At 36.7% G+C, this 72,089-nt stretch overlaps 1 protein-coding gene across 1 annotated transcript; it reads left to right on the top strand.

Annotated features, from left to right (window-relative positions):
* The first annotated feature begins 29,979 nt into the window (after positions 1-29,979).
* On the top strand, positions 29,980-37,923 carry LOC145167691 (protein CHROMATIN REMODELING 24-like). Its single transcript, XM_079086928.1, has 22 exons — positions 29,980-30,070; positions 30,161-30,819; positions 30,960-31,090; positions 31,192-31,246; positions 31,357-31,476; positions 31,628-31,735; positions 31,883-31,938; positions 32,047-32,137; positions 32,263-32,400; positions 32,526-32,585; positions 32,713-32,922; positions 33,219-33,290; positions 33,436-33,520; positions 33,590-33,707; positions 34,445-34,556; positions 34,629-34,697; positions 34,790-34,884; positions 35,384-35,509; positions 36,003-36,068; positions 36,148-36,280; positions 36,718-36,996; positions 37,703-37,923. Exons 1-22 carry the CDS (start codon positions 30,049-30,051, stop codon positions 37,796-37,798), a joined length of 2,901 nt encoding a protein of 966 aa, XP_078943054.1. The 5' UTR covers positions 29,980-30,048; the 3' UTR covers positions 37,799-37,923.
* Positions 37,924-72,089: the final 34,166 nt, after the last annotated feature.

Below are 72,089 nucleotides of genomic sequence, written 5' to 3'. Positions count from 1 at the left end.
TCTTCTAAAGCTCCGGGTCCAGATGGTTTTATTTTTGGCTTCATAAAAAGATAGTGGGACATCCTTGAGGTTGATTTAGTGGCTTTTGTTAAACACTTTCATTCTAGTTCGTCTATCCCAAAAGGTTGCAATGCTTCTTTCTTTACGGTCATCCCTAAATTTAGAGACCCGAAGTCTGTTCGTGATTACAGACCTATTAGTTTAATTGGTTGCCAATATAAAATTATTGGTAAACTTTTAGCTAATAGGTTGGTGCTGGTTATTGGTTCTGTGGTTAGCCCAGAGTAGTCTGCTTTTATACAAAGTAGACAGATTTTAGATGGTCATTTCCTCCTTAATGAAAATGTCTTGTGGTGTAAAGCTTCTAAAAATCCTCTTCTGATTTTGAAAGTGGATTTTGAGAAAGCTTTTGATTCTCTTTCTTGGGATTATCTCATTGAAATTATGAGTATTATGGGTTTCAGATATAAGTGGTGCGGGTGGATCATGGAGATGTTGAAGACTGCTAGAGCCTCGGTTCTGGTTAATGGGTCTCCTACTCAAGAATTTTAGATTCAAAGAGGATTAAAGCAGTGAGATCCTCTTTCTCCTTTTCTTTTCATTTTGGCTATGGAAGGTCTTCATGTGGCGCTTCATAGAGCCCAATTGGCTGGTGTCTTTACGGGTGTTTCTATTGGTGATATAGAAATATCTCATTTTTTATGCTGATGATGTTGTTATTCTGTCGCCTTGGAGTCTGGATGTTGCTTCTCATATTATCCGTATCCTTAGATGTTTCTTTCTTGCTTCGTGTCTTAAAATCGACCTGCTTAAAAGTAGATTGATTGGTGTGGGAATTCCTTCTTCCCAAGTGGCGGATATAGCTAACTTCATGGGTTGTGTTTCTGAGTCTCTTCCTTTTATCCATCTTGGGGTTCCGATAGGGCAAAACATGAACCGGGTGAATTCCTGGTCTCCTATTATGGATAGATTTCGTAACAGGATTGCAATCCGGAAGGCTAAATGTCTCTCTTTTGGTGGTCGACTTACTCTCATCAAATCCGTGTTGGAATCTTTGGGTAGCTATTATTTTTCGATGCTCCCGGCTCCGGTTACTGTTATTCGTCAATTGGAATCTTTAAGGGCTAGATTCTTTTGGGGAGCCGATCTTGATGATAGAAGGATGCATTGGATAAGGTGGAATAAAATTATGGCTTCAAAAGGAGTGGGAGTGTAACATCCCGAAATTTAAGTACATCTATTTAACCCTTTTTCTTTACCAAACTGTCAAGTTTAGCCCCTAAGTGAAAAGTGTTGCAAACGAGTACGCTGGGCGTACTGAAGAGTACGTTGTGCGTACTCATGCGCTTATTATGGACGCAGACTCAATTAGGTACGCTGGGCGTACCAAAGTTACGTTGGGCGTAACTGGCTCAAATACAAAACCCTAAATGAGACTTGAGGACTATAAAAGGAATGATATGGTCCTTACCCTAGCCACCATATTACAAAGAGTGAAACCCTAAGAGAGCAAAGCCCCGTTATAAGCTTATGTGTGTGTTCTTAAGCTTGAAAGTGCCATTTTGTGATGGTGAAGAAGAAGAGGAGGCCATGGTGGAAGCTAGAAGTTGGAGGGCAAACTTAGATCCGAGTTCTATAGAGGTTGGAGCTTCACCTAGAGGTAAAAAGCTCAAAGCTTTCCTTGTCATCTTTGATTTGTGCTTTATGGACCCATTTTTTAGGGTTTTTGGTCCCAAGGTGGAGACTTTATGAGCAAAGGGTCTCCATAAGCTTAGATCTGCCCTATTCCAGTGTAATATGTGTTGTAGGTTCATAAAAATCCAATCTTAAAGGTTCTGACTTTATGACTTAAGGGGCAGTAGGGAGCTTAGATCTGAGTTATGAGCCTAGGTCTTAATCTATTCAGACCAAAAATGAAGAAAGTAGGAAACTGGGACTTACGTTGGGCGTAATCCCAGTACGCGCCGCGTAGCGGGTCGCGTTCCCCGATTCTGGATGTCATGGAGTACGCCCCGCGTACAGATCTGGTACGCGCAGCGTACCTCTCCGTAGTTGACTTTCGTTGACTTTTAGGGTTTAGTTAACATTTGGACCTTTTCAGCCCTTGGAGGGGTAAAATGGTCTTTTACCCTTCTGAGAGAATATAGGGAGGGACTAGTGTCTAGCCTTTTAGAGCCGTATTAATTAGAGATAATTATTTTATATGATTGGGCGGAGGCTAGATCAGTATTTGAGTTCGAGATTATCCGAGTTACCCGAGGTGAGTCTTCTTACTATACATTACCTAGAGAGGTATCTATGTGCAGACCGGTGGGTCTTATGAGTTATGTGTATGTTTGAGTTTATGTGCATTGTGATATATGTATGTTATGTGTTATATAGATCGGACCAGAGGGTCCAACGATTTAGACCGGACCGGAGGGTCCAATGATTTAGACCGGACCGGAGGGTCCAACGATTTAGACCGGACCGGAGGGTCCAACGAGCTAGACCGGACTGGAGGGTCCAACGAGCTACGGGACTGGAGGGTCCCGCTGAGACACATTGACCGGAAGGCCATACCGAGTTATAGCCTCGAGTGGCTTATGTGCTGTATGTGGTATTTTGGGGAACTCACTAAGCATTTATGCTTACCGTGTTATGTGATATGTGTTTCAGGTACCAACGAGAGTCGCGGGAAGGCGCCGACATGATTTGTACACACTGGCAGAAGATTAAGTGTTGAGATTCTGGGATATGTTTTATGGTGATGACATTGATATATGAGATTTTGAGAATATTATATGAGTTTTATTATGTTTGAAAAATGAAAAAAATTGTTTTAAAAATTTACGTCGTTACATGGAGGTCTTGGAGTTGGTAGTCTCTTTTCTTTTAACAGAGCTATGGTGTTCACATGCAACCTAAGTTCACATGCAACCTACTTTGGATCTATGTTTTAACTATTGAACATACAACTTTGAATTGCAAAACAAGAACCCTAGAGGAGAGAGGCTATTATCAAAAATAGTAAACTAGGGTTTAGGGTTTACATACCTTTCAATTGTTATAGCAAACAATTGACAATCCTCTTGATCTTGATCTTGATCTTCTTGGAAGCTTTAGCACCACAAGTGTAATGCCTCTAATGGAATCACACCCAAACTAGCAAGAAGGAAAGTATAAGAGAGAGGGGAGAGGGAGTATGCAAAATCTCGGCCTTAGGGTTTCTTCAAAAGAAAGAGTCACCAAAAACATGAACCAGGAGGCTCCTTATATAGCTGAGGGATCTAGGGTTTAAGGGAAACCCTAGTTATCCTTTGCTTAGGGCCTAAGCAAACCCAAGGGCCTTATCCAAGCCCCTATGGACGAAATTATTAGGGTTTCCCCTAAAGATTTCGTCCACCCTCTTCCAAGGGGGTTCTAGAGCCTTCCACTCAACTATTAGATAATTGCAAACTAGTCCCCGTACCTTATAATTAATTCTTTTAACCCCAAAATCAATTCTGATTAATTTCTGGCTAACAATTAATTAAACATAATGATTTCTAATTAATATATTAATCCATTAACATATTAATAAATCATTTATATATATATATTAATTTATTAATCTTACAAATTAATATCTCTCCTTTCATAATTTCCTTGTCCAGTTGCTAGGTTGAGGGCAACCCAAAAGGACTGTGCTGCTATCAATTCAAGTACATACCAATTATAGTTATGGGCTTAGACACCTATTCCAACAGTCTCCCACTTGGATAAGTCTGTAACTATAATTGCTAGTATGCCTTCTAAATTTGACCAGCAAATTGTAGCTTCCAAAAGCTGCTGCCGAACTCTGACCCAGTCAGTTACGTGTCCTAAGATAAGTGATCATATAATCCTTCGTTCTGCTAGATATCCCTAGACATAAGACATGGAATGTGATCAATCTCTTTGTCCAGAATCTATGTTTCCCGATTCCTGATTTGTGATGATGTAGGACTTCTAATCGAACACATCAATTTAGTCCTGGCTGGGCCCAGCACATAAGTCAACACCAAATCATCGAGGGGCCCACATATATCGCTTTTCCTGTTAGGGCAAAAGGAACGAATAAACGTTGACTCATATGCTTGTATCTTTTACTCATCAAATTATGCATGACAATACGTTTTATAACACCAAGTTACTGATGCGTTTTCGTATCACCAATACACAACCAACTTGTAAATTACAACTCATATATCTTCGTTTCAAGATTATAAGATATTATCGTCTCAGTATTACTCGTGATGAATTCCATGAAGTAATACTCTGAGCGAGGGTTTATCCAATACTCAAATCTCAATTTCTGAGTACTCATGAACGTTGCAGCAATTCCATTGCCATGTCTATCCTTAGACAATCTGCAATCCAATTCATGACAGTCTTAATTCACTACTTACTTCCAAGAGTACGAGCGACTGTGGAGTTTGAATAATCTCATTATTCAGGAAGTAAAACATGCAAAAATGAAACACAATAATAAACAATCGACAAAAGGTAGTAGCCAAACTTATAAATAATACTTTATTATTTAATCACCAAAAGTCAATTACATTTACTTTGTTACAAGTTTCAAAAACTAATCTAACTACTAAAACTAATATCATCTTTCAGTCCTATGCTCCGAGCATGCTGAATATGCTTAGCCCTACTCAGACCCTTTGTGAGAGGATCTGCTGGGTTATCTTCAGATGACACCCTCTTTACTATAAGATGGCCTTCTTCTACTCTATGTCTGATGAAATGGTACTTTCTGTCGATATGTATGGTCTTACCATGATCTCTTGGTTCCTTTGTCAAGGCAACCGCTCCTTCATTATCGCAGAACAGTTCCATAGGCTCCTGGATGGTTGGAACAACTCCGAGATCCCCGATGAAGTTCCTCAACCAAGCTGCTTCTTTCGACGCTTCACTTGCTGCTATGTACTCTGATTCACAAGTAGAATCAGCCACCGTATTTTGCTTGGAACTCTTCCAAGTAACTGCTCCTCCATTCAGTAAAAACACCCAGCCTGACTGAGAACGGAAGTTATCTCTATCCGTCTGAAAGCTGGCATCACTGTAACCATCTACTCTCAAAGTATCACTGCCACCAAGCACAAGGACCCAGTCCTTTGTCCTTCGCAAATACTTGAGTATATTCTTAACTGCTACCCAATGAGCTCTACCTGGGTTTCCCTGATAGCGACTGACCATGCTCAAAGCAAATGCCACATCAGGGCGAGTACATGTCATAGTGTACATGATCGATCCGACAGCGGAAGCATAAGGTACACGACTCATGTCATCTATTTCAACATCTGTACTCGGGCATTGAGTCTTACTCAATTTGGTATTGCTCTGGATAGGTAGCTCTCCCTTCTTGGAATTTTCCATACTAAACCTCTTTAGTACCTTATCCAAGTATGTGCTCTGACTAAGTCCAATTAGTCTCTTCTTTCTATCTCTCAATATTCTAATCCCAAGAATATAGGCAGCTTCTCCAAGGTCTTTCATGGCAAAACACTTTCCAAGCCAAGACTTAACTTCTTTCAAGGTTGGAACGTCGTTACCAATGAGTAATATGTCATCGACATACAACACCAAAAAAGTTACTATACTCCCACTAGCTTTGATATACACACAGAACTCATCTTCACTTCTAGAGAAACCAAATTCTTTGACTTTCTCATGGAAGCAAAGATTCCAACTGCGAGATGCTTGTTTCAATCCATAAATGGATTTCTCAAGCTTGCACACTCTATTAGGGAACTTTGCATCAACAAAACCCTCTGGCTGACTCATGTAAACATCTTCAGCCAACTTCCCATTAAGGAAAGCAGTTTTGACATCCATCTGCCAGATTTCATAATCATGAAAGGCAGCTATGGCGAGCAATATCCTAATAGATTTAATCTTAGCCACTGGCGAGAAGGTTTCATCATAGTCAACCCCTGGGGTTTGAGTGAAACCTTTTGCAACCAGTCGAGCCTTGAATGTGTGCACATTTCCATCCATGTCTGTCTTCTTCTTGAAGATCCATTTGCACCCAACTGTCTTACGACCTGGTGCACTATCAACCAAATTCCAAACTTGGTTGTCATACATGGACTTAATCTCGCTGTCCATTGCCTCTTTCCACTTGGAAGCCTCTGGGCCTGCCATTGCTTCCTTATAAGTGACTGGTTCATCTAAGTTTACCAGTGTTCTGTCACTTATGAATGTGTCACCATCTGAAGTAATATGAAAACCATACAACTCAGGTGGCACACTCACCCTAGTGGATCTTCTAAGAGGTAATGAGTTATCAATTGGTTCAACAGGAACTGTTTCCTCTGGTTGAGTGCTAGTGTCATCTAAGGTTCCCTCATTGGCTGACTCTTGAATTTCTTCAAGGTCAATAGTGCTCCCACTGTCCTCTTTGAATATGAGCTCTCTTTCAAGAAAGACTCCTCTTCGTGCTACAAAGACCACGTTCTCACTAGGCCTGTAGAACAAATATCCAAAAGACTGCTTTGGGTAACCAATGAAAACGCATTTCTCACTTCTAGCTGCTAGCTTGTCGTGAGTCTCTCGTCTTACGAAAGCTTCACAACCCCAGACTTTAATATGTGCTAACGAGGGAACTTTCCCTGTCCACATTTCGTGAGGTGTTTTGGCAACCTTCTTTGTTGGGACAAGATTGAGGATGTGGGCGGCTGTCTCTAAGGCATACCCCCAGAAGTGAATAGGAAGCGAAGCCCGACTCATCATAGAACGAACCATGTCTAACAAGGTTCGATTGCGCCTCTCAGCTACACCATTTAACTGTGGTGTCCTAGGAGGAGTCAATTGTGAGACTATCCCACATTCTTTCAGATAGTCGTTAAACTCGATACTAAGATACTCCCCGCCTCTATCGGATCTAAGTATCTTTATCTTTCTGCCCAATTGATTTTCGACTTCATGCTTAAACTCTTTGAACTTTTCAAAAGTTTCTGACTTATGCTTGATCAAGTAGATATATCCATATCTGCTATAATCGTCAGTGAAAGTCACATAGAATCGATTAGCATCTCTTGTAGTTGATCTGAAGGGCCCACACACATCCGTGTGTATGAGATCCAACAGACCTTCACCTCTTTCACAAGACCCTGTGAATGGTGATTTTGTCATCTTTCCCAAAAGACAAGATTCACACATATCATTTGATTTTAGGTCAAATGATTCCAACACTCCATCCTTTTGGAGTTGGGCTATGCGTTTCTTGTTAATGTGTCCAAGACGACAATTCCACAAGCATGCCTTGTCTACACTATTAGACAAGTCAATATTAAGTACACTATTTCCTAGGCTATCAACACAAGTCACTGTTTCATACACACCATTACAAGGCAAAGCTTCAAACATAAAAACACCATTCTTATAAACAGAAATTGAACCATTCAAATCATTAAAAGAATATGTAAAACCTTGTCTGAACAATGCATGAAATGAAATAATGTTTCTCGTCATCTCAGACGAATAGCAACAATTTATTAAATCTAATCTAACATCATTACTAAGCAGAAGCTGATAAACTCCGATCTTGGTTACTGGTGAAGACTTTCTGTTTCCCATGATCAGGTTTATCCTTCCTCGCTCTATCTCCTCACTTTCCTTTAGACCCTGCAAATCAGAACAGATATGAAAACCACATCCTGTATCAAGGACCCATGAACGAGAAGATAATGAGTTATTAGCAGAAATAGTGTAAATACCTGCCGAAGATGGCTTCACTTTGCCATCCTTGATATCTTGCAGATATTGTGGGCAAGATCTCTTCCAATGCCCTTTTTGGTTGAAGTAAAAGCAAACTGCCTCTTTTGGATCAGAAACATGGGGAGTGGAACCATTGGGCTTAGCCTTTGGGTCATTATTAGATGACCCAGCTTGAGCCTTGCTCTTCCAGTTTTGTTTGGGAGGACCTTTCCTCTTTTTCCCCTTTCCCTGTCCAATAGCCAAAACAGGGGCACTCGTAGGTGTGGAGGGTATACTTTTACCCTTCATCCCTGCCTCAGCTGTCTGCAACAAGTTGTGCAATTGGGCCAAGGTCTGCTCAGTATTGTTCAAATGGTAAGTTAGAATAAACTGACCATAACATTCAGGAAGTGAGTTCAAGACCATGTCAATGGCCAATTCCTCATCAAAGTGAATATTGAGCTTGACCAAACGCTCTATGTAGCGTTGCATTCTTTGCACATGTGACACTACCGACTCCCCATCCTTCATCTTGCAAGCCATGAGTGACTTGACTACTTCGAACTTTTCTTGACGAGATCGCTTATGGTACTTTTCCATAAGGTCCTTGTTCATCTCGAAAGGCCAGTAGTCCTCATAGTACCTCTGCAGTTCTGGGGACATAGTTGCCACCATGATGCATGCCACTTTGGTAGCATCATCGTAATGTTTCTTGTAGGCAGCAAGATCTTCAGGAGTAGCTTCATTCTCATCAAGCTCTTTGAGCTCCTTTTCAAGAACATATTCTTTGTTCTCGAAACGAAGAGCCATCTTGATGTTGCGCATCCAATCGTTATAGTTTGAGCCATCCATAACGACTTTGGAGCAGATATTGAGCAAAGAGAAGTTCTGGTTGGAGGAGGATGAAGCAGAAGTGTTTCCAGGAGTAGACATATGAAAAGAAAGAAAGTTTTAGTTAGATTTCAAGATACCTTAATAGAATAACCCAAAGATATAATATCAAGGTTAGGATCCAACTATGAAGATTCACAACTTAGAAATGGGATGCCGAGATCCAAGTGCAAATTTCATAAAGGTAGGTGAATGACGATTCACCAATTCCACCATTAGACGAAACAAACGAAGTGAAATTCCTAATTCTTTTGAGATACATTGAAACTATTCAATGGCATGTTTTAATCTCAGATTATGCTCTTCTATTTGTGACTGGGATGCCGAGGATCACAAACAAGATGTGAATAACCATGCAAATGTGCTTGGTAACCTCATTGTCTTTATCATTAACTATTGATGTGCTGGTAAACCACACACGCTCCATCAAAATGACAATTATGAGATACCCATTACTACTCTTTATTAGTGCCTTTTAGTGTGCTGGTTAACCACACACGCTCCACTAACGACCAATAAAGCATAATGTGCAATTTCATGGATTAGCATACTTTTCACATTTTTCCTAAAGTAACTAGAGTTGGGATTTTGAAAATAATGTTCTAGTACTTTTAATATCATTATACTTTTAATGAGAAGTAGTTGTCCTATCAAATCCGTTCTGCTAACGACCCTCCACTAATCAAGGAAGCGGTGGGTGAGAGTGGACACCCATTCAACTACCATTTTATAGGCAGTTTCCTTATACCCCCCTTATAGATTAGCTTCGTGAATGAGGCATACTAGCGATTTGACTGACCATATTCTTATACATATAATATTAAACCTTTAATTATAATATATATATAAGGTATGTTTTAAAACTTTTTAAAACTTCAAGGGTTTATATAAATTTCGAAATTTAAGCTATTAAATTCAAATTTAAATAAACCAATTAACTAGATTTAATATTTATCTATTAATTAACTATTAATCAAATTATTAAATCTTGTAAGGATTATCTAATTAAATTAATCAATTAATTTAATCCTAATCCTTATCCCTCTAATTTCGAAAAATAGGGTAAGGATAATTATCCAATTAATCTAATTAAGTAACAATTATCCAAAAACAAGAAACCCTAGTTATCCTCTTAGCATATTTCGAAATTCATAAGGGAGGAGGCTAGGGTTTTCAAAACCCTAACCCTAATTTCGATTAGGGTTCTTTGGAGGCTAGGGTTTTCGAAAAAACCCTTTGATCCAAAACCCTAGAAATCGAAAAATTGGCCTTTAGGGTTTAATAGCTATAAACCCTAATTTGCAATTCAACAATTGTAGCAATTCAATTTAAAACAACAATGGCTCTGATACCACTGATGGGTTTTAGGTACAACAAATAAACTAGAAAACAATTCCTAAGTTCACATGCAACCTACTTTGGATCTATGTTTTAACTATTGAACATACAACTTTGAATTGCAAAACAAGAACCCTAGAGGAGAGAGGCTATTATCAAAAATAGTAAACTAGGGTTTAGGGTTTACATACCTTTCAATTGTTATAGCAAACAATTGACAATCCTCTTGATCTTGATCTTGATCTTCTTGGAAGCTTTAGCACCACAAGTGTAATGCCTCTAATGGAATCACACCCAAACTAGCAAGAAGGAAAGTATAAGAGAGAGGGGAGAGGGAGTATGCAAAATCTCGGCCTTAGGGTTTCTTCAAAAGAAAGAGTCACCAAAAACATGAACCAGGAGGCTCCTTATATAGCTGAGGGATCTAGGGTTTAAGGGAAACCCTAGTTATCCTTTGCTTAGGGCCTAAGCAAACCCAAGGGCCTTATCCAAGCCCCTATGGACGAAATTATTAGGGTTTCCCCTAAAGATTTCGTCCACCCTCTTCCAAGGGGGTTCTAGAGCCTTCCACTCAACTATTAGATAATTGCAAACTAGTCCCTATACCTTATAATTAATTCTTTTAACCCCAAAATCAATTCTGATTAATTTCTGGCTAACAATTAATTAAACATAATGATTTCTAATTAATATATTAATCCATTAACATATTAATAAATCATTTATATATATATATTAATTTATTAATCTTACAAATTAATATCTCTCCTTTCATAATTTCCTTGTCCAGTTGCTAGGTTGAGGGCAACCCAAAAGGACTGTGCTGCTATCAATTCAAGTACATACCAATCATAGTTATGGGCTTAGACACCTAATCCAACAGTTTTAGTGGCAGTGGTGATTTTTCCATCATTCTGATCTTTTGTGGGTGCGGGTCGTCAAAACAATTTTCGGGGCTGATTGTGGTCTTTCTTCCATCTCTTTTTCGGGGATCTGGAATAATCTGATTCGTATGCTTGTTAATCTTACAGACCGTGGAGTTGATCTTCTTTCTTTATACCCCATTAGGGTTGGGGATGGTGCTGTTACGAGCTTTTTGCATGACAAATTGTTACTTGACAACTCTCTTACTATTTCTTTTCATAGAATCTACGCTTTGGATAACCATAAATCCGCTACTGTTAGAGATCGAGTTGGCATTGGTTGGGACCCGAGAAATCTTCGTCGTATGCCTAGGGGAGGGATAGAGCAAAGTCAATGGGCTGTTTTTTTAGAGACCGTGCAAAACCATCACTTGGATGATAGGAAGGATAGATTGGGTTGGGTTGCTGATTCCTCAGATGTTTTTTCTGTTTCCGCAGCTCGCTCTATTATTGATGCTAGCTTACTTCTAGTGAGTGGTGCTGAGACCAGGTGGAATAATTGGGTTCCTATTAAACTTAATATTCTTACTTGGAGGATCAGATTGGAGAGTATTCCTACTAGAGAAAGATTATCATACCGCGTGGTTGAGGTAGAGTCGATTTTATGTCCGGTTTGCCACACATCTGTTGAGACCATTGACCACATTTTTACAGGTTGTAGGGAGCTGATTGATATATGGAGCGGAATTGCAATTTGGTGGGATGTTCAAATTCCCAATCATCTTGCGGTTTTCTGATATCCTTTTGTGGTCCGATTCCCTTCAATTGAGAGACGGTCAACGCAAGGCTTTTGATGCAGTTGTGATATCAGCCTTTTGGTGCCTTCGGAAATTTCAAAATTCCATCGTTTTTGGAATGGTGTTGCCTAGGAAATCTCTTATTTTTTATGATATTGTTGAAAGGGCATTTTTTTGGATTTCCAATAGGTGTAGAAAAGTTAAGCTTGTTTGGAATGCTTGGCTCCATAATCATGCTTTAGCTTTTATTATGTTGTAATGTTTCTTTTTCTAGCTTCTTGCTAGTTTTTTATAAAATTTTCCGTTGTTCCAAAAAAAAAACATCTTCATAAATTACTAACTTCTTATTTATTCTTTCTTTCAGAATCTTTAATATAAAACCTTTTTAGTTCTATCATGTCTAAACTTTTGAATTGCCTAAACTTTTGAATTGTTTCAAAGTATAATTTTGAGTCTCAATGTTGATATACAACTAAAATGGTTCACTTTAATTTTTTGAACATTTATATATAGTTACAATGGTTTAACTAGTGAATTTTTTATGTATATAAGTCGTGGTGAATAAAAAAATTGTTTACAACATTGTCACCACACATCGAACTATGACACATGGCGTACTATGAACTTGAAAGCTAATAGAATTTTTAATAGTTATTAACTCATTTTAATAATCATCATTTTTGTTTCATTTTATAGAAGATAAAACCAAATAGCAGAATCCTTTGAAACTTTCAGACAAAAACATGTCTTCATGATAAAATGACCACTGCTTAAAAATAGACTTTGAAAACCATGTTATGATAAAGATTAAGAATAAATATACTAAAGGTATTATATTGTAACATCCAAAAACCATGATTTTTTTTTTCATTTTTAAAAGACATTTATCATAAAACTATAAGATGGACAAACATTTTTTCAAAACAAATCCATAGAACTCTGAGTATCAAACTAATCTCTTAAGACATAAATCTGTAGGAGGATGTGTACGATCACGTCTTCGCCTTGCCCCAATCATCTGAAGTATCCGAAAACATTGAAATTCACAACTGCAAGACAAAGCTTTATGAGTTCCCCTAAAATATCCCATGCAACAATACATATACAATGCATGCACATTGGGCCCACATCATAAGACCAAATTGCCCCCGAGCCCACAACATAAGAATGACTTTCCCCCTCTCGGGCCCTCAGCTCATGATTAGCTTGCTCTCGAGCCCAAAACATAAGAGTGGATTGCCCCTCTTGGCCCTCAACTTATGACAGGATTACTCTCGGGTTTGTTGGCTTACAGCACAAAGCAGTACCGCCTCAACCCAACCATATTATGTCGACATATGCAACAAATAAACAATAACAAACAATACATGTAATCATAAAAATCTACCAATCTATCAGGTCACCATAGTATACCAATATCCTACATAGAAGGACACATACTGCAGTACAAAGTATAGTGACAAAACTCACCTCAATACGAAGACAACATGAACCACACACTTGAGCTGACGATATCAAGTCTCCTCATGCTAAACACATAATAAAACCTAATTAATAATTAAGGTAATAACTAACCCCCAGAGAGTCTTGGTTCATAGCTAATCCTCCTTGGGGCAAAAGACGATTTTGCCTATCCAAGACTAAATCCCAACATAGTTGACTAAAAGTCAAACTGGTCAAAAAGTCAACTGTCAACCCTCAGATGACCTATGCTTAGCGTAGCATACTTGTAACGCCCCGTTCCCGGTACGTATTTAGTTCATTAAATGCTCATTTTATAAGAGCTACTCGACGAGTTGGTAGCTTAACTCGTCGAGTAGATGCCAGTTTAATCGCGGGATTTAAGTGGACTACTCGACGAGTCGGGAATGGACTTGGCGAGTAGGTCCATCAGGAGGAAACCCTAATCCTTAGGGTTTGCAACCTATTTAAGCAACATTATGGGTCTTCACCCCAGCCCCCATCACCTTCACATCCTACTCTCGAAACCCTAATCAATCTTGTGCATTCTAGAGCCATTTTTCCTTACATTTGTGTGGTTTAAGCTAGGAGAAGCAAGGCAAAGAGTGAGTACAACAAAGGAGGGCAGAAGATCTAGAGTTATTGGGTCATCTCAGACTTATTGAAGGTATAAAGCTAATACCTTGGCTTCTACCCATTTAGATCTCTTTATAGACTTGTTATTTGCAATTTTTGAGTCCTTTCCAAGGTCATTCCGAGATTTGAACCTTGGGGGAGGAAAGGACTTCAGATCTGGACATTTATAAGCTTTAGAAGCCCAAAGTTGTCACCTTTGTTCAGCCATGACTCGATGACATGATATAGACATTCATTTTAGCTTGGATTAAGTGTTTTAGCTTCATAGCACCTTGCATGCACGTAAAGTTAGCAACTTTACGTGTCATGCTAGCCTTAGGAGCCCAGATCTACGAGTTGGAAGCAATGGAATGGACTGTAATCGACAGAATGGAGATATCACAAAGTGGGCTCGGCGAGTCGGTTCATGGACTCGGCGAGTTAGGTCGCAAACCCTAATCTCTTCTGGTTATGAGTCAGACCAGTGAGTGGAGGTGGTGACTCAGTGGGTGGAACAGGACTTGGACACGTAAGTTGAAGAACTCGACGAGTCTACGAAGGGACTCGGTGAGTTAGAGTCGATATGTCCCTTTTTTGATTACGCTAGGACTCGGTGAGTCTAAGGACGATTCGACGAGTCAGTTCGTCCAGTCGCGATGACAGTTAGCATGGGGACTCGGCGAGTCATAGGGTGACTCGGTGAGTCGAGTCGCGAGTCTTAAGGTTTCTGAGTTCTAGGACTCGGCGAGTCAAAAAGCTGACTCGGCGAGTAGGTCAACCCAGAAGGCTGACTTTGACCAGGGGTAAAATGGTCATTTTACCCTAAGAAGGATTATCAGTTCTTGATTAAGTGTTGTTATGGAATTTACAGTCGGAGAGTCGCCGGAGCAGCCGATAGGGATCCCTCACCCAGTTTTTCAGCAGTCAGTCATACGAGGTGAGTTTCCTTTCAGTAGGAACGGGTCTAAGGCACCAAGGCCGACCCGTAGTACGAAATGTTAGTAGCTGAGTGTGGGCAGGGCCCGTATCTCGCAGTATAGTTTGATTATGAATATATGTCTGACTGTTAGAAATAGTTATACTTGTTGTCTGTGTGATACTTGTATGTTGGAATTATGGCTGAGCGTGGGCGGGGCCCGTATCTCGCAGTAGATGAGTGTGGGCGGGGCCCGTATCTCATAATAGCTGAGTGTGGGCGGGGCCCGTATCTCATAGTAGCCGAGTGTGGGTGGGGCCCGTATCTCGAAGTAGCTGAGTGTGGGCGGGGCCCGTATCTCAGAGTCAGCAGAGTGTGGGCGGGGCCCGTATCTCTTAGTTGCATGATATATGTGTATGGTATGTGGTAGTTTGGGGAGCTCACTAAGCTTTGTGTTTACAGTTTTCAGTTTTGGTTTCAGGTACTTCCACTAGCAAAGGGAAGGGCTCGGGATGATCGCATGGCACACACCACAGTCTTCAGCCTGGGAGTTTTACTCTGATATTTTGATATGACATTTGACATGAGATTTGATATGTGATAGATATTATGAGATTTTGAAACATATAGTTTATGATTTTATACTTTAGTAATGAAAAGATAGTTTTAATAATGCTTTAAAAATGAAATTTTTGGGTTGTATTTTTGGGATGTTTCAATACTTCTCTATGCTTAGCGTAGTGGACCTTCATATGCTTAACGTACAGGATGCTACGCCCAACGTAGCCTCAGAAGTCTAAAAACCCTATTAACCTCTTAATACAGAAAATCAATCCCTCAAACTTACAAATATGGACCTTTACAATGTCTTAATTATTATTATTATTTTCATGCCATGACAATTAAATTTTCAAATCTATTTTGCAGTTGTTTGAAGTTGAACCGGAGGGCCTACAATTCGATAATCAAAAGGAAGTATTGCTATTGATATTATTTAAGAAAACATTCTATGATATTCTATAAGAATGCATATTCTTTTGTGATGTTTCTAAATTTCTAGAGTCGTGCTTAAGATATATAAAGAAAGAGATAAACAAAAGTTTCTAAATTTTTTAGAGCCATGCTTAAGCTATATAAAGGAAGAGATAAACAAAAGTTGCGATTTTATTCTTTCTTTTTATTGTTGCTATATTCTTTCACATGTTATAAAGAAACCTCATTCTTTTAGAATGCATATTATTTCAAAATGTATTTGTAATTTTTCAGAATGCATCAACAAATTATATCTGATTTGTATTAATTTTTGTATAATTATCAGAAGAATGTGTCAATTTTGCAATTATAATGATTATTATTTTGATGCAAATTCTTATTATTTAGAAAATATGCAATCCTATCCTTTAAAAATGTTTAAGTCATATGAAATCTTTTTAACGATCTTGTATTCTTTAAGAATGTTTAATTCTAAAAGAATGCAGACACAATACAAAAAAAATTAACCACAATAATGAAGACATTCTTAAAGAATTTCCAATATGCAAAATTTAGTATACAATATTCTTAAAGAATGCACGAACAACAATCAATATTAAAAAAATCTTCAAATAATTTTACTAATCATATAAAAGATACGGCTGATATTAAAATGTAAAAGATATAATTTTATTTATCTGAAATTTAATTTAAATAGCATCCCATAATATTCTTACTTTCTATACATATTTATTAACCAAATTGACTAATTTACTCCTACAATTAATTAAGTGTAATTATCTAGTAATGATATCCCATGTTAAGAACATGTAGCTTACGATCACAACCCTTAACTTTTTTCAATCAAACGGACAAGAAAATGGTCATATATTCACACAATATTTGTTGTTCACGTTTGATTCTAACCCTATATATATATATATATATATATATATATATATATATAATTTTAATATATTAACTTATATATTGTTTATAATCCGATTTTAGACTGAGTTACATCCTTATAGACGTAGTGCTTGGTATGATATATATATATATATATATATATATATATATATATATATATATATATATATATATATATATATATATATATAATTTAATATATTTAACTTATATATTGTTTATAATCCGATTTTAGACTAAGTTACATCCTTAGGCTTGGTATGATAGTAATGCTCGGTATGATGTACAAAAAGAATATGAAGTGTTATGATGTATAATCTCAAACTTGAAGGTCATAAAATATATATATATATATATATATATATATATATATATATATATATATATATATATATATATATATATATATAATAAAAAAATCTTTAAGTGCCAAGTGACAGCTTTTCAGAGTATGATTTTAATGATGTTATGTGGCATCCTTAAAAAATAATTCATATTTAATACCTTAAAAAAATAAATATTAATATTAATATTTTGAATTTTAAGCCAAATCAGGATTTAAAATTTTAAATAAGTAATCATTATATATTATATACTATATCTCTTATAAATAAATAAAATATTTTTTTTTTGTATTTCAAATGTCTTCTTCCTTGAGAAAAAACATTCATATTTTTTGAGCCACTAACTCGTAAGTTACAACGTAAGTCCTTTAAGTATTGATCTTTTGCTACATTTGAAAACATAATTGTACGCAAATTATATAAAAATATTTACTGAAGTTACTAATTATTTTTTATATCTTTTATTTTTTCCTTTCATCAAATGATAATAACTTTTTTTATTTATTTTACTGACGGTAGCATGTCCGTAGAATATCGACACATCATACTCACGAATATATCGTCGTCGTTATCATTGTTGTATGGATGGAACAGATCAAAATAATCCATTTTTTTTGTAAATAGAAAAATAGAAAATATAATGAACTTGATAGAAATGTGTATTTTTGAGAATTTGATGAATTTTGTATGTAAAATTTGAAGTTAAAATGTGTATATATATTGGAATTAAAATGATTTTTTTATTTATTTTATTAATTTTTTAAAGTTCGTGACCGTTGTGGAACGATCGAAAATAGAACGTTAATATATATATATGCACGTTTCGTTCCGTTGCCACACAAACGCCAAATAACGGGGACAGAGACGGTGTTCCGCCCATTATACCAGCGTTATTTACATGCCACGTCGGAATAACGTGCATTCCTATTGCCCGCTCCCACTCATCTAAAGGGGTTAATCAAAAAACATTTAAATAAATATGAAATACTCAAACTATCATATCAAATAGGGTAATTATGACAGTTTGGATGTGAATACTTGTTAACAGTATAAAAAAATGATGACAGTGAAAAAAGAAGAAGCTGACGTAATATGACTATTAGATACTACTGAAAAGTCATCTCTTGCTATCACAATCGCTTCGTCACCCCTTCTCATTCCACAACTTCTGACTACCATTTCCTATCTGGTATGTTTATGTATATCATCGTTTCTTTATCACTATTAATTAAACTTTATATATATAATTATATCTACAGATTTTTTGTGGGAATTTTGAAAGTTTCTAAATCCTAGTTTGACATATGATTGTTTATGTTGGTTTGCTACTATCTGAAATGCATCAACAAACACCCACACAAAGATCATGAATGACGATAAAGGTTTGTCTGTCGAACGAGCTGATGATGGTGAAAATAGTGCCTGTTATGATGAGCTCGAGATCATCGGTTCTGGTTCCTCTTCTCTCTCTCTCTCTCTCTCACACACACACACACACACACAGTAGTTCTGGCGTTCTTCTCTATTTTTATGTAATCAAACATATTACTGAGCTTTAAGCTTGAAACCAACGATAATATGTGTACATTGTAATATTGTATAAGTTAGTATACTTATTTCATTGTAAATTTAGGATTTAAGAATGCAAGATATGTTCAAGCAGATGATAGCAAATACATAATTTGAGAAGAACATTAACATACTTGTAAATGAACAGTGTTGGTAAATCACTAGATCGCACAACAGACACAGTAGTAATATTTTGGACGTTCATCTTAACCTCTAGCAATATTTTGGGCTGTTGGTCTTTCTCTCGACACAGGTTTCGTCATATGGCTCGGTGATTATCCGGTCTCATGGCATGCTTAGAAACAATCTACGGTTGATTGACATGAAGACATAATCAGGATCAGATTTACAAATAGTTTCATCGAGAATGAAAGGTACTTACTTGGAAGTATGAGCTTTGATGATGATGATGCCATGTAGTGATTCCTTTCTTCACATAATGTTGCCTTTCTGATTGTTTGATGGAGAGTGTTTTTATTGATTTCTTGATACAAATGATTGTGGTGTTATATAAGGGTTAGAGCATAAATGAAGTGCTCTTCATTTCCCCTGATCGTTCATATGTACAAGAGCATTAATTCATCAGTTGCAACTTATGGGCAAGAGATTTAGAACCACACAAATATAGTCCCTCAAGTTATGAACAATTGTCATATCCATCATACTACAAATATTTAAGTCCAAGGACCTGTTCTGTCATTATGGCAATTATCATGGTAAACAATATAAATGTACCTAACATGTAATAAGTATTACAAAATAGTCCTAAGGCCACAATAATGTGTTATTTTCCAACATTCTCCCACTTGGCCGAGAGACTATTTGTATACATGTGTAACGCCCTGTTCTAAATTACTCAGTTATAGAATTTCAGAGGCCAAGGCTAGGGGCGTTCTAGTCTTTTAAGAGTCCTAGAGGTATTATTCGAGAAGGTTTTGGGTCGGGGAGTGTTGTTAGACGCGTAGAGCTTCTCGCCACCTTTCCGTGGATATAAAGTTCATCGGAAACGGATCTAGAATGAAGGAGTTTTGACACTTTGAAGATATTGACATTTATGGCCCTTAATGGAAAAGTTGACAAGGCAGTCCCTAGCATGCACAAAGTGCATGCGTGTTTAGCTAGGTACGCCCAACGTAAGGCTAGTGTACGCCCAGCGTAGCGGGGCAAAAGATCGTGGCTTTTTAAGGCGTACGCCCAGCGTACGAGAATTACGCCCAGCGTACGCTAACAGCCTCGAAACCCTATTTTTTGGAGTGCCACTATATAAAGAACATAATGGCTTCAACCCTAGCCCCCATATCAGCCTCCCCAACCTCAGAAGAAACCCTGGAACGTCCCAACCTTCATTTTGTGAGATCTTGACCTTGAAAAGCTTATTTTGGTGGTTTAAAGCTTGGAAGAGAAAAGAAGAAGATTGGCAAGGAGGAACCTTGGAAGCTAGAGCTTATAGATCTGGGATAAGTGCTTCATTTCGGACCTCTACAAGGTAAAAAGTTTTGAGCTTGATGATTATTCTCTTAGATCTCTCTTAGTACAAGTTTATGGACTTTTTGGTCCCAAGAATGGGTCTTTGAGACTTAAGCATGTTTCTAAGACCAGGGTTGCCTCCCTTAGAGTCATATGTGTCCCATAAGCAGTAAAGTTCCAACCTTTAGGACTTATATGAGTTCATGCATGGGTTAAGACCTTCACCCATGGAAATAGATTATGGTTTTTGGAGTTGGGGCTTATGTGAGTCAAGGAAGCCATAAAGTAAGCAACTTTATGGTTTAAGACGTGAAATAAGACATGGATCTGAGTTGGTAGCTTCTGAATCAAGGTATTCAGCTTCTGAATCAAGGTATTCAGCTCTTAATAGATAAATGACTTAACAGAGCATTACGCCGAGCGTACGTGCAGGTACGCCCAACGTACATGTCATCAAGCCTGTACGCCCAACGTACATTGAATTACGCCCCGCGTAACGCTGCCAGTTTGGGCCTTGAGTATTTGGGCCTCGGTGTGGGCTGTGCTTTGGACTTTGGGTCTTTGGGCCTTAGTGGGCCATCAGGAGTCAGGAAATATGGGCCAAGTATGGGTGTTGGGCTTAGGGTAAGGCCCAATAAAGAGATTGGGCCCAATGTAGCAAATTGGGCCATTAATGGGCCATTAGTGGGCTTGGGAAGCCTACCTAGGGTTTGGGCCTTTATATATTATGCTTGGGCCTTAGTTATGGACTATATTGGGGTAGGGGTAAAATAGTAATCTTACCCTGAGAAAATACTATGATATTGAGCTAAGTAATATTATGATCTTGGTAGCTCGGGGAGCTGAAGAAGCAGCAGTCGGGGAATTTCCAGTCAGCAGTAGAGGGTTATCAGCAAGTTCAGCAGTGCAGGTGAGTTTCCCTTTGTGTGGATGGGTCTACGGCCACAATGCCGGCCCATGTAGTTATGAGTAGGAAGACCCGGGGGTTAGCCCTAGGCACCGTATGCTAGTATGATATTCAGGACCAAGGTCCGATAGCGGGCGGGTGCCCAAGGAATGGTTTGCATGATAGAGTATACTTGTTGTCTGTGTGATACATGTATGTGCCTGGTAGGGAGGTGAGTGTGGGCGAGGTCCCGTATATCACCTATAGCAAAGTGTGGACGATGTTCCATATCTCATTAGCAGCAGATCAGGGGCGAGGCCCAAGTTAGGGAAGGAGTGAGTGTGGGCTGGGCCCGTATCTCAATATCAGTAGGAGTGTGGATGGGGTTCCATGACTCATCAGTAGCAGGACAGAGGCGGGGCCCAAGATAGGCGATGCCTTTAGGACAGGATACAGTAGTGTATGTTAGTTATGTGTTATGCGTTATCTTACATGTTTGTATATGTTTAGCGGGCGAGGCCCATAGACAGGCGATGCCTAAGAGAAACAAATTTGTATACCGAGCGGGGCTCGATGCCAGGCGGGGCCTGATGCCGGGCGGGGCCCGATGCCGGAGCAAGTCCGATGCCGGGCTAGTCCCGATGCAGCAGGGGCGAGGCCCAGTATGTGATTATGTGTATGGTATGTGGTAGGTTGGGGAACTCACTAAGCTTCGTGCTACGGTTTTTAGTTTTGGTTTCAGGTACTTCCGGTAGCGGAGGGAAGAGCTCGGGGTGATCGCATGGCACACACCATTGATTAGCCAGCCTGGGATGTTTTACTCTGATGAAATGAACAAGTGTTTTGAAAAGATACTCTGATTTGTTATATAACTCTTTTAGTATGTTTGAAATGATTTAATACTATGGTTTAGTTATGACTTAAAAATGAAATTTTCGGACCGTATTTTTGGGATGTTACAACATGTTTCATTATTTGCCCAAGATAAGTTCATCATGTTTCATATTAATATCAAAAGCAGAAAAGTACAGCCTTGCGCATCCATTTTAGATACGGGGCCCCCACCGATCATACTATGGTATTTCATATGAAACTTATGATTAATATAAGCCAAATGAATTTAGAGTTAAGTGGTCATGCATTATATTTGTCTATATATAAATTAATTGTGCACAAGTTATTAATATAGACAAATTGTGTATTATGGAGGGAAAACAATCAAGTACTTGAATAATGAGAATTAAAAGTTATAGTAAAGCACTACGCTAGAATTTCATTATACTAAGTCTGGCCTTAAACCCATATTGAAGACATCTTGAAATACTTCGGGTGGTAGACCTTTCGTCAGCGGATCCGCTAGCATATCATTAGAGCGTATGTGCTCGATACAAATACCATTATCCTCCTCTTGCTCTTTAAACGAACAAGTATTTGTATCGAGGTAAAGCCTCATTACACTTTAATTATTGCTAGTAAAAATCTTATAGAGGCAAAGTTATAGCAATTTACGTTCTTTTAAGAGCCTTTAAATGGAGTTTATAATCATGAGCCTTGTGATTAAATTTCTCAACAAGACTCCATGGCAAGTTGCATTATGTGTGACAACATATTTTTCCATCATATTTGATATAGCCATCAATTTTACATATGACTCTTCCATGATATTGGCTGACTAATAGCATAAAGATGTATCCCAATAATGACTATTCATCTTTGCATTTGACAAAGTATAGTAAAAAATCATATCATTTCCAAGTTATAACTTCTTTTATAAACAAGTTTGTAATTATTAGTCTCATGTAAATATCACAAAAACTTTCTTGGCAACATTTCAATGATCCAGACTGTGATTTGATTGAAAACAGATCATCATGCCAGTAAGCGACTTCGGGATGAATATAAACTTGGGCCTACGTAAAACTTCCAACTACTAAAGCATAAGACATTAATTTCATTTGATATTATCGTACCTCTGTTTTTAGGTATTGAAATGAGCTGAAAAGGTTTCTTTTAACAATGGAAACAACTAAAGGGAAGCATTGTTGCATGTTATTCTTACTTAATACACACTCAATATATCCCTTTTAGGATAATCCTATTTGATGTATTCATATGGCTATAAGATACAAGGCTTCAATAGGATCTTCTATATTGAGGTGACATGATAGCAATTGTTTTGATTCATGCAACATATAAATGTCATTACTCGCTAATAGATAGTCATCTATATATAAAACGAGCATTATAAATTTTCCTCCCACTGATTTTGAGGTATATACATCGATCTAATTGGTTCTTAATCAAGTTGTTAATGTTCTATTGAATGTTAGATACCATTGACAGGAAGCCTTATTTAGCCTATATAATTTATTCCTTGAGTTTGGATGAGAACATTTCTAGGTAATAAATGCCCTCCTTTTGTGAATACCCTTTAGCGACCAAACAAGCTTTAAGTCGTCCAATGTTAATCATTTGGGATTTAGTTTATTCTTAAAGATCTACTTGCATCCTATGGGTGTGAAACCCTTTGGTAATTGAGCAAGTTCCCAAACATCATCCCTTTACATTGAATTAAGCTCATCATTCATAGCTTCATTCCACTTGATCACAAGTTATGGTATCACTATCCATGTTAGGACCGACCTCATGTAATCATCATAATTTATGGGTCACCCATGTCATAGACAATGTCTTGTAGGCTATAGAGTTTCTTGAGTTTCAATGTCAATCTATTAAGGGGGTTCATTTTGTGGTATTTCAATTGCCCTTTCATTTGAGGAGTCTTGTTCATAAGGAAAACTTAAATATCCTAGTGCTTATCATAATTGACACTTGAATTATAGTTGAAGATTCTTGGAGGTCAAAGATCCCTCAATGAAACACTCCCACTGATTTTGACATTCTCAAGAAATCTGGCATGCTTCATATTGAGAATGCAGGTACTATGTGATCTAACATAAAATTGGAAAAAATTTAAAGCTCTCAGGATACATGATAAAGAAACAAGTTACATTTTTCACGTTGAGTTTCTACAACCGAGGATTCTAGAGTTTTGTCCAGGCCTTAGGCTTGTTTTCCTTTTTGCCCACAAAAGGAGTTTTAGGAACATACTTTGAAGGAACTTTATTCAAGATGTAGACCGTCACTTTTAACGCCTTGGTCCATAAAAGTTTTGGAAAGTTAGTGTTTGCAAGCATACTTTGTACCATGTGCATTAAGGTTTTATTTCTCCCTCGGATACACCATTTATTGAGGAGTACCCATCATGACGTATTGGTTAATTATCCCATGACCTTTACAAAATTGAAAGAAAGATCGAGGTGCTTAACCAACATCTGTATGTTGACCATAATACACAAAACTCATATCCAATCTCATTACTTTTATTTTCGGGTCAAGATAAATTTCAACTATTTCCCGAAAGGTTTCAAGCATTTTAGGAGATTCAGAATTTTCATTCAACAAGTATGGATACATGTAACAAGAATAATCATCAATAAAAGAAAATTTAAATGATTTATGATCACATAAATCCGCTGGGAAAGTCCACAAATGGTGGTATAGATTAATTTTTAGTAATCTTGGACTTCTTATGGATCTTTCCTTATTCCCCTTTACATACTTAACTCATTTATTGAATCTTGAGTAGCAAAGATATAGTGGAACTTCATATTTTATGAGATATATCATCTTACTATGTCATGTATGGCCTAAGCTTTAATACCACAAGATAGATGAACTCTCCACTTCTCAATTATGTTCGTTCAAATTATCATTACATGATAGTAAAGATTCCAAAAGTGATTACCATATGCAACATATGGGAATTGAAACAATAGTTACATCATTGTATCATAACATAAAAGTATAGCCAACATTCGCTAACTTAGATACAAATAATAAGTTTCAAGTTATACTCTATACATAAAGAGTATTATTAAGACTTAAACAATAACCACCATCCAAAAAATATATAATGAAGGTAGGTCACCGCTTCTATGTTTAAGTCATCATCACTCCCCACTTGATTGCTCTTTGATTCCTATCCAATCTTGGATAGTATGGAATCCTGTAATGAAATGCATACATATACCAATGAATTGAAGCCAATCTGCCATGTATTTATAGGGACATCAAGATTAAGGGACTCATAAATCATAAACTATACGAGTTACATTTCTTCATAAGCCATTTTATGAATGTAAACTATGTTGTTTCTTATGAATAACTTGTTACTTGTACTTTCACTTGAACTTGGACCTTACTAAAATTCGTTTATCATCTTATTACTATGCTTTAATTAAATGTATGTAAGGAGATAACTAATATGATTTAACGGGATAACGAAATAAACATATCAATGTACCCTAACACCAAAATGATAGATTTTATAGATACCTTATCCAATTATCGGTTTCGCTTTGGCTAGACCAACAATTAAATGTTATGGCATCCTAAAAGTATACTATGCTACACAAACATTGCAATCACCTTTGGGCAAAAATACAATATTTATGCAATTTATGCTTAAAATTCATTGCATAAGTTATTATTCAATTAGCCTTTGGGTTAATTGAATAATAAATCAAACAATTGCTTAATGTAGTGTTTAATCAACTTCAATGTCAAACCAAGCAACCTTTCTTTGGTCCAGTCACTTAAGTCTAACATCGTAGTTAGACTCATCACTTAGAATTATCAAATTTCAAATTTATCAAATTCTAGATATGTAGTTGATTTTATAAACAATGTATTGAACACTCGGTAAAATTTGATAATCACATCTTGAAAGCGAATGAATAAATAAAGGCCAATTACAAGATCAAATTTATTACGGTGGGAAATTTGATATACATAAATATGATGCAAGTGTCATAAATTAATGACAAATTAGATGTAAATAGATAATGGACACATTGATTGACATCATATTGTACGTCATATATAGTTGTAAATGAATGGCGTTAAAATATATAAAAACTTATGTATCACATATAGCGATGTATACATGAAATAAACATATTGTTTGACAATCCATAATTGGTCTTACAACATGAATAAGAAATACATCACCAAATAAGTCATATTTAAATTTATCTTTCGCCAACATAGAATATATTTATTTTTGCAGTGGGCCAATAAATTTGTTAATTGATAAGATACTATAATATATAAGTTGAACTAACAGTAAATAAATAAACGTTAATCCAGCTTATATCATAAGTACGTGTCATTCTTTTACTTATGATATTAATTATGTTTATATTTTTCATCAAATCGGAAATGATAAAAAAAAACTTATTTTAGAATCATTCAACGTAAATGCTTATAAATAAGTGTTTGTAATATTTTAATTTGAATTTAAACGAATCAAATGATAAATATACATCCCATTAAGCATCATTTGAGAATATATATCATATTCGGTATATGACTATAGAGGTAAGTTCAATTGAGAAAATAAAAAAGGTTGAGAATGAGGGAATCATTCTCAGCCACTCATTTAATCTAAGCATAAAAGACACGGTGACAAACGTGTAAATATGATAATAACCTTCAATTTCAAATACGTAACATCGATTTCTTTGTTGAATACTCCGAATTTGAATTTCCCAGATTCGCAAACGAACTCAGTTGGAATCGAAATGTCTTTGTTGTTCATGAAATTGGAATTGGAGTTCTGGACTCGCAGTCACAGTCGACATTGAAGGACTCGGAATCGGTACTCACAGGTTCCTAATCGGATTTTCGGAAATCAAAATCAAAATGTGAAATCGATCAGACATAGGATGTCGCATCTGAAGTCAGAAGCTTTTGAAATTGGAACATATATTCTAATCGGAACAGTTCGCGTCTTGATTATTAGTATTACAAAGAAATCTGGAATCGGGATTTCAAGGTTTCAAAATTGAAATCGGATTTTTTTTTGGAATGAAATGAAAATCGGAATTGCACGCTTCAAAGTCGAAATCGAAAGTATATGATGATTTGGAATTGATAACTTGAATTGGAAGTATCATGTTTTTAACATTTTTAAAAAAGTTAACTTGTATGCACTCCAACTGTTTGATGAAATGCATAAACTAAATTACCACGTTATATTCACATATGAATATGCTTTCCGACCTGAATCAGTATATGATTATTAAAAAACAAAACAAATATGCAAGTCTGTATGTTATTCATATGTGAATAACGTATAAAAATTATATATATTTGTGAAAACACATTGTAATATTCATATGTGAATATACTGTGTAATATTCATAAGTGAATATATCATATTATATTCACAAGTGAATATACTATGTAAAATTCACATGTGATATACCATGTAATACTATGTAATATTCACATATGAAAATATCATATAATATTCATAAGTGAATATACCATCTAATATTCACAAGTGAATATACTATGTAATATTCACAATTGAATGCATCGTCTAATATTTAAATATGAATATACTATGTTTATTATATGCTATATTCATATATGAATGATATTTAAATTATAAAAAAATTAATCATACTTTTTATTCATAAGTGATAATGTATTTTTTTCGGAAAAAAAACATTGTTTTGAGGTCCTAAGCAAGTTTGTAATTCATATGTGAATAACATATAAGAATTATATCCGCATGTGAACATATGTAATATTCACAAATGAATATATATGTAATATTCAAATGTGAATATATATGTATTATTCACAAATGAATAAAACTGTCAATAAAACCGATGACTACAAAATATATAAAATTAAAGATAAAAAAAGTATTTGATAAGAATATATATTTATTCACATACAACTAATCTTTTTAGGTTAATAAAATAATTATATAAGCATATATATTTTTATTAATGTTATATTCATTTGTGAATAAATGATAACTTTTTTTCGGAAAATTATAAAAATAGAAAAACGGTATTTTGAGGCCCTAAACAGTCCCGAATGGCCGAAAAACACCGTACGTCACGGCGAAGCGGTGAGTTTTGTAAATCGCACCATTTTACATCAAATATGCGAATTTCGTCCAATTCCGAGACTAAACTTCATTGCGGCAAATTGTTTTGATGATGTCACTAAATTTTCATTCCTACTAGTGATGACATCATCATGACATGCTATTTATTCATATATGAATAAAGTTTAGAAATCATTACGACATATTTACTGATGATGTTACTAACTTCAATCACACTAGTAAAAACATCATTGTAATCTGTTATTTTTATTTATGTGAATAAACTATACATGTTGATTTATTTATTTTGTGAATACAACCTTTATATATAAAAATAAATAATACACTATAAGAATTGGTTTGTGAATAGTTTTTTTGTATATTGTAACAATATTATTTTACATGTAAAATCAACATTATACTAAGACAAACAACATTGTATTGGTTAATGAATATCATTTGCATTTGAATTTAACACGATCAAAATGAAGAATATATTAAATTGTATAACATTTACACGTGAATATAAAAACATATTGTCTTCGTCAATGATATCTTCTCAATTACGTCAACCAATCGTCAACCACCGGGATATGAACCAACCATTGATTGAAATGTTAGTCTTTTATTGAGTTATAACGATGCCTGAAAAACATGTGAATACACATAAAAAATGTTAAAAATATATTTTTAGTTCATAATAATAGCGATTTATCACATTCTAATTATCATATGGTATATTCACACATGAATGTATAATCATATGTGAATATTATATGATATATGTTGTTTATATTGTATATTTACATGTGATATTACATGGTATATTGACAAATGAATATTACATAGTATATTCATATATGAATATTATATGGTAGATTCACATGTGAATAGTATATGATATATTTACTTGTGAATATTACACATTCTAGTCACATCTAAATATTGCATGGTATATTCATTCATGAATATTACACAGTATATTCACATATGAATAATATATAGTATATACACTTGTGAATATGATACAATATATTCATATTTAAATATTAAATGATGCATTCACTTGTGAATATTACATAGTATTTTCACTTGTAAGTATTAGATGATATATTCACTTATGAATATTAGATGTTATATTCATATGTGAATATTACACAATTTATTCACATATGAATATTACACAAGATATTAACATATGAATATTACAAGGTATATTCACAAATATATATAATTTTTATATGTTATTCACATATGAATAACATATAAAATTGTATATTTGTTTTGTGTTTTAATAATCATATATACTGATTAAGGTGCGAAAACATATTCATATGTGAATATAACGTGGTAATTTAGTTTATGCATTTCATCAAACAGTTGGAGTGCATACAAGTAAGTTTTTTTAAAAATGCTAAAAACATGATACTTTGACTATTTAAAACTTACAAAATAGTAGATTGATAGAGAATTATATGAAATTTTTCAAAAAAAAATGATTTGACGTTTTTCTAACCTTAATTTAGAAGTTTTGTTTGATGATCAATGTTGAATGAATGATATGAAGTGAAATTGTTGTTGATTATCGATGATGTTGATCTAATGACACTGGGAGTATAATTAATCGTAGATGTTGAAGATATGCTCGAATTCAAGCATAATTGAAGGTTGGATTGAAAGAACAAAAAACGATTTTTTTTGTCTACTGTTGAATGATGTTGATGAACGTGTTTTTGACGAAGATGGATGATTGATTAACACTGGATGATGTTGATCGAGGATTTAATTGAAGAAATCTGGATGATCGTTGAAGGTTGGAGAAGAAATTTGGATGATGAACGATCGAGTAGTAATAAATTTGAATTGTTATCAAATTATCCACAATTATGTATTTGTGATTGAAGGATATCATATCATATTTACAATTTTGCCACCGTGTATTTTATGTTAAGATGCTAATTAAATGATTGGCTGAGAATGATTCCACCATTCTCAACCTTTTTTTTTCTCAATTGAACCCTCCTAGTCATATGCATAATATATATGAGGCCCAATATTCAAATCTAAAACAAGTAAAGAAAGTCCATTACAAAACCTTTTGGATCCACCGAACCAATTAAAAAAGTAGGGAAAATGCAATCAAAATATGCCCTAGAATGAGCGGTACTCTTTTATCATCGGAGATATGGAACATGCGATTGCAGCCATAAAATGTAAAGGTTGATGCATTTGGTTTTAAATAAGGTAATCACCAATAAATCAAGAGCTACTACATATTTTTGATCCATCGTTTAAGTAATTTTCCTTGGAGCTTCAAATCTCATGGAAGGCAGTAATCAAAACGGTTTTAAGCTATATACACCCTTTTTTGTTTTGTTTTGAAAACCACCAAAAGTACAATTTACAGATTATAATCTCGTTTTGAAAATCACAGTTGGCAGTTTTGGCAATGAAGTTTTTCAGGGTTTTAGAGTATGCATTTGTGATAATATTACAGCCATGCCCATGGGAAAACATCAGAAAGTTGAAGTAAATGAACGCCTGAGGTTCTGCAAAGTTGTGGTGAAAGATGGTGAAGAGGAAGACGACAAATTTCATGAGGTTGATTCTGATATCTCAGTTGCAGGTTCTGAATTCGACTCCCCCACTCCTGTAAAGAATGATGGGAACAAATACGATGATGGTGATAAAATTAGAGATAGTCTTAGCAATATAATGTCAAGGCTTAAGATTCTATCAATCGAAAAGGGAAGACACCCCATCAAACAGCTTCCAAATTCCTCTGATTCGGTTATAAATGAAAAGTTCAATCAACAGAAGCCGGGTGGAATCTTTAGTAGTAATCCAAAAGTTTTTAATGAAAATACTTTTCCAGAGTTTCAAATATTGAACAAAAACATAAATAATTCCACTTCAGGAGACGAATTACCATTTTCTCTTAGTGACCCCAAATTCAATTTTTTGTTACCTAGTAAGATTGCAAACATGTTATACCCTTATCAGCGTGAAGGTTTGAAGTGGCTTTGGTCTCTTCATTGTAAAGGGAAAGGTGGTATTTTGGGGGATGACATGGGCCTTGGGAAGACCATGCAGGTATGCACTTGTGTCTTCTTTTCTATGTGGTTCATCTTGTTTTGTTTTCATGCAACAGAAAGACTTAACATAGTGCACAACTAATTTAATTCACTATATATAAGGTGGATCAATGACTCTAATCTTTTGTGTTATTTCAGATGTGTAGCTTTTTGGCGGGACTATTCCACTCAAACTTGATAAAGAGGGTTTTGATTATTGCTCCCAAGACATTACAACCCCATTGGATGAAAGAACTAGGTGTGGTTGGTCTTTCAGAGAAGACAGGAGTGTGAGTTTGTTTGGTTAACCAGTTCTATGCCTTTTTCTTTACATCTTTTGCTTATAATTTTGCACTTTATTGCCCATTAGTTTATTTTTTTTACTTTTCAGATTCTTTGGGACTTGTGCTGAAGCTCAACAATATCAGCTCCAACATATACTCCAGGTAGTCTTTGACTTGCTGTTTTCAACTCAAATTAAGATTTACTAGTATTCAATTGAAGTTGATGCATACTGGTGGTCTAATTGTGGTTTTTCTTGATTTTTTTTATGTAGGATAACGGTGTTCTTCTCACAACTTATGATATTGTTCGTAATAATGTCAAGTCTTTATCCGGAGACCATGAAAAGATGGAGGAGGATGCTATTACCTGGGATTACATGATTCTTGATGAGGTATATTTTATGCTTGCAAATAAGGGTGTTTTTCTTAAGAAACGGTTGTTTATCGTGCATGTTATTTTGCTTTATTTTAGAAGGATTTTGCATTAGACATGATTTCTCATGAACATGAAAATCATTTGTCATATTAAATATCTTAATGCAGGGACATCTCATAAAGAATTCTAGTACACAAAGGGCTCAAAGTTTGCTTAACATACCTTGTGGTATTCGTATAATAATGAGTGGCACCCTGCTGCAAAATAATCTAAAGGTACGTATACAGAATTACAGATTGATGATTATACCATCTGTTGGTCATGATAGCACATTTTTATATTATTAAACTATTAATTGATTATGAATTACACAATGATTTGTATCCAAATCCATTTTATTGATTATTTGCTATGTAATTTAGGAAATGTGGGCTTTGTTTAACTTCTGTTGTCCAGGGCTTTTGGGTGACAAGATATGGTACGGTTGGTTTTCATTTATGGTTTCAGTTGCTTGTGGCAAGTTCTACTTTGTGGTTGTTATTTTCTTTTTTCTTATTGTTATGTTATTTCTCTATATTCTTTTCAGTTTTAAGCATAAATATGAGTTGGAAATCCGTCGAGGAAATTACAAAAAAGCATCCGATGAAAATAAGCGCAGGGGTTTAGTTGCTGCAAAGGTTATAGTTCCTAGATATCATGGCAATAGTTAATTTGATATGGTTGAAACTATAAAAATTTAAAATCTGGTTCTATATGGATCATAGTTTTTGTCTTTCTGAAAGTCATCCAAACTTACAAACAGGATTTAAGAAATTGCATTCAACCCTATTTTCTCCGGCGTTTAAAAAGTGAGGTGTTTGGTGATGATCATGCTACAAACACTGCCAAGCTTTCTAAAAAGAATGAGATAACTGTGTGGTTAAGATTGTCGGGTTGCCAGGTATTGACTATATATAAGGGTTTTTCACTATAAGACATGCTTTCTTTTACTTGTTTAATTAATGAATAAGTTTTAAAAGACATATGTGACATTCATGTGATATGTCCATCTCTTTTTGGCTGCAGCGCCATCTATATGAAGCTTTTTTGAATCGTAAGATCGATTCACCTTTGGCTGCTCTCTCGGTATTGTAATTGGTTTACCTTCTACTTCTATTTTGCTAGATTAATGTTTATGCTTACATACATAACATTAATAGATTATCGTTTTGGTTTATGTTTATTCTTTACATATGTCTTCTTTTGGAAGTAGATATTGAAAAAGATATGTGATCATCCACTACTCTTAACAAAGAGAGAGGTTAAAGATGTACTAAAAGGATTAAAATCAGTGCTAAATCCAGAAGATCATGAGGTCATTGAAAAATCAGCAATGCACATTGCGGATGCTGCAGAGAGATATGACACTGGGGAAAATCATGAGATCCTCTCATGTAAGATCTCATTTATTATGTCTTTGATGGTTAGAATATTACATGCCCTTAGGTTTTGTTTCTTTTATTTTCATCAATCAAGCATTGTTATGGATAAATGATGTTATGGAAATATTTGAGAAATCATGTTAACAAAGGAAAATTTGTACAAAAGGTGGGGCATTTAACAAGAAAATATTTTGTACATTAAGTTGTTCTTTTTGCTTTAAGTTCTCCTGTCTCCGTTAACTCCATTGAGTAAAAAAAACAATACCTTAATCATTTGAATGTGTGTTTCATAGCATCAGGTACAAATATACAACGTGATTTTTTTATTCTGTTACAGGGTAATCTTATTCCGGAAGGCCATAAAGTTCTTATCTTTTCCCAGAGTTGCATAATGCTTGATCTTATTCAGGTTTGTTTCAATGCCTTCTCTTATATCTAAGAAGTAGCATGCTCACATAGGTTGCAAATTAGTTATTCTTATTATGCAGAAATGCTGGTATCTATATCTTGCAGGGTTTTAAGTAGATATTGTTTTATTTTTTTTATTTTTTTAGGATACTCTTAATGCCAAAGGTTACAAGTTCTTACGGATGGATGGTACTACCAAATATAGTGAAAGATTAAAGATTGTCCACGTAAGTTTTTCTCTTGTAGTGACTTCTCTAATCTATTTTATTCAGTACAAATATGACATGTATCAATAACAAGTTTTTCAAGAGGGTGTTGGAGCTCCAATTTTTCTTTTGACTACACGAGTTGGTGGTTTGGGTCTTACCCTAACAAAGGCAGATCGGGTCATAGTAGTCGATCCAGATTGGAATCCAAGGTTGCTCTTCTACTTAGATTGTGATGAATGTTATCTTAGCTATATATAGCTTTTGAAATAAAAAATTGTTACCTACATTTAGACCATGTTCAGTGCTGTCTCGATAAATTATTTTTTTTAAATATATGAAAAAATGACTGAGTACTTGGGGAAATGGGAGGAAAAAATAAAGGAAGAGAACTTTGTAAAAGGCTAGGATTTAATGGGGAAAGCCTCGTTTCCTTGACTTTCTCTATTAAGTAAGAAATAAACACCCATATATATATATATATATATATATATATATATATATATATATATATATATATATATGAGTGTTTATTTCTTACTTAATAGAGAAAGTCAGGGAAACATGCTTATTGGTTTCCAGATTAAGGGGTTGTTTCTTTTTGATTTAATGAAAACAAGACTTAATCTGGTAAGTTGTATATGGTTGTTTCTTTTTTACCTAATGCAGAAGAACAACCCAACACAAAACACCATAGAAATGAGGCTTCTTTTTCATTAAGTCCTAACTTTAAAAAAAAATCCCTCATCTATTTCTTTCATCCATTTCGCCAAGTGTGATGTTAGTAATTCAAATATTTTTTTAAACTCCATTTAGCCATTCACCAGACAACACTTAATGAGAAAAGAAAACAAATAGTTCCTAACTTCTTATTAGAAACTCTATAAATCCCATAAACATGCTATATATCAAATCCAGTGATATTTTTGTTTCTTGATAATTATTGCAGTACTGATAATCAAAGTGTTGATCGTGCATATCGTATTGGACAGAAGAAGGATGTTATTGTATACCGTTTGATGACTTGTGGTACCATTGAAGAAAAGATATACATAAAACAGGTTAAACATCATCTGATCTTTGAGTTCTTCCTCATGTGGCATATAGCTTATTGCTTAAATTTAATGAGACAGATATACAAAGGGGGTTTATTCAAAAGTGCTACAGAAGACAAAGAGCAAATTCGCTATTTCGATTATTGGGTGAGTACTGGAAAGTTGGACATTATTCTTATTTTATTTCACTTAATAATTAATCAGTGGGAAACAATACTCACATGTGCTTGATATCTCAGGATCTTAAGGAGCTTTTCAGTCTCCCTGAGCAGGGTTTTGATGTTTCTCTAACTCAGCAACAGTTACATAAAGAGCATGATTCTGAACATGAAATGTTTGTAATTCCTTTAACCCTTCATTTGAAATAGGTTCACTAGCATGATATAAATTATTAGTTTTTGGATCTTTTGTACAAGAAAATTTTCATTTACTATCTTATATGCTTTCTGCTAAACTATGGACATTAAGGCCTTGTTTTTTCCCAAGTGTTTCCTGCATAAATGATCTGTAAAAGCTATTTGGAAAAAATGACGCCATACTTGGAGAAATGGAAGTAAAAAATAAATGAGGGCATAATTTAATAAAAATTCAGACTTAATGGGGAAAGCCTAATTTCCCTTACTTTCTCTATTAGATCGTTCTTTCTAAATTAAGTAAAAAAGAAACATGCATATATAGCTAACCAGATAAAGTCTTGTCCCCACCATGTCCATTAAGTAAAACAGAAACAAATTCTAATTAGTTACTTATGATCATCTCATTATTAGATAAACATGATACCTGGCTTTCAGTCAACGTTAAATTAACCATTTTATTGATATTTGTTATCTTAGGGATTCATCTCTCGAAGCTCACATAAAGTTTTTAGAATCTCTTGGTATTGCTGGTATTAGTCACCATAGTTTGCTGTTCTCCAAGACTGCTCCAGTGCCAGTCATGCAAGATTTTGAACTCAGAAGGTGAGATCCCTAACAGCTTTCAAGGGCATTTTGGGGCTTCCAGATTCAAAATTTTGGCACAAGTTATTGAAGCCCTATTTTTGTCTGCATGATTGATTGTTCAGTGAATAAGCTTGCTCAATCTTCCTTGTGTGTTCAAGTAACCATATTGCATCTATCTTGCTAGTTGATGCTTATATTATATTGGGTTAGATGCTAGAAATTGCAATGTAGTTTCATTGATTTGTTTATTATATCATTATACTTTGTTTTACAACATTGTACTTTGAAAAATCTACCCAATTATAGCAATTTCATTCAAATACAAAGCAATTTTCACTCCTATAATAATGTAGTTTTTAAAAGTATAACTAACTAATAAGAAACAAACTCAAAGTACAATGCTATATTAGGTAAAAAAATAGGATGCTATAAGTGAAAGTATGTTTCTATTACTTACGTTTAACCTTATATGGTTTCCTTTCATCTAATGACCTTTTGGAATTGATTCTAGGATTATGCAATCAATGTATCCAGACAACTCATTTTCACACTCTACAAGTGCACGATACATGGATGCGTATGTCTTCTCAAAATCTTGATACTCTTACGTCAAAACTCTTTTTTTCTTTCTTTTTATTGTTAGTCTTCATTTTCAGCCGCTCTCGATTTTCTTTCAATCTTGGAGATTATGCCATGAAAAGAAAGAATCTCTCCGGGTGTATTTCCAACAACCTACCAGAATCAGAAATCAAACACAGAATTAAACTATCGAATATTTTTGCAAACAAGGTATCTTCTATCTCATTTACAAGTAAATGAAGCTAAATTTGTTGTTTATACGAATACGACTTTGCTTCAATGTCCATAATGTTCTAGTTGTGAAGCATCATCATGTTTAGAATAGCCTTTTCTTTTATTTCCTTTTTGTTGGGATGAAATGTACACATGCCTTGTTTCTCTTTTCCCCCATTAAGTGATGGCTATATAAATGATGTTTTTGGGAAAATGATGGCACACTTGGGTAAATGAAACGAAAAGATAAGCGATGGGCTTTTTTTTACAAAGTTAGGCCTAAATGGCTAAATCCGTCATGCCTACTATTTGAAACAGTAATACATTTTTATTAATTAATATGATGCATGTAACAAAAGAAATATTCATGATAAACTAATAGAATTAAATAATATAAATAAAAACTTATTGTTCTTCATTTCTTCCAATTGAAGAAAGCATATCCAGGTCCTTTTGTAATGCGGAACCATTCTTGGGAACAAAGAAGAACTTCCACCATTTTTGGAGTTAAGGAAGCATGCAATGAATCAGGAACTGGACCTTCGGTGCTAAAAGCAGACTCTGAAGTGCGAAACCAATCTTGGGCACATATAAGCGATTCTCTTAATTTATTACAAAATGGATCAAGAACACGACCTTCTGTGCTAAAAGTGAACTCCAAAGCAAACGTAGAAACCGGTATTGCAAGCACATCTTGGGACATCATACAAAGAGTAAGGTATGTTTTTAGCTGATCCTTCCACCATTGCAAAGTGTCAAAACTTGATTCACTTGGGTCACACTCATCTTCACGCATGCTAAATATTATGAAATTTCCGTTTATCTTTCTAAGAGTGATACGTTATCCTCCTAAATAAAAAAAAAATAATAAAGGTAAAATTACAGGAAATAGCAGTGTACTGTACTTTGCTTTTTGATTTTTATCCATACTTGCAATGAACTTACATTTCTATACTCATAATAGCAATTTATGTTTCTTTGTACATAAATTACAACTTACTTACATTTCCTTGCCCATGATAGCAGTATACTTGTATATCTTTAAGCAATAGTAATGTGTTGACACTTAAAATAAAATACATGACCTATATTGGTAGCGAAATGTAAGTACATTGTTTTTATGGTAAAACATAGAATATCATTGTCATAATCTGTAATAAAATGAAAATTTGTTGTTATTATGGGTGCAATGTAAAAAAATACATTGTTCATACCGGTAGTGAGAGTAAAGTTAGTCTCTATATTTGTAATTTGCTTGAAAATAAAAGTTCAGGGGTTAACAGTCTGGCGAAAAACCTCTACTGTAACCAAAACATGGATTTTTTTTCACAATAATTGGTGCGTAAATTCATTGATATCTTGTGTACGATCATAAATCTTGATGGTATCTAATCTTCAATTCTTGTGTGATTAATTCAGGAAATGGTTTCAAACTTATCGGAGAAAATAGAGAAACAGAGAAACAGGTTGGTAATATATTTATCTCTAAAATTGGTGGTTTTGAAAGTATCATGAGTCCTTATGTTCGATTCATGTTCCAGTGTACAACATGTGTTGTGATGTTGTAAAGATCATGGCTATTTTGTATACATTTATGTAATCACGTATGTTTCATGTATGGTAAAGCATTATGTTTATAATCATGGATTTCAACTTAACTACTGTTGTAGATCTAAAGTTAGTTTAAACAACTTGGAAGAAACTTGAATAAAAACTTTGAACACGTGGAATCTGATCATAAAATAAAAAATAGAAAGAACGTACAATGTATTACATACCATATTTACAAACACAACATAGATCTCTGATCTTAGATGAAGAAACCCTAAAGGCATCTAAAGTCTATTAAATAGTTTAATGGACTGTCATCTCATTATGATATCATTATTTCATTTTTTATTCAACTTTATATATCCACACTCCTTTAAACCCTATAATGTTTAATGGATTTCCATATATCATCATTATATTTTTAAACATAATTATAAATTTAAAAATAAAAGATATAATATTTAAAAAATACAATATTTAAACATTAATTAAAAATTAGAAACTTAAAACATTTAATACCTAAAAATACATTAATTAAAAAACACGAAACCTAAAGATTGATGTCTCTTCATATTTTATTTGTTTCTTTTTTAGTTGTATTTTTTTTCTTTTAATTAAGTGTATTTGGGAACGTTTTTACATGACAGTCGAAATTAATGTGTAATATTTCAATTAATGCAGTATCTTATCAAAATTATGTTTACATGTCAATAGGGCTCGAGCAGTTTCATATCTTTCATAAGAAAGAGGAAGACCATTTCTAACTAAAATTGGGAGAAGAGAGAACTCAAGTTAGTTGATTTTTAATCCTTAAATATTAGCCCATACATTAAATTAAGGCTATGATCTATATTTTCATTGCGTAATATGAAGAGAGATGTCGTAGTTATATAACGAAACTATTTTAGGTAGGTGAAATCATTTCACCAATTTGAATCACATGAAACTCATAGATCTTTTGAGATTTTCATTGAAACATCAATGACATGTTTAATCTCGGATTATGCTCTTACCAAACGTGATTGGGATGTCGAGTTGTTTCATCATTTCATCTTTATAGTCTCACATTAGTGTGTCGGTTAACCACACGCGCTCCACTAACGACTCATAAAGAAATGATGTGCGTTTTCATAGATTAGCATATAATTTTACATTTTTCGTAAAGTAACTATAGTGGGATTTTAAATAAGGTTCTAGTACTTTATAGATTATACTTTTAATCTTTGATGTCCCATCGAACTAGTTCGGCTAACGACCCTCCACCACACAAATGAGCGGTGGGTGAAAAGGACACACATGCAACGATCATGTTATAGGTCGTTTCCTTATACCTCTCTTATAGCATGACTTCATGAATGAGGTCTACTATTGATTCGACTAACTTTTAACTTAGCAGTTGTTTATTTTTGTAACATCCCATTTTTAAAGAGAGTAGTTAATAATAAATCAGGAACCCCGGGAAGTAAGTATTATTATTATTTATATTATTAGAGCTCAAAATTTAAATAATAATTAGTGGGGTGTTGGTTTCGGAGGGCAAAATGATATAATTTTGATTTCCGAGGGTTGAAGTGTAATTTTGGGATTTGATCTATAAGGATTTATGGAAGCAGGGAATAAAGAGTAAGTTCTAGACCTAAGATGAGAAGATTTTGTAGAGTAGGGGCTGATTGGTAACATTTTGGACTTGATTTGGAAAGGTTTTCAAAAGGTGGGGTTTAATTGGTAAATTACAGATTTGTTTTGAAAAGAATAATACAAGGAAGGACCATTTTTGCTATTATGGGATAAAGCCTAAGGAACCAAGTATATAACCCGTCTATCCCTCTAAACCCTAACCCTAGATGCTCTAAGCTCCAACCGCCAACTCTCCCTTCCTCCATTCTCCAGCCGTCGCATCCATGGCTGCTATGTCTGGCCGCCGCGTCCAAGCCAACCGACGGTGCAACCATGACAGCGACGAGTAGCCTTCCGTGACGTTGGTTCCGTGGGTCGCTGGACCAAATAACACCGCTGCCATCTCTATTGAAGTCGGAAGATCGTCCGTCGGGTGCTACCACCGTTCCATCGCCATTCGACCACCGTAACCACCGGGTACCGCCACATCGTGGCTGCTAGACGTTTTGATCCCCGAGAGCTGTTGACCACCGGCGATAGCGACCACCAGAATCCCCCCATGTTTGCTGTCGGACGAGTTCAAGCATTCCGCCGCCGCCACCTCCCTGCCGTGCTTTTCTTTCCCTTCTCCGTCTCTGTTCCGGCGTTGCGCCGCTGCTGTGGCTTCGTCCACTTTCTTCTTTGCGACTGTTAGGACCCATCAACCGCCGCTGCTGCCGGACTCCTTGTGCTACCATCGCCGCCAGGTGGGTGGCTTGGGTTATTTTACAGCAGAAGTCGTGTAAATGTGTTTGTGTGCGTGTTTTCTGTAGGTCGGAAATTGTATGGGAACCACCATGGCCGCCAGCCATGGTGGCTGCTGCCATTTACCACCACCTGCCGCCACGGTGCGGCTGTGTGTGTGTGTGTTGAGAGGGTATTATTGTAATTTGTAACCAAAGTGGAATAATGAAAGAAAAATCTAAACCACCACCGTGAGGTGGTGGTTGCCGCCACCGGCCGCCGTGTCGGGTGGTGGTGTGCTTTGATTGCGTTTGGACCTCGTTTGGACGTTTGGACAAGGGGCTACTAAACCCTAATGGGCCAAAAGAAACCCTAGTGGGCCCAAAGAGAACCCAATGGACCTAATAAAACCCTAATGGGCCCAATAAGGCCCAAAGTGACCTAGAAGCTCAACCATTTGACTAATGGGCTAATATTGGGTTGGAAAACCCTAATTAGGGTTTGGAAAACCCTAATTAGGGTTTGGAAAACCCTAAGGGCATAAAACCCTAATTGTGAGAATCATTTGGGACACACATGAGAATTAATTATTAAACCTAAAATAATAATTAATTAATAATCATTGGCAAACTAGCTTAAGGCAATAATGGACTTAGTGGATTAAGTCCTTAATGGGTTAAGTAAGAAAACACTTAACCCTAATCATCATTTCATGAGAAAGCCCTAATCTCACCCGGGCCTTGAATTGGGCCTTCCTATTGGGATTTGGCGATTGGACTATTGATGGGACATCCAAGAACAAGTTAATGGACCAAAGTAATTAGATGGGCTTTAGGATAAGGCCCATGTGAGGACTTGGGCCCAACTTGGAAAATTGGGCCATAGATGGGCCATAATTGAGCCTTTATGACTATGTGATAATGGGCCATGTGAATTGGATTGGAATAACTGAATGGGCCTTAAGGAAAGACCATGTAAGGGTCTGGGCCCAATTTGGAAAATTGGGCCACACGTTGGGATTTGACCCATTATTTTACTTTTGGGCTTTTGTAGGGTGAGTTGGACCTTGGGCTTGGAACCTAATTATTAATTGGGTATTGTTTGATGTTGACAGTTCGGGAATCTGTCAACCAGCAGCTGGAGTTTTATCTGCGGGACTTCAGCAATGCCAGGTGAGTTATCCTCACTATACTAAGGGGTCTAAGGCACCAAGGCCGGCCCATTGGATATGATATCATAGTAGTTGTATTATGTTGAGTATGAGTTGGTTACGCATGCTAGTTTGATATGCTAGAGGGTAGGTCTGTAGGACTACCTGTGATATTGATTGATTACCTGTATGTGCATTTATCTGTTACATGTAGACATGTTAAGTGGGATGGGTTGAGGTTGTACAGCTCCATGCGGTAGCCAACAAACCCCATAGTATTCCAGATATGAGCTGAGGGCCCGGTAGGCATTCCAGACTCATACTGAGGACTTGGGAGCATTCCACATACGAGCTGAGGGCCCGGTAGGCATTCCAGACTCGTACTGAGGGCTCGGTGGCAATCCAGATGTGAGCTGAGGGCCCGCTAGGCATTCCAGACTCACACTGTGGGCCCAGTGGTATTCCAGTATGTAAAGCTGTGGACCCGTTACGTGCTGTTCTGTTCAGTTGTTATGTTATGATATTGCTGATATTGTTATGTGGACTGTATGTGTATCGGTATTTTGGGGGGTAACTCACTAAGCTCTCGGGCTTACAGTTTCAGTTTATTGTTTCAGGTGCATCAGGGGATCGTGGCAAGGCAAAGGCGTGATCGTACAGCTCCTCACTTTTTATGACTATGTTTCTGGGATACTCTGATATTAAACTATTTTGAAAACATTTTGTAATGACTAATGGGTTTTGGATTGTTTAAAAAGTTTTAAATTGGCTTGAAATTTTAGGGTGTTATAAGTTGGTATCAGAGCCTTGGTTTGAGTGAATTGGGAGAACACTCGTGTAACTCCAGTCTCAGATCAAGGAAAGGATTTTCAAAATGAAATTTTAAAAGGTTTTCAAAATAAGTAAAGGAGGATGCAGGGTGTACGATCAGCCGAAGCCAGTAAGTAGACCCCAAAATACCATACAAGTTATTTGATTATGAGATATGTTAGAACTAGGCTAGGGATCTTCAGGAATTGCATGATAGAAATGCCTGATTACATGATGCCTGCTAGCCTAGGGTTTCCTTTATATGAGATTGACATCATTACTGTAGTTGCTTGGTGTATGCATCACAGTTATACATAATTAAGATCTTATAGCCTGAGAATGTTTGATTTGGCCTTATGTTCTGTTCTTGTTTGATTGGGAGCTTAGGGTAGGATTGGATATTCGAAAGTCTATAGGGTCCAGCGTTATGTATGGCTAACATACACCAGTGCTGCAGGGTTGGTGGAAGTTTCATGGTTGGGTGGGTTGTGTGAGGCCGGGATGCCAGTTATGAGATATCTAGCATTTCTCTAGGAGTGAGGATTGAGCGCTCGCCATGTTGTGTATTCAGTTAGGGCGTTGTGGTGATACTTGAGACAAATATGGGTAGGTGTGGAAGGTAGTAGGGGCCCATACTACTGAAAGCACAGGACCCATACACGTGTCAAGTAAGTCACAGTCCCTAGGGTTGGGTTGGGAGTTGGTCCCCTGTCATTATATGGATTATCAGAGATCTTTCTGGTGTCTACCAGAATGGTGGTTACGAGACGACTTGAGACCGGATCCAGGTTAGGATTGGGAGCTGGCAGCCAGGATAGGCCAGCATTTTCAAGGGACCGTGTCAGTGAGATCATCCGGGAGGGGGTGATCGAGTTTCTTTGAGGACAGTTATCGGAGATGTTGGGGTCTATTAAGACCGCCACGCTACACAGCCATTGTTGAGACGGCTGCCGCGACAGCTTTAACAGTTGTAACGACGACAGGGGTAGGAATTGGTCGAGCTTTCCAGTATCGGGACTTGTTACTGGGACATATTCCGATGAGCAGAGGGCTGCAATTATCTGGGATCAGGGAGATGTTCTGTACTTGTTACATTCTGCGGGTTAAGCGGGAGAGTCTAGCACATGCGTTCTAGATTGAGGCTTCAGGGGTTTTGCTCGAGGCCGAAATGTGAGTCGCGGGGACTCCGGAAAAGAGTAATGATTATGTTCAGTTGGAGTTATGCAGTTGGAATTAGAATGGTTAATTGATAGGATTGGAATGTTGTTTTCTAGGGCAAGGAATGTGCCCTTTCAGTTTACGAGCTCGAAGGATTGAGCAGGCTTATGACCCCAGGATCAGGTTGTATTCTAGCTCGGGGTCAGTTGGTCGCCGGAATTGGCGACAGTAGTTCAGCGATGGTAAGTGCGGGTGGGTCGATGTGGCATAAGTATGTTAGAGGTCCAGTTCGCCTTGGTCCTCTTGTATCGGGCGGTAAGGATTGATTGTACCAACTATTGCACTTTTGGGATGGTAGACTATGTCTTGGGAGTGGTTGTAGCCTGGTTTAGGGCAAAGGTTGTTTCAGCTACTGCAGTTCAACTGTGGATGATTGAGTTGGTGAGTGAGTCAGGTTGCGAGGCCCTGAATGATATGAGTTCTAGAGTCGAGAGTGGGGGATCTGTTGGAGCACTTTGGGAAGAAGGGTATTATATGGGATGTCTGCGGACAAGGTCCCCAGCATGGTTATTCAACATTGTCAGGATTAAGTGGTTTTAGTAACCATTATTGATCGGCGAATGAAAGCGCCAAAGGAAGTAGCTCGTTGCTGAAGTATTAGTTGGAGTATTTGTCTTTTGGACTTCAAGATTTGAGTGTGGGATCATTAGAGCATTAGGGACTGTTGGTGTCCCTGGGATTCAGAAAGTGTTCATCTGGTTATTAGAAGCGTGCAATTATATGGGGTTGGCTAGTAAAGGATACTAGTTGGAAGGGTCTGGTTGTCATCAGATCGATCATTGGAAAGCGAGAGGGATTGGAAACTTCTCAAATTTTCATGTACTGTGAAGACTTAGTTGCATCTAAGTGGGGGAGAATCGTCCCGGAATGCAGAAGCAGGACCGGTTTTGAAAGTGGGATAAGTTTTGCATCGTTTTCAGAAAGGAAGACAACCCAAGTGGCTGATTGGTTTGAGGTTTGTGTGAGTTGGGAGTTTGGTAAAACTCCCCAGCGTGTGAATCGTGTCATCTCGGTGCTTGATAGCAGAAATGGGAATTTTCAGGTTGAGCGTCAGCCATTGAAAGTTTGGTCTGTTGTTGTTCAGATTGCGGTTTCAAGAAGGGTCGGACAGGCGTTAATCGGTGAACCTCCCAGAAAGCGGGAAATTCTCCGAAGGAAATTCAAGAGGCGACAGTTGAGAAGCTAGGAACGCGTCAAAAATTTACTTATACAGTGTGCTTGCATCTCCTAAGTCTTTGGGGTATATTTCCCCTCAGTAGTGGAATAGACTTTTGATTCTTATCGGACTCAGATTTTCGGTAATCTTGGGAATGATTGTGGAAGTTTTCTTGGACTAGCTCTGGTATTAGTAGGATCGGATCAGTCTCGATCCAATATGGGCTTTGTGGCGAGTGAATGTGGAGTTAGTGATTCCCAATTATGTCCATGGTAGTGATTCTTCATGTGTAACGGTGGGTATACAAGGTGACAATAGATTTGGTTCGGCTTTCGTGCTTGATCAGGTGTGGGATGTAGTTCGTAATTGGATTCAGAGTTCGGTTATCATGCTATTCTAGGGTCGTGTGCAACCAAGGTTGTAGGGTTTTGCTTGGGTAAGCATCTTTTTCTATAGGTGGATCGTGCATAGTAGGATTTCAGCATTGTGGTGTAGGTTGGTGTTGTAAAGGATGTTGGTTAGGCCTTTTCTTTTGGATAAGGTTGATCTTTTATCAGGAGCATTCCAGTCATGAGCTGAGGGCTAGGTGGGGCATACCAGACTCATGCTGTGGGCTCAGAGGCAATCCAGACTTATGCTGAGGACCTCGTGGGGGTATTCCAGTCATGGGCTGTGGGCCTAGTGATCTTAGTAGTTCATTCATTTGTTGGATCGCTTTCGGAATGGACACATTGTTGAGGTTCGAGCGAGCCGTAATCGGCTGCGAGGAATCAGAAGATTTAGTACGAAATATAAGGGTAGGTCCATGAACTTCAAGTTGTAAGTTAGACCCGAGTTTCGTATATAGTGGTATTCAGATCTAGGGTATTCCATCCCGAGGATGATCGAACCCTATGATTTATTGGACATGGCGTGTTGGTATTCCAACCCAAGGGTTGATTGGGCCAAACATGCGCAGGATACGAGGGTATTCCATCCCGAGGATGACCGGACCCGTCGTAGGCATGCCTGGTATTCCAGCCCAAGGCTGATTGAACCAGGTATGAGTGTTCGTGCTTACGAGCCGGTTATTATATGTATGTGGTTCAGGAACCAAAGGAAACATTGTCGTGTTGATCCAAAAAGGGTTCATCTTCCAGTTTATATCACGTTGTTCATTATACCCCTGGGAATTGATTATCGAAGCGATTTTCTCTTGAAGGAGTACGTAATCTCTTGACAAGAAGAGAGATATAGGAAGCAGTGTGTGAATTATAGTTATGCTTTCTGGTGAGAACCTCAGGTTATCAGAAGTTGAGTAGTCAATTAGGAGTTAAGTGCAGTGAAATTGACAATGATTCAGAGTGGGCAATGTGTCAAGGAGACGGACCACCTCGAGACTAAAGATTCGGATTGAGTAAATGTAATTATATTACAAGGGATTCGATCATTTTCAGGTTTTAGAACCCTGCAAGGGTTGGTTGCGGTTGCCTTGGAAAGGCTAGGGTTATGCGCGGGGTTGTAGCCAAGTAATTCAAGTTGTTAGCGTGTAAAGGATGATAAGAAACGATTTCGAGGACGAAATCAAATTTAAGTGGGGGAGAGTTGTAACATCCCATTTTTAAAGAGAGTAGTTGATAATAAATCAGGAACCCCGGGAAGTAAGTATTATTATTATTTATATTATTAGAGCTCAAAATTTAAATAATAATTAGTGGGGTGTTGGTTTCGGAGGGCAAAATGATATAATTTTGATTTCCGAGGGTTAAAGTGTAATTTTGGGATTTGATCTATAAGGATTTATGGAAGCAGGGACTAAAGAGTAAGTTCTGGACCTAAGATGAGAAGATTTTGTAGAGGAGGGGCTGATTGGTAACATTTTGGACTTGATTTGGAAAGGTTTTCAAAAGGTGGGGTTTAATTGGTAAATTACGGATTTGTTTTGAAAAGAATAATACAAGGAAGGACCATTTTTGCTATTATGGGATAAAGCCTAAGGAACCAGGTATATAACCCGTCTATCCCTCTAAACCCTAACCCTAGATGCTCTAAGCTCCAGCCGCCACCTCTCCCTTCCTCCATTCTCCAGCCGTCGCATCCATGGCTGCTATGTCCGGCCGCCGCGTCCAAGCCAACCGACGGTGCAACCATGACAGCGACGAGTAGCCTTCCGTGACGTTGGTTCCGTGGGTCGCCGGACCAAATAACACGCTGCCATCTCTATTGAAGCCGGAAGATCGTCCGTCGGGTGCTACCACCGTTCCATCGCCATTCGACCACCGTAACCACCGGGTACCGCCACAGCGTGGCTGCTAGACGTTTTGATCCCCGAGAGCTGTTGACCACCGGCGATAGCGACCACCCGAATCCCCCCATGTTTGCTGTCGGACGAGTTCAAGCATTCCGCCGCCGCCACCTCCCTGCCGTGCTTTTCTTTCCCTTCTCCGTCTCTATTCCGGCGTTGCGCCGCTGCTGTGGCTTTGTCCACTTTCTTCTTTTCGGCTGTTAGGACCCATCAACCGCCGCTGCTGCCGGACTCCTTGTGCTACCATCGCCGCCAGGTGGGTGGCTTGGGTTATTTCACAGCAGAAGTCATGTAAATGTGTTTGTGTGCGTGTTTACTGAAGGTCGGAAATTGTATGGGAACCACCATGGCTGCCAGCCATGGTGGCTGCCGCCATTTACCACCACCTGCCGCCACGGTGCGGCTGTGTGTGTGTGTTGAGAGGGTATTATTGTAATTTGTAACCAAAGTGGAATAATGAAAGAAAAATCTAAACCACCACCGTGAGGTGGTGGTTGCCGCCACCGGCCGCTGTGTCGGGTGGTGGTGTGCTTTGATTGTGTTTGGACCTCGTTTGGACGTTTGGACAAGGGGCTACTAAACCCTAATGGGCCAAAAGAAACCCTAGTGGGCCCAAAGAGACCCCAATGGACCTAATAAAACCCTAATGGGCCCAATAAGGCCCAAAGTGACCTAGAAGTTCAACCATTTGACTAATGGGCTAGTATTGGGTTGGAAAACCCTAATTAGGGTTTGGAAAACCCTAAGGGCATAAAACCCTAATTGTGAGAATCATTTGGGACACACATGAGAATTAATTATTAAACCTAAAATAATAATTAATTAATAATCATTGGCAAACTAGCTTAAGGCAATAATGGACTTAGTGGATTAAGTCCTTAATGGGTTAAGTAAGAAAACACTTAACCCTAATCATCATTTCATGAGAAAGCCCTAATCTCACCCGGGCCTTGAATTGGGCCTTCCTATTGGGCTTTGGCGATTGGACTATTGATGGGACATCCAAGAACAAGTTAATGGACCAAAGTAATTAGATGGGCTTTAGGATAAGGCCCATGTGAGGACTTGGGCCCAACTTGGAAAATTGGGCCATAGATGGGCCATAATTGAGCCTTTATGACTATGTGATAATGGGCCATGTGAATTGGATTGGAATAACTGAATGGGCCTTAAGGAAAGACCATGTAAGGGTCTGGGCCCAATTTGGAAAATTGGGCCATACGTTGGGATTTGACCCATTATTTTACTTTTGGGCTTTTGTAGGGTGAGTTGGACCTTGGGCTTGGAACCTAATTATTAATTGGGTATTGTTTGATGTTGACAGTTCGGGAATCTGTCAACCAGCAGCTGGAGTTTTATCTGCGGGACTTCAGCAATTCCAGGTGAGTTATCCTCACTATACTAAGGGGTCTAAGGCACCAAGGCCGGCCCATTGGATATGATATCATAGTAGTTGTATTATGTTGAGTATGAGTTGGTTACGCATGCTAGTTTGATATGCTAGAGGGTAGGTCTGTAGGACTACCTGTGATACTGATTGATTACATGTATGTGCATTTATCTGTTACATGTAGACATGTTAAGTGGGATGGGTTGAGGTTGTACAGCTCCGTGCGGTAGCCAACAAACCCCATAGTATTCCAGATATGAGCTGAGGGCCCGGTAGGCATTCCAGACTCATACTGAGGACTTGGGAGCATTCCAGATACGAGATGAGGGCCCGGTAGGCATTCCAGACTCGTACTGAGGGCTCGGTGGCAATCCAGATGTGAGCTGAGGGCCCGCTAGGCATTCCAGACTCACACTGTGGGCCCAGTGGTATTCCAGTCTGTAAAGTTGTGGACCCGTTACGTGCTGTTCTGTTCAGTTGTTATGTTATGATATTGCTGATATTGTTATGTGGACTGTATGTGTATCGGTATTTTGGGGGGTAACTCACTAAGCTCTCGGGCTTACAGTTTCAGTTTATTGTTTCAGGTGCATCAGGGGATCGTGGCAAGGCAAAGGCGTGATCGTACAACTCCTCACTTTTTATGACTATGTTTCTGGGATACTCTGATATTAAACTATTTTGAAAACATTTTGTAATGACTAATGGGTTTTGGATTGTTTAAAAAGTTTTAAATTGGCTTGAAATTTTAGGTTGTTACAATTTTGTACAGAGCGAATTCTCAGATGCTTAATTGACAGGATCTCTGGATGAATAGCTAAACGTGCAACTGGAACTCGCCGTAACAACATTGGTGACATCCGTATTATAAGGGTGTCATAGTAACATACGACAGAGGCACCCAACACAGATTTAGCAAACAAGATAATGCATGCTATTGTAACATTCGTATTTCGTTTCCCATTCCTTTCCATGTCTTTCCTTTAAAAAAATAATAAATAAAATAAAATAAATAAGTAACATAGTAATAATAATAATATAAGTAAAAAATAAAATTTCGCATTATACCCCTTGTTTGCGTCGGGAACTCCTTTGGGATCGATTCTTGGAATCCACTTGAGGATCGAACTTAAAGGAGCCAAAACCCTAGCTTCATCCATCTTTTGGTCGTGTACCGTCTTGGTGATAAAAAAAGAGAACCCCCACCGTGTGTTTGGAGGAGGGCTGTCAGAGGAAGATAATGTTGGATTGGGTGTCTAAGCTCATAACTATAATTGATATAAACTTGAATTGATAATAGCACAATCCTTTTGAGTTGCCCTCAAACCTAGTAATTGAATAAGACAACTTTTAGAGAGAGAGAGAGAGACCAATTTATTAATTTATTATATGATTAATAAATTACTAATCAAAATAAATGATTGGTCAATATATTATGAGAATAATATATTAATTAGAAATATTTTTTATTTAATTAATGATTAATCAGAAATTAATTAAAATTAATTTTGGGATTAATTGAATTAATTAAAAATACATGGGCTAAAGTGTAATTGTTCAATAGTTGAGCAAGAGACATTCTAGAACCTTCCTAGAAGCCTTGGACGGTTTTTGTAGGGATTTAGAGTTCTAGAATTATCCTTGGAGGATAATTATGAATCTAGATAATTACCAATTTAAGATAATATTATTATATTGGTTTTGGGCTTATATAGGGTTTCCAAGTTGCAGTATATAAGGATCCCTATACCTTGAAAATTTCGGCCATGACATCTAGAGAATGGTTAGGCCGAAATTCTTATCTATCTTCTCTCTCTCTTCAAGATCCTTGATTACCGGGGTTTGGGTGTGAACCATTAGAGGCACGACACTTGTGGTGCTAGCTTCCAAAATCACAAAAGAAAGAATTCTTTATTGTTTATTACAACAATAAAAAGGTATGTAATTCCTATCTTCGTTGTCAAAATTGAAAATACCTAGGGTTCATAGGTTTCTTGTTGTTCAATAGAATATTACTTCAATAATGTTATGAATGTATATTGCTTGAACCTGAACAAATCAAATTTTTGCATGTAAAACCCATCAGTGGTATCAGAGCGTATGGTTGTCTAACAATTGAATGTATATTGCTTGAACCTGAACAAATCGAATTTTTCTGTCAAACTGATCTCACGACATGAGATTGAATGATCACGACGTGAGCACAATTAAATTCGGAAATATGTTTTCTGCCTGACTATTCTCATGATGTGTAGTGGTTGTCGAGGCTAACAAAATTAATAACCCTGAATCTTTTACACTAAAATAGTTTATAATGGTAAAGGGGTCGAATCCACGGAGATTGGTTCAATTTTATAACTCTATGAAAATCTATTTATAAAAATGCTTGTAAAATGACAATAAAAGTAAAAATAGGGGTTTTGGTCTTTTGAAATAAAACTAGATTTAAACTAAGATTTAAATAGACAATTCAACAAAAATAAGAGTTTGATGTAAAATCAATAAGAGAAAGATGGTTGACTTAAGGTTTCCTCACTTGAACATTTTGATGAATATATCATTAGAACCCAATGATGCAATACTTGTTTTAAATCTTTAATTTGACTATAGTAATCCAAGAAGCTTGAGATTACCTATGTTGGGTTTTAATACAAAATATAAGTTTGTTTTTCATAAAAACCGGCAACGAAAGACTTTAAAAATAACAAGTTTATTTTTTTAGTTCATAACAAAACCAAACAATCATGGATCCATTTATAGAGGTTAGAATGAAATAAAAACAACCATAGGATGTTTTAGAGATAACATTTGAAGCCTTTGAACCCACTTGGTTTTGGGGTGTTGATGAAGATGTAAAGATCAAAGAACATGATCTTCTCTACAAGTATCCACCATCAATATTAAGGTACTCGGAATGGTAGTTCCTTCTTGTATAAAGTACTTCTTAAGCCTTTAAGTGCTTAACTCAAATAAGCACTTTGAACCACCAAATACTTGAATGATGTTCAAAAGAAAAACAAGAGAAATACCTCCATGCTACTTACGGTTTTTGTGAGAAGAAAGGGAGAAGAAGAGAGTGTTTCACTTATCAAAAACAAGCTCCACGCACTCTCTTATATAGTCGATGAAAAGAAAAATCAACCCCATTAATTAATAAAAAGTAATCACCTTACTTTAGAGGCATGGGGGACAAAGGAAAAAAGGTTGACCAGCAACCTCCCATGCCTTTATGATTTTCAGCCATGGGTCTTGGAAGAGACAAAAATTGTCTCCAACTTTATTAACCATGGTAGAGTAAGTCTTTAACTTAGTCATGGTTAACCAAAGTGTCCAAAACTTTGTACATGACTTATTAAATCATACCATATGATATAATAACTAGTAATACTCTCTTATAATTATTATTTTCACAAAACAATAATTATTCCTTAATTAAAATACAATAATAGATATTATTTATTAATAATCACATTAATAATAAATATACAAAATGTGCCAACTTGATAAAGGTGTGACCCTATAGGATCATATATTATTAGCAATATCACTCCATAACGATTCTTGGGCATATAGATTCAACAATCTCCCACTTGCACAAGATTCATTACAGACTGATATAGACATTAGCTGACGTCTAGCAACAGGCTACTGCCCCTAACAACATATGAAGGGTGTCATCTTATCAACAACCAATTCCAGGAGCTCTAAGCTACAGTTGTTACTAAAGGTGTGGTATCAATTATTCGTTTGTCTCAGACATCATGTCAAACATGAGATATGGATCGCCATCAATCTCATTCAGTGTTCAACTTTAAGTAAGGCCTTAGATGTCTAGCTCTCAACGAATAAGAGGGACAAATCCATCTCGATTACATACACCCATTAATGTAGTTCATGTCATACTTAACGATGGCCCATATGACCACCCTTTTACGAAACAACGTTAAACCATGTCAAAGCACAACAATTCCTACACTTCAAGTCCCAAATATGTATCTCAGGTCTAAGAATACAAAGATACAACATTGATCAAAACATCAATCTTGACTACGATCCATAAAGTGGTTTTGATGCGGGTCAAGTCCAATACTTATTCTCCTAATCAAGTATCTATGAAGTTGGTAGCAACTCTTGCTATTCTCATCTCCATGAGAATCCATCAATCCACTCATATTAGTCTTACCTCATAGATGCTCCCACAATTATGAATGACTATGGACATTTAGAATAACCTAGTTATTCAAGGATTTAAACATGCTAACATAGAACATAACAATTATTCAATGAAAGACTCATATCCAATATATCAATTCAATTCAATATATGTTGTTTGTACTGTTCCAATATCCAAAATACTAAATTTCAATAAAATACATCTACTTATATCAACAATGCCCTATAGCACCAGCTTGACTTTCATGCTTTAGCTAATGAAGCAGCTTTGTTAAGTAGATTTGACAAACTTGATTTGTATAAACTTTGAGAACACGATCATTTTCAGTTTTATACATAACTCAGGTATAAAGAAAAACTATTGAGAATGAATTAGATGCTTAAATATGACTTAGATACCAATACTTGCGTAATGAGATTACTCATAGTCATAATGAACTATACATTAAGCATCTTTGTATGTGGTTCTCCAAAACACAATGTACTCTAGCTCTGATTTGTAACTGTAATTAAAATTTACATGGAAACACTATCCATGTATCTTTCTCTTCATTCATAATGAAGACACGCCCGATTGAGATTAAGAATCATCTCAATCTATTTGAAAATTTAGCACATGTGTAACAACTTTAAACATAGCTTTCTTTCAAATACTTCGTAGATTAGGAATATTTCTCTAGTTCTTGCAAGTACTTTAGAATGTTCCTATAAGTCACACAATGACTTGTTCTCAAATTATACTGGTATCATTCGACATGCTTTAAGCATATGACTCATGTAGCCTTTATTCATAATCATGACATATATGATTAATCCAATTACATCAGCATACGGAATACAATCATATTATCTAGTTCAAAAACATGTCATGTGGTATTTGACAAGATGACTCTCTCAGAGTCCTTTATCTTAAGATCTTTTAAGATCCTTGACAATTGATGCAATTTTATTTAATCCTTTAAGTTGCCATGATCTATTTATATAGATCTTTATTCCAAGAATTAGTATGTCGACTATATATAAGACTATGAATGTTATTACGCTCCCACTAGCTTTGTAGAAAACACAAGAGTCATCTAGATTCATAATTAAATCACACTATTTAATTATCTTATAAGAAAGAAGATTCTTACTTTGAGATGTTAACTTAAATCTGAGAAGATTTTCATTCATGTATGTTTTCTCCCTTGAAAACTCACTTACTTTTTATTGTCAAACTGTATCGAGGAAGATTAATCAAGCCCATACTTGATAATCATACATGAATGCATCTCTATGTGTTTTATTAGTTTCTGATCAACTATTTAGTAGATTCAACAACAGTAACTTGCTAGTTCCAAACTATGATGCATTTAGCTTATGGATCTTTAGCTCTTAAATCTCCAAAATTTCTCCCACTTAGAAAAAGCACTTTCTAATCACTTGTCTTATGGAATGACAATTAGTGGGATTAGTAGAAACTTCATCCTAAACAATCATTTAGGATAGTCTACATAAATGCAGTTAGTAGATGCTAGAGTGGTTAAACTTATTGTCTAACATAAGCTCTATAACTCTATACCTTTTAGATAAGGATAAACCATTTCATCCTCAGTTTAATATAAGTATCTAATCCACTTGTTTGATTGGAATATATATTCAATATATTTGTTGCAGGGAGCATAATTCCAAAAATATGTAAAGTAAATAGTTCTTTTAAAACATCATATAATAGACTGCAAGGTCTATGTTTTATCGTCTTTAAAAACTTGTACTATCGACATTCAGCTAGTGGCCAGTTGACCCTATCCCACTAGAGAATACGAAGGCTACCTAGAATATCAAAAGATAGATTCAAGTGACCAGGTGATCGTGTGCCACAAGGAACATACTAATGATGAGTGAGTGTTTTTGTCGGAATGAGTTGTGAATCGATTCCACAACTCCTAACATGTTCCAAGAAGACTTGGTTTACAAAACTCATTTTCTTTATCATAACGAAAGGTTAATGATGGTCTCATTAAGTCGTATTTCAATCTTCACTATGAAACAATTTGAGAAAATCAAAGGTTTCAACAACAACGAATAAAAGTCGCCAGTGAAATTGATTAAGCATCTATCACCAAATCTATTCATGGATTGAAAAAGATTACATACATAACTTATATATGACTATTTGTCAACCCTTTTGTTCTTTAACTACTAATAGATAAAGACACTTGTGAATCATCTTCCCATATAAATATGATTCACATATATGAAATGAATCAAGCTCATTTTCCTTCAAAATTTCCATCCTTTTGAAGTTGGTATATGTATTTCTTATTTATATTGTCATGATGATTATGACATAGATAAGTTCCAATCAAATATCATTTGATTATATATGTGTTATGATCAGAACTATTAACTTAATGAAATATTATAGATTTACTTCATAAATAACATTATGATAAAATATTCTTTAACACAGAATACATCGTTTCAGAACATGAATGTGAACATCCATTAAACGATAAGTAAATCTAGATTTATTCACAAATTTCAACTGTTACATGTCCCTATAAGGATAGGTACAATGCATCTATTGTTTAAATAAAAGACTATAACAACACTTTTTATTGTTGGATTAGGTGTCTGAGCCCATAACTATAATTGGTATGTACTTGAATTAATAGCATCACAGTCCTTTTGGGTTGCCCTCAAACCTAGCAATTGGACAAGGAAATTATGAAAGGAGATATATTAATTTATTATAAGATTAATAAATTAATATAAATGATTTATTAATATCTTAAAAGATTACTATATTAATAAGAAATCATAATATTTAATTAATAGTTAGTTAGAAATTAATTAGAATTGATTTTGGGGTTAAATGTATTAATTATAAAGGGCAGGGATTGGTTTGTAATTATCCAATAGTTGAGTGGAAGGTTCCAGAACCTCCTTGGAAGGGGGTGGACGAAATCTATAGGGGAAACCCTAATGATTTCATCCAAAGGGCTTGGATAAGGCCTTTGGATAAGCTTAGGCCCTAAGCAAAGGAACATTAGGGTTTTCCCTAAACCATAGCCACCTCAGCTATATAAGGAGGCCTCTGGCTCCTAAAATCGGCCACTCCTTCTCTTGAAGAAACCCTAGGCCGAAAATTGCATACCCTAGCCTCTCTCTCCTCATAAGTTTCCTTCTTTCTAGCTCTTGGGTGTGATTCCATTAGAGGCATTGCATTTGTGGTGCTAAGCTTCCAAGAAGATCAAGATCAAAAGGATTACCAATTGTTTACTATAACAACTGAAAGGTATGTATCTCTAAAACCCTAATTGGTTAATTTTGAAAATAGCCTTCTCTCTTAGGGTTCTTGTTTTGCAATTCAAAGTTATATGTTCAATAGTTAAAACATAGATCCAAAGTAGGTTGCATGTGAACTTAGGAATTGTTTTTCTAGTTTATTTGTTTTACCCAAAACCTATCAGTGGTATCAGAGCCATTAGCTTTGTTTTAAATTGAATTGTTATAATAGTTGAATTGCAAATTAGGGTTTATAATCATTAAACCCTAAAGGACAAGGTTTTCGTTTTTAGGGTTTTGACTTGAAGGGTTTTCGAAAACCCTAGCCTCCATAAACCCTAATCGAAAATTAGGGTTATGGCTTTGTAAAACCCTAGCCACCTCCCTTGAATTTCGAAATATCCTTATGATTTTTAGGGTTTCTTGTTTGGATAATTGTTGCTTAATTGGATTAATTGGATAATTATCCTTTACCCTAATTTTTCGAAATATAGAGGGTTAAGGATTAGGATTAAATTAATTGTTTAATTTGATTAGATAATCCTTACAAGATTTAATGAATTAATTAAAAGTTAATTAATAGATAATTATTAAATCTAGTTTTGGTTTATTTTAAATTTAAATTAATAGTTTAATTTTCGAAATTTATATAAACCTTAAAGTTTTAAAAAGTTTAAAACATACCTTATATATATATATATATATATATATATATATATATTATAATTAAAAGTTAAATATTATATATGTATAAGAATTGGTCAGTCAAATCGCTAGTATGCCTCATTCACGAAGTTAGTCTATAAGGGGGGGTATAAGGAAACTGCCTATAAAATGGTAGTTGAATGGGTGTCCACTCTCACCCAACGCTTCCTTGATTAGTGGAGGGTCGTTAGCATAACGGATTTGATAGGACAACTTAATCTCATTAAAAGTATAATGTTATTAATAAAGTACTAGAACATTATTTTTATAAAAATCCCAACTCTAGTTACTTTAGGAAAAATGTGAAAAGTATGCTAACCCATGAAATTGCACATTAGGCTTTATAAGTCGTTAGTGGAGCGCGTGTGGTTAACCAGCACACTAATTAGGACTAATAAGGAGTCATAATGGGTATCTCATGATTATCATTGTTGATGGAGCGTGCGTGGTTTACCGACACATCAATAGATAATGATAAAGACAATGAGGTTACCAAGCACATTTGCATGGTTATTCACATTTTGTTTGTGATCCTCGGTATCCCAGTCACAAATAGAAGAGCATAATCCGAGATTAAAACATGCCATTGAATAGTTTCAATTTATCTCAAAATAATTAGGAATTTCACTTCGTTTGTTTTGTCTTTTGGTGGAATTAGCGAATCGTCATTCACTTACAACTTAGAAATGGGATGCCTATAAAAGTTTGTTTTGTCTTAGAAATGGGATGAACAAGGACCTTATGGAAAAGTACCATAAGCAAGCTCGTCAAGAAAAGTTTGAAGTAGTCAAGTCACTCATGGCTTGCAGGATGAAGGAAAGGGAGTCGGTTGTTACTCATGTGCAAAGAATGCAACGCTACATAGAGCGTTTGGTCAAGATCAACGTGCAATTTGATGAGGAATTGGCCATAGACATGGTCTTGAACTCATTGCCTGATAGTTATGGTCAGTTCATCCTAACATACCATCTGAACAACACCGAGCAGACATTGGCCCAATTGCACAACTTTTTACAGACAGTAGAGGCAGGAATGAAGGGTAAAAGTATATCCTCCAAACCTGCTAGTGCCCCTGTGTTGGCTATTGGACAGGGAAAGGGGAAAAAGAGGAAAGGTCCTCCTAAGCAAAATTGGAAGGGCAAGACCCAAGCTTAGGTCATCTAGAAGTGCCCCAAAGGCCAAGCCCAATGCTGTCATTCCCCATGTTTCCGACCCAAAAGATGTCGATTTCTTTTACTGCAATGACAAAGGGCACTGGAAACGAAGTTGCCCAAAATATCTGCAGGACATCAAAGATGGCAGAAGCTGTCTTCGACAGGTATTTACACTATTTATTCTAATAACTCATTATCTTCTCGTTATGGGTCCTTGATACATGATGTGGTTTTCACATCTGTTCTGATTTGCAGAGGCTAAAAGAAAGTGAGGAGGTGGAGCGAGGGAGGATAAACTTGATCATGGGAAACAGAAAGTCTTCACCAGTAACCAAGATCAGAGTTTATCAACTTTTGCTTAATAATGATGTTAGATTAGATTTATTGAATTGTTGCTATTCTTCTGAGATGAAGAAAAACATTATTTCATTTCATGCATTATTCAAACAAGGTTTTAAGTATTCTTTTAATGATTTGAATGGTTCAATTTCTGTTTATAAGAATGACAATTTTGTGTTTGAAGCTTTACCTTGTGATGGTGTGTATGAAACAGTGACTTGTGTTGACAACTTACGTAATAGCGTGTTTAATATTGACTTGTCTAATAGTGTAGACAAGGCATGATTGTGGCATTGTCGTCTTGGACACATTAACAAGAAACGCATAGCCCAACTCCAAAAGGATGGAGTGTTGGAATCATTTGACCTAAAATCAGATGATATGTGTGAATCTTGCCTTTTGGGAAAGATGACAAAATCACCTTTCATGGGATAATGTGAAAGAGGTGAAGGTTTGTTGGACCTCATACATACTGACGTGTGTGGACCCTTCAGCTCAAACACAAGGGATGCTAATCGATTCTATGTGACTTTCACTGATGATTATAGCAGATGTGGCTATATCTACTTGATCAAACATAAGTTAGAAACCTTTGAAACATTCAAAGAGTTTAAAAATGAAGTCGAGAATCAATTGGGCAAGAAGATAAAGATACTTAGATCCGATAGAGGTGGAGAGTATCTTAGTATCGAGTTCAACGACTATCTAAAAGAATGTGGAATAGTCTCACAATTAACTCCTCCTAGGACACCGCAGTTAAATGGTGTGGCTAAGAGGCGTAATCGAACCTTGTTAGACATGGTTCGTTCTATGATGAGTCGTGCTTCGCTTCTTATTCATTTCTGGGGGTATGCCTTAGAGACAGCCGCCCACATACTCAATCTCGTCCCTACAAAGAAGGTTGCCAAAACACCTCACGAAATGTGGACAGGGAAAGTTCCCTCGTTAGCACATGTTAAAGTCTGGGGTTGTGAAGCTTTCGTAAGACGAGAGATTCACGGAAAGCTAGCAGTTAGAAGTGAGAAATGTGTTTTCATTGGTTACCCAAAACAGTCTTTTGGATATTTGTTCTACAGACCTAGTGAAAACGTGGTCTTTGTAGCACGAAGAGGAGTCTTTCTAGAAAGAGAGCTCATATTCAAAGAGGACAGCGGGAGTACCATTGACCTTGAAGAAATTCAAGAGTTAGCCAATGAAGGAACCTTAGATGATACTAGCACTCAACCAGAGGAAACAGGTCATGTTGAACTAGTTGATAACTCATTACCTCTTCGAAGATCCACTAGGGTGAGTGTGCCACCTGAGTTATATGGTTTTCATATTACTTTAGATGGTGACACATTCATCAGTGATAGGACACTGGTAAATTTAGATGAACCAGTTACTTATAAGGAAGCAATGGCAGGCCCAGAGGCTTCCAAGTGGAAAGAGGCAATGGACAGCGAGATAAAGTCCATGTATGACAACCAAGTTTGGAATTTGGTTGATAATGCACCAGGTCGTAAGACAGTTGGGTGCAAATGGATCTTCAAAAAGAAGACAGACATGGATAGAAAGGTGCACACATTCAAGGCTCGACTGGTTGCAAAAGGTTTCACACAAACCCCGGGGGTTGACTATGATGAGACCTTCTCGCCAGTAGCTAAGATTAAATCTATTAGGATATTGTTCGCCATAGCTGCCTTTCATGACTATCAAATCTGACATATGGATGTCAAGACTGCTTTCCTTAACGGGAAGTTGGCTGAGGATGTTTATATGAATCAGTCAGAGGGTTTTGTTGATACAAGGTTTCCTAATAAAGTGTGCAAACTTGAGAAATCCATTTATGGATTGAAACAAACATCTCGTAGCTGGAATCTTTGCTTCCATGAGAAAGTCAAAGAGTTTGGTTTTTCTAGGAGTGAAGATGAGTTATGCATGTATATCAAGGCTAGTGGGAGTATAGTGACTTTTCTAGTGTTGTATGTCGATGACATATTACTCATTGGTAACGACATTCAAACCTTGAAAGACGTTAAGTCTTGGCTTGGAAAGTGTTTTGCCATGAAAGACCTTGGAGAAGCTGCCTATATTCGTGGGATTAGAATATTGAGAGATAGAAAGAAGAGACTAATTGGACATAGTTAGAGCACGTACTTGGACAAGGTACTAAAGAGGTTTAGTATGGAAAATTCCAAGAAGGGAAAACTACAAATCCAAAGCAATACCAAATTGAGTAAGACTCAATGCTCGAGTACAGATGAGGAAATAGCTGACATGAGTAGTGTACCTTATGCTTCCGCTGTAGGATCGATCATGTACGCTATGACATGTACTCGCCCTGATGTGGCCTTTTCTTTGAGCATGGTCAGTCGCTATCAGGGAAATCCGGGTAGAGCTCATTGGATAACGGTCAAGAACATACTTAAGTATTTGCGAAGAACAAAGGATTGGGTCCTTGTACTTGGTGGTAATGATACTTTGAGATAGATGGTTACAGTGATGCCAAATTTCAAACGGATAGAGACAACTTCCGTTCTCAATCTGGTTGGGTATTTCTGCTGAACGGAGGAGCGGTTACTTGGAAAAGTTCCAAGCAAGATACGGTGACTGATTCTACTTGTGAATCAGAGTACATAGCAGCGAGCGAAGCATCAAAAGAAGCAGCTTGGTTGAGGAACTTCATCGGAGATCTCGGAGTTGTTCCAACCATCCAGGAGCCTATGGAACTGTTCTGCGATAATGAAGGGGTGTATGCCTTAACAAAGGAACCCATAGATCATGGTAAAACAAGACATATCGACAGAAAGTACCATTTCATCAGACATAGAGTAGAAGAAGGCCTTCTTGTCGTAAAGAGGGTATCATCTGAGGATAACCCAGCAGATCCCCTCACAAAGGGTCTGAGTAGGGTTAAGCATATTCAGCATGCTCGGAGCATTGGACTAAGAGATAATATTAGTTTTAGTAGTTAGATTAGTTTTATTCTGAAACTTGTTACAAAGTAAATGTAATTGACTTTTGGTGATTAATTAATAAAGTATTATTTATGAGTTTGTTTACTGCCTTTGTCAATTGTTTATTATTGTGTTTCATATTTTGCATGTTTTACTTCCCGAATAATGTGATTATTCAAACTCCACGGTCGTTCATAGTTTTGGAAGTAAGTAGTGAATTAAGATTGTCATGAATTGGATTGCATATTGTCAAAGGGAGTTAGACATAGCAATAGAATTGATGCAATGTTAATGAGTACTTAGAAATAGAGATTTGAGTATTGGATAAACCCTCGCTCAGAGTAATACTTCATGGAATTCATCACGAGTGATACTAAGACGATAATATCTTATAATATTGAAACAGAGAAATATGAGTTGTAATTTACAAGTCGATCATACATTGGTGATACAAAAACGCATCAGTAACTTGGTGTTATAAAACGCATTGTCATGTATGGTTTGATAAGTAAAAGATGCAAGCATATGAGTCAAAGTTTATTCATTCCTTTTGCCCTAACGGGAAAAGCGATATGTGTGGTCCCCTCGATGATTTGGTGTTGACTTATGTGTTGGGCCCAGCCAGGACTAAATTGATGTGTTCAATTAGAAGTCCTATATCATCACAAAATCAGAAATCGGGAAACATAGATTCTGGAAAAAGAGATTGATTGCATTCCATGTCTTATGTCTGGGGATATCTGTTGGATCAAAATATGGTTTATACTTTACTTTTCTAGGAAATTGGGTTTTCAGTCATGTAATATGTATTTGCGGTTGTGTTCACGGCCCAGGTGGGCGTTTACGGCCGTGAACTGGTTCACGGACGTGAACCTGTTCACGGCCCATGTTCCATATAAATAGATGTAAGGGTGAGGAGTGCAGGTGAGAGTCTATACGGCCAAGAGAGTGAGGAGCTTAAGTGTGTGAAACCCAATGTGTTTTAGAGACAGAAACTAGAGAGAAGAAGTGAGTAGTGTGTGTGTGGATCTCATGTAAAGGAACATCATTCCATTCATCAATACATTGAAGATTCATATTATTCTTCTTCTCCTTATTCATTTGATCTTGCATCATCCAATTGATTGAGATTCCGCACCATCAATTGGATCTGACTGATACACAAGCAGATTTGGGACTTACAGTTGGTATCAGAGCTTGGATTGTATCAATCAATTTGGCCAGATCTGGAGCGTTTTTGATCTTAGTTTTGAAGGATTTTTGCGTTTTTGGATAGATCTTGGCAAAATAGTGGGGGTTTGTTCTTTGAGTTTTTCATAAAAACGAGTTTTTGATCGAGTTTTGGAGCAAAAAGGGGTGAAAAACGCTGTTTTTTCGCGATCCGAAGAAGGGTTCTCGGCCGGTCCGAAGAAGGGTTCACGGCCAGCCTCGCACGTGTTCGGTCAGGCGGGTTTGCGGTGGCGCGTCTCGCGGTCGCAGACGGTTCTCGGCCAGCAGCCTCGCACGCAGCGTCCTCGCATCAGCGTGTTTATTCAAAAATTTGCAGGTGTGGAGGAGGATCGAACCCGGGTCCCTTACGAAATCAACCAGGCGCCTTACCATCTCATCTAGCGAGCAACTTGATACTCTCCTTCCTGATTTAATTCAAAAGGCTTCTCTTTCACAACTAATTTCGCATTTTTAACAAATTTTGCCCAAAAATCAATTTTTTTAATTTTTAAAATTTCACTTTCTACCCAAAATTTTTAACTTTTAATTTTTGACTTTCTAAATTGACTTTTGACCTAAAAATTTGACTTTGACTTTAAAGTTTGACCTTTGACTTTAAACTTTGACTTTCTCGTTTAACCTTCAAATTTTCAAATTTAGCTTTTCGGTTTGACTTTTCAAGTTTGACTTTTAAGTTTGATTTTTTTTAAATTTGACTTTTAAGGTTGACTTTTGAGGTTTATAGTCAAAGGGCATTTTTAAAACAATGAGTTCTTCAAACTTTCGGTCAATGAAGTTTCATGTACTCCATCTTGTGAAACTACGATTAAGTTTCTTCGTGAACAAATAGATTTATTAAAAAGAGAAAAAGAGTACCTTAAATGGGAGGGGTACCAACTTAGGAAAGGCCAGAAACCATTAAAAGAACAACGAGAGGCCAAGACCAAGGACTTCCGAAAACTTCAAGAAGAATATAGAAATAAATGTGTGAATTATAGATATATTAGGGAACAGCTTGCTAACATGACTACCGAACTTGAAACATTAAAAGCCAAATATAAAGATGCTGAATTCAACTTTATGAAATTTGATGTGTCAAGCGAGGTAGTTGTGTCCATGATAGAAAAACAATTAACATTTAAAGATAATCAAAACAAGGGTATAGGGTATCATGATGTTCCACCTCCTTTCAATGATCACTACACTTTTACTCCTTTAACTAAGGAAGAAATTGAAAATGAAGCACACCTTCAGTATGGCCAACCCCCTGCACCAGTTTCAGTTAAGACTGAACAATCTGGGACAATTGAGGGTGTTGAGGTGAAGAATATTGATGTTTCTACTTCTTGTGCAGGAAAAGTAGTGGAAGATGAGCACAAGGAGAACACTATTGAACAAACAAATGACTCCTCGAACTCTGAATCTGTTGGTTCTAATCAACCTGTTGTTGGGAAATACAGGCCGCCGATTCAAGCTAAACAGAGTGCCTGCTGCAAGTGTGCTTCTGGGAACAATAAGAAACAAGGCAAGGGTATGCCACCAGGAGCAGGAAGAAACAACTTCCCAGTGAAGAAAAAGACATATTTTCACTGTGGAACAGCTGGACACATTTCCAGAAATTGTCCTAATCGCGCATACATTCCCTACTACGCACAAAGCTGGCAAAATGCACAAAGTGGGAGATTCTCCAAAAGAAATCATTCGAGGTCACAATCGCACAATGGTAACTGGAACGCGCAGAATGCCAAGAATCAAACCCACAAGGACAAGAATCCAACTCCCAAGAACAAGAAGGGAATGCCGGCCAAGAAGTCCAATCCAAGAGATGCTCCTGTGAAGCCAAGACTGGTTAGGTCAAAGTCATCTCGGCGATCGGCTTCAAGTTCAAAATCAAGTGCCGAGGCACCCATCCGCTCGAAAAAGAATGGGTTAAACCCAACTACAAATGGGTACCAAAGGTTCAATCTCCCAAATCTCCCAAATCTTCTAATGATTCTAATATCTCTTCATCTTCTGTTTGTGATAAGCAGGACATGTCATGGGAGAGAGTTCCTTGCACAGATGAAAAAGATCAACCCAGTTTCAAAATGGACTGGGTTCCAAAGACCAACTAATCCCGCTCTGTGTCGGAGCAGCTATGGAGGCATATCATCAGACTTCGGTTTGTTGATAGTGGCTGTTCCAGGCACATGATAGGACCCATCTCTCAACTGTACAACACTCAGAACTTTGTTTGAGAGTATGTGTCCTTTGCTGGAAAGAAAGAAAGGAAGGGATCACTCATGGGTTTTGTGCTTAATGATGTGTAAGTCCCAAATCTGCTTGTGTATCAATCAGATCCAATTGATGGTGTGGAATCCCAATCAACTGGATGATGCAAGATCAAATGAAGAAGAAGAAGACGAATAATATGAATCTTCAATGTATTGATGAATGGAATGATGCTCCTTTACATGAGATTCACACACACACTACTCTCTTATTCTCTCTAATTTCTCTCTCTAAAACACCTTGGGTTTCACACACTTAAGCTCCTCACTCTCTTGGCCGTACAGACTCTCACCTGTACTCCTCACCCTTACATCTATTTATATGGAACATGGGCCGTGAACAGGTTTACGACCGTGAACCAGTTCACGACCGTGAACAGGTTTACGGCCGTGAACCAGTTCACGGCCGTAAACGCCCACCTGGGTCATGAACACAACCGCAAATACATATTACATGACCGAAAACCTAATTGCCTAGAAAAGTAAAGTATAAACCATATTTTGACCCAACAATCTCCCCCTTGGTTTATAGCTTTCTTTTCTAATTGACCCAACAGACTCCCCCTATAAATGTAGCTGGCCCTTCTTGTCAATCTTCAATTGGGAGCTTGAATTCAGCGTTTTGCTTCGATATCTTCACAGCTTCAAGATGAACTTGGTGAATCTTCAATAAATGACTTCATCTTGAGTAGTTGGGCTTTTCTTCAAAATGTGACTCTGAATGCACATTGGGTGTGGAGGCTTCATGTAAAGATTCTTGAAAAATGGCGCTTTTAGCTTGAGAATCTTCAGAGAGAACAACAGAGAGAGCTAATATTCTGGATCACTTCAGCAGGTTCATGAATAACAACAAATTGATTGAGGAGGCTTCAATGCAATCTGTCACATAATCTTCAAGTCATCTTCACCTTGCTTCTAGGGTTGAAAGATTGAATGTTGAAAGAATAGTCTTCATTTCTTGTTCCTTCGAATGAGAATTCTTTGATGATCACGGACGAAGCCTTGGCTCAGAAAATCTCGATACAGTCTCCATGAGTCTCATCTACATCTGAATTCACTTTTCAAGACAAAACAAAACTAAAAGAAAATTTAGCACACAATATTTTTGGATTTTTTTTTAATTTTCTGAAAAAAATAAAACAGAAAAAAAAATATTTTTGGATTTTTTTGATTTTTCTGAACAAGAAATAAAATAGAAATAACACTATTTTTGGATTTTTAATTTTCTGATTTTTGTTTGATTTTTGAATTTTTTAATTCTCCCCCTTAAATTGAGCGTAGGGAAGAAATTAAATAAATGCGCAAAATTGAAAGAAATTTAATTGGATCTGATTGATACGCAAGCAGATTTGGGACTTACAGTTGGTAGATGTAAGGGTGAGGAGTGCAGGTGAGAGTCTGGACGGCTAGAGAGGAGCTTAAGTGTGTGTAACTTAAGGTGTGATAGAGAGAGAAAGTATAGAGAAGAAGAGAGTGTGTGTGAATCTCGTAAGGAACTTCATTCTAATCATCAAATCATTCAAGATTCATTTTATTCTTCTTCTCCTTCATCTTCATTTTGATCTTGCATCATCCAATTGAATGGGATTCCGCACCATCAATTGGATCTGATTGATACACAAGCAAATTTAGTACTTACAATATCTTGTAGAACGAAGGATTATATGGTCATTTATCTTAGGACACGTAATTGACTGGGTCAGAGTTCTGTAGCAGCTTTTAGAAGCTACAATTTGCTGGTGGATTTAGAAGTCATACTAGCAATTATAGTTACAGACTTATCCAAATGGGAGACTGTTGGATTAGGTGTCTAAGCCCATAACTATAATTGGTATGTACTTGAATTAATAGTAGCACAGTCCTTTTGGGTTGCCCTCAAACCTTGCAACTGGACAAGGAAATTATGACATGAGAGATATTAATTTATTATAAGATTAATAAATTAATATAAATGATTTATTAATATGTTAAAAGATTAATATATTAATAACAAATCATAATGTTTAACTAATAGTTAGCCAGCAATTAATTAGAATTGATTTTGGGGTTAATTGTATTAATTATAAACTGCAGGGACTAGTTTGTAATTATCCAATAGTTGAGTGGAAGGTTCCAGAACCTCCTTGGAAGGGGGTGGACGAAATCTATAGGGGAAACCCTAATGATTTCGTCCAAGGGGCTTGGATAAGGCCTTTGGATAAGCTTAGGCCCTAAGCAAAGGAACGTTAGGGTTTTCCCTAAACCCTAGCCACCTCAGCATATAAGGAGGCCTCTGGCTCCCAAAATCGGCCACTCCTTCTCTTGAAGAAACCCTAGGCCGAAAATTGCATACCCTAGCCTCTTTCCTCATAAGTTTCCTTCTTGCTAGCTCTTGGGTGTGATTCCATTAGAGGCAATGCATTTGTGGTGCTAAGCTTCCAAGAAGATCAAGATCAAAAGGATTACCAATTGTTTACTATAACAATTGAAAGGTATGTATCTCTAAAACCCTAATTGGTTAATTTCGAAAATAGCCTCCTCTCTTAGGGTTCTTGTTTTGCAATTCAAAGTTATATGTTCAATAGTTAAAACATAGATCCAAAGTAGGTTGCATGTGAACTTAGGAATTGTTAATCTAGTTTATTTGTTTTACCCAAAACCTATCAGTTATATCTTCAACACGAAATACCATTTGTTTGTAATCAGTTGATTATTTCTTCCAATCATCAACACATAATATCAATTATTAGTGTCTCATGAAGTATTACATACTCAAGTGAATGATGAAAAAATGAATAGTTCTATCATATAGATATCTGAAGTCATGTCCAAGTCAGACTTCTTCAGCTCGATGAGATTAGAGAAGCAATTTCTCTTTTAGTGTTTAGTTTCTTCCACAGTGGAAACAACACTAATAATTTGGTCCTTTCTTGATTTCTGGGTTTATGTTGTATTTCCCTTAACCGAATTATAAGTCTATATGAGTGCACATTCTCTTAGACTTCCTTTTATTCAATGCTTGAACAGACTTGAAGCTATTTCTAGTGTTCTGATTGAATATATGCTTTACTTGATGAGACATCTGATATGTTTCATAATTATCCAAGACGTTCTACAAGTCATGGTTAATTTATTCAGTATGATGTGAGACACATCAATATCATCACAATAATATTTGCATCAAAGTATCATGATCAGACTAATTGGCTGTAGAGGTTATTTAGGTATGTGATCTTTCAGTATATCTAATTTCTATTTATCTTAAAAGTAGAACCTCAAGATATTGTATCATTTATAGAAATTAAATCCATCAAATGTTATTGTCTCTTGAAACTCAACAAGAGAGAGGTTTTGCAGGGCGTAAAATTATTAACAATTATCAACAGAATTTAACAAAGTTTCATTTAGTATTTTCAATATTTAGTCTTTAAAAAATAAATACCTTTTATTGTTTCTTAAAACATTAATTTATTAAAGTCTAGGATCCAAGTAACGAAACAAGTAAATGGTTAGGTGACCTTTATCCCAAAAACTTAATCAAACTCGGTAGGTAGCGATTACCAATTTGCATACGATATGCAACTCCTAGATTATGGGATCCTAAACAAATATTGCTTAGCTTGGCATGTTTATCCCAACTATGCCTCGGACCTCTCATGCTTAGGTGACCTTTATCACACAAGATTCTGATCAAGTCATCCTACTTGAAACAACTTGTAGCACTATAACTAACCAGTAACAAGGTGACCCTTTAGAAACCAGAAACTACAAAACTACACCGAACATCAAAATCCAATCCTAGTAACCAGGTGACCCCATGACACTAATTACCCTCAAATGATAACGAGTGTTCTTCAAAAGGACGGCAATGACTTGCATTTTTAGAAAAGGTTTTATATATGTTTTACATTTATAGTTTATAAAAACATGGTCTCATGAATATTGCATGCATCCAACAATTCATGTACCGTTTTGTAAAATTCATATCACTTGTTATGAGGTTCTTTAGGTGCCAAATAAAACTTCATTTTATTTGCCATTTACCGCGATCAATTATAAACTAAACTCTGGTATTTTAAAGTTTAGTCGTAGATCGGTTTTAAGAACCGGTAATAGTCTTAATAAAACTTTATTTTATACATAAGACTTGGAGTTTTGGATGAGTTATAAAATCACTATTTTAAATCCCCTTTTAACAATAAAAAAACTTATGACTTCATGAATTTGTAGAATAAATGTAACATTCCATTTGAAATTAAATAAAATAAGAAAATAAATAATAAATTCTAAAATCCCGAGATGTAAATTATATTTTATTTTATATTATTGTAGCCAAAATCAATAATAATTTAGCAAGGTGTTGGCTTCAGGGAATTAAACGTCATAATTTTGAAATTGGGGATTAAAAGTGTAAGTTCGGATTGGTTTTGTAAAGATTTTCAGAAGTCGGTGAGTGTTTGGTAAATAATGGACTTAAAATTTAAGGATTTTGGAGGCTAAGGGGCTGAATGATAATATATGGACTTAAGTTGAAAATATTTTGTAGAGGAGGGGCTATTTGGTTAAATTTGGAATTAATTTGAAAGAAAAAGGAAAAGGAGAGACTGATTGTGTCAACATGGGATGAAGTTCATATGGAGTCGGGGTATATAACCCGCCACCCTCGTCCCACAACCCTAACCCTAGTAGTATTCACCAGCCGCCACCCTTCTTATTCCTCCCTTCACCTCCGGTCGCCGCCATCGCTGTTGGAGACGGAAAACCACCAATCAAGCGCCGCTATCTCCGGCCGTTAGCGCCACTGTTTCCGCTGTTTTGTGTCGTTGCTGCTCCGCTGCCAATGACGTTGGAAATCACCGGCCGACGTCGAGTGGTGGACCATCATGGCCACCGTTCTTCTCTCCAGTTGAAGCGCCCCACCCCCCTTTGCTGTTTCTTCTTCGTCTATAGCATTGTGACGACCCGCCGCTACGCCGCAACCGTTGAAGACGAAGCCGCCGCTATCGTCGGCGGTTAGCGCTGTTGTTGCCCGCCATTCTGATTCGCTGACGTCGCTGTACGCCACCAGGTGGGTGGTTGTGTTCCTGTTCCGGGCAAAGATGTGTGTCGTGTGTATTGTTGCTTGGCCGAACTTCACGAGAAAAGCCACCACCACCACCGTGAGGTGGTGGCTGTCACCTCCAACCACCGCCCGCCGCCACAAGGGTGGCTGAGTGTGTGTGTGTGTGTTCATTTGGATATTGTTGTATAATTGTATTTAGTGGCCGGATTAATCAAGGAAATTCATAACCACCACCGTGAGGTGGTGGCTGTCGCCTTCTGCCGCCACCAGCCGTCGTGTTGGGTGGCGGTGCGCATTGTGAGATTGGATTGCTAGTTTAGATGCTTAGACATGATTTGGATTAGAATCATAACCACCACCACGAGGTGGTGGCCTACGCTGTGAGCCGCCGTCGACCACCACCGCCCGAGGTGGCAATGGGTGGTGCCCGACTTAATTAACATTAATTAACCTAAAAGCTTAACAAATGGACTAATTGGAACGCGATTGGGTTGGAAATCCTAATTAGGGTTTAGAAAACCCTAATATTGGATTTGTTAGCTTGGATTTGTCGGGACCTGCGTTTTGGACCATTGGATTGATGTTTTGACTTATGCCCGATCACATTGTGTGTTTGGCCTAGTGGGGTGATGGACTTAATGGATTAAGTCCTTAATGGGTTAAGTAAGAACACTTAACCCTAATCGTCATTTTATGTAAAAAAACCCTAATTAGGTTTGGGTTCTTGTTGGGCCATTTCTTGGACTGAGTTGATGTGGGCCTTCTTGGGCCAAATGGGAACAAGTTTATGGACTAAGGAAATTATTGGGCCTTAGAAGGCCCATTGGAAAGGCTTGGGCCTAATTTGGAAAATTGGGCCATAGGTGGGCCATAATTGGGCCTTGATGATTATGAGATATTTAACCATCAGAATGCCAAGTGTTTGGACTAGAATAGATGGTTGGGCCTTAAGGTAAGACCATGTAGAGGTTTGGGCCCAATTTGGAAAATTGGGCCATATGTTGGGCCTTGGTTCATTGATTGGTTTTTGGGCCTTCAGAGTGTGTGTTGGGCCTTACGCTTGGATCAAGCTAGCTTGGGTGTAAAGTAGTCTTTTTACCCCAAGCATGGACTTATGGTTATGTATTGGAACCCAATTATTAATTAGGTGTTGTTTTGATATTGACAGTTCAGGAATCTGTCAACCAGCAGCTAGAGTTTTCATCCGCGGGACTTCGGCAGTGTGAGGTGAGTCTCCTCACCATACCAATGGGTCGAAGGCACCAAGGTCGGCCCATTATGTGTTATGTGGTATGCTAGCCATTATGTGATATGTGGTATGCTAGTTGATTATGTGTTATGTGGTATGCTAGCCATTATGTGATATGCGGTATGCTAGTTGATTATGTGTTATGTGGTATGCTAGTTGTCTCTGTGATACTTGTATGGAAGACCCCGGGGGGAGCCCCTAGCACTTGGATATCAGACCATGTGGGGGAGCCCATGGCATTCCAGGTAAAGACCATGGGGGATCCCATGGCACTTGGATTTCAGACCATGTGGGGGAGCCCATGGCATTCCAGGTAAAGACCATGGGGGGAGCCCATGACACTTGGATATCAGACCATGTGGGGGAGCCCATGGCATTCCAGGTAAAGACCATGGGGGGAGCCCATGGCACATAGGTGTAAGACCCTGGGGGGAGCCCACGACATCCTGGAGTAAGACCCTGGGAGGAGCCCACGGCATCCCTATATGCTTATATGCATGGCTTATGTGATTGATATGGCCTATGTGACTGATATGGTTTATGCGGTTATGTGGATTATGTGGATTATGTGGGGTATGCTCTGGGGAACTCACTAAGCTTCGTGCTTATAGTTTTGTTTATGGTTTCAGGTATCATTGGTTTGGAAAGGAAGGGCCCGACTTGATCGCAGCGCACACACCCATGTTTTTCGCATTATGTGATTTTGGGACATAACTATGATAAATGTTTTAATTAAGCAATGTTTTTGAATGATTGGATGAAGTAGCATTTGTGTTTGACTATAATGAAGAATGAAATTTTTACCCCTGATTTTTGGGTCGTTACAATAAACTCATTTTATTTTATAAATTCAATTTTATGCATCTTATGATAAAAGTCATATTTTGATAAACCAAAACTTGGGTGATGATACTTATGTTTTAAATCTCATTTAGCATGCATAAAACACAATATCAACATGTTGCGTTATGTTTAAAATACCAAAATCATATATTAAGTTTCGACGCAAAAATAATCACTAGTTTTATTATTTGCCGTTATAACGTTATAAACCGATTTTAGTCTTTTTAATAAAAACACCTTATTTATTATAAAGACATGGAGTTTATATAATGTTTAAACATCTTTTAAACCATTTCAAATATTTTAAAGTTGGGTATCGATAAGTTTTACAATAAAACTATTTTCAACAAAAAATTGAGTTTTAACCGGTAACCGGTAAAACGTTTTTATAAATATCCATTTATAAACATCTTATGTTATATTTTAAATATTTTTTACCCAAACTCCAAGTGATATTATCTTATGAAAAATGTTATTTGACATGTAAAAACCATTTTTATAAAACATAACATATATTTAACATAAAATAAACATCACAAGCATGCATTATAATGTGTATAAACCAAGCCATGTCTAGTAATAATTTTTGTGAGCCATCACAAGAATTATTAAGTCTTTCCTAAAGGACTTAAGGGAAACATCAAAAGGTCTTCAAGCTCCCACTTGTCAAGTCAACTCTTGCTTGCAAACTCAACTTACCCCGCGAGCTTCTCGC

Source organism: Lactuca virosa, chromosome 3 (assembly GCF_052849685.1).
Source record: "Lactuca virosa cultivar CGN04683 chromosome 3, Lactuca_virosa_CGN04683_v6, whole genome shotgun sequence".
Lineage (NCBI taxonomy): Eukaryota > Viridiplantae > Streptophyta > Magnoliopsida > Asterales > Asteraceae > Lactuca > Lactuca virosa.
Note: the sequence above shows the minus strand (reverse complement) of the source record. Positions and strands in the feature narration are given on the sequence as shown.

What these genes read in the sequence shown, in the direction of transcription:
- LOC145167691 (XM_079086928.1), top strand. Translation starts at nt 30,049, where the DNA reads ATGGAAGGCAGTAATCAAAACG. An exon ending in AGCTCCAACATATACTCCAG is followed by an intron (nt 31,247 to 31,356) that starts GTAGTCTTTGAC and finishes TTTTTTATGTAG; the next exon opens with GATAACGGTGTTCTTCTCAC. An exon ending in TTCGCTATTTCGATTATTGG is followed by an intron (nt 34,698 to 34,789) that starts GTGAGTACTGGA and finishes TTGATATCTCAG; the next exon opens with GATCTTAAGGAGCTTTTCAG.